This window comes from Amblyomma americanum, chromosome 5, assembly GCF_052857255.1.
Source record: "Amblyomma americanum isolate KBUSLIRL-KWMA chromosome 5, ASM5285725v1, whole genome shotgun sequence".
NCBI lineage: Eukaryota > Metazoa > Arthropoda > Arachnida > Ixodida > Ixodidae > Amblyomma > Amblyomma americanum.
Genome location: NC_135501.1, coordinates 115,736,896 through 115,808,984, shown reverse-complemented (window position 1 = coordinate 115,808,984; position 72,089 = coordinate 115,736,896). Strand labels below are relative to the sequence as shown.

Sequence of the window (72,089 nt, the reverse complement as noted above, 5' to 3'; positions counted from 1 at the left end):
CTGGAGGCGGTGGTTGGTGGTTTGGAGGGAGGCGAGCTGCGCACGGACACGCAGCAGCTCTTCATAGGGGGGGTTGGCGGAGCCCTGGGAAACTACGCCAGCCCAGCTCACCTCATTGGTGCCGCGGCCGGGTGCCTGCGCAGATGGTCTCGGTGGCACTGGAGGTGGTGGTGGCCTCGTTCCAGCCAAGGAGCGCGACCGGGCCTTGGGCTTGTGAGGGGTGGACGTCTGTTTTGGTGCGGCGGGTTGCAGCACCGGAAAGGACTTCGATGTGAGCGGCAGGGCCTGGGGCTTGCGTGTCGTGGAGCGGCTGCGGTGTTGGGATGGAGCCTGACTGATGGGAGTCTGACTGGCGTTTGCCTCGGCGGCTCGCTTGGCATCCCATTACCTCTTTTTGACGAGGTATGGGGTGCGGATGCGCGCCTTGCACGTTTTGTCCGCCGTCAGGTGTGCGTTACCGCAGACCTTGCGCTGCGGCATGGAGGAGTGGTCCTCAGGAAGTTCGACTTGGCGCAGCCGGGACAGCGGCGTTGCTTGGGAGCCGGGCACACATCCGCACGGTGGCCCAGTGCGCCGCAGTTACGGCAGTGCTCGATCTTCTTTTTGAAGAGGTAGCACCTGTAGAGTACAGAGGAGTAGTAGATGTGCTTGGGCCCCAGTCTTGTTCGAAGAGGTTGATGATAGACTCTGTCGAGCCCTTGCGTCTAAAATCGAGGATGGGACGGTTCCGCTCGTGACTAAGACGGCCCTTGATGTCTTCGTATGAGTGGTCAAGAGGGACCCCATGGACCACGCCGCGGGCGCAGTCCTCCGGTGCCGCTTGGTAGGAGTATATGTCGTAGGCGGTGCTTTTGATCGTTATGGACTTGATGTCGAGGTAGCGGAATCTGCGCTGCGGGTGAGGAGTGTTGATGAGGACGAGATGTTGGAGGATGTTAATGATTACTGTGTCGGGCTTGGCCTCTTGAGGTCCGAGGCGGGCTGCTTGCAGAATGGCATCGCGAAGCACAGCGCCGTTCACGGTCGGAAGGTTGAGGCAGCCACGGGGATGGAGAATGATCTTGTGGTCGTCGATGGGGAGCTTGGGGTGGTGTAGGGAAGACAGTTGGGGCGGCCGGGGCCGGCGCCAGGCAGGGTCTGGAGGCAGATTCGGAGTAACGGTGGGAGAGGATTTGCGATTAGAGCTTCGCTTGTCGTGCGCTGATTGCCAGCCGTTAGTAGAGGTAAGTTCCGAGGGTGATATGTCTTCTCCCTCTACTGCAATGGGTTCTATGCCGCCGTCGAGGCGCCGACGCGCCGGTTGTCCGAGCTGCGTCTCTAGCGGCGTTCGGTATCGGCGGCTGCTGCGCCGCGAGGCTTAACCTCAGCGCAGCGGGGTGATGAAAAGATATGGACTTGACTCTTAATGTGGTGTTCCAAATCGGGAAACACTGGTATCGGCAGGTTCCTGACGAGAAGCGGAGGCTGATGACACTAGTTTCAGACGGCTGGGATGAGTAAATCCGGTCGTAAAGGACAAAGGTGAAACCGGTGCTTGGCTCACAAGACGACCAACGTCTTCAACACTTTGTACGCAGCTCTTTGAATGTGCGACCTCCATCAGACCCACACGCAAGCAATGCTTCGTGCCATTTAACCTTCAAAGAATTCTTGCACGCAACTAGTTTAATAAAAGAGTGGGATAGGGCACAGGCGCTGCTCTGATGTACTGGCGCCCCTCATCACGTGACTTTCCCCCTCACCCTCAACCTTCCACAGTACCCCCCATATGCAGAAGGTCAGTATGCAGAAGGTCATTATCTATAATTGGGTATTAACCAATTACGCTCTCGTACCATACCCTCAAGACGGAGCTTGAGTGTTCCCCCGAATTTAGAGGGGTCAATAAGAATGTAGAATGTAGGGATATATGAATGTAAAGAATGGTCTTCTGATATATGGGAATTAACACATCATGGTCTCGCGCTATACCCTCAAGGCGGAGCTTCAGTGCCCTTTCCATATTGGAGGTGTCACTATGAATGTTGAATGTAGGGATATATGAATGTCGAGAATGACCTTCTGCGTATATGGGAATTAACCCATTTTGCTCTCGTGCCATAGCTTCAAGGCGGAGCGTGAGTGTCCTCTCCAATAGCAATCACTAGACGGAGTGCTATTAAAGCCGATATCCTGTAGCAACAAAGCCGGCTCATCCATATGGCGCTGCTTCTTTGAAATCGCGCACTCTCCAAACACCATGATGCATCGAAATTTACGGCGCGAATCGCTACGCAGCGCCTGCCTCATGGCAGCGGGAGACTTCCTGGCGGCTGTTGGTCGTTCCAGAAAAGCGCAAAAACATCTGTACACAAGCCAGGAATGGTAGATCATTTGTCAAGAGTGAGTCAGGAGGAAGAGGAAGACGTTCTTTGACCTACTGTCGCCTCAACTCTGTTTGTTTACCTAATTTTGCCTAATTTACCTAGTTTTATTTGCATATTTGAGGACGGCACTGTATTCAAGGTGGTACTGTCTCTATGGGAAGAGTATGGCTGCTCTGGTGCCGGCAAGCCTAAAGAGAAAGGGACACTTTATTATTGAAGCTAAATGTGTTTTTGTTTTCAAACTGCCGCCGAATTGTACATGAGGGCGCCGGGCTTCGTCAAGCCGCAATCATGCGGCTTTTACCCGCCACCCCCTCTTTTTCCTTGAGAGAGAAAATAAAGATTTGTTTTATTGATTGACAGACCACGCCAATCTAAGTAGTCTGGCTCGGAAGAGGCGGCCATGGCCTCCGAGGCTGTGGAGCGACCAGAACATGGAGATTGATTGATTGATTACAAACGTCTTTATTTCTTCAATGTTCTCCGAACATGTGGGTGGACCGCCTAGTCCGGTAGTCCACTGGCTGCTGCTGCTGCGCTTGCCCTCCCCACCAGCCAGTGCTGACGGTCAGGATCATCGCTGAGCAGAATAGCCTCCCACTGCTCCTCCGAGGGGTTGGGAATGGGGTCAACTAAGGGATTATATTGGCATACCCACACCATATGGTAGAGGTTAGCTACCGCTCCACAATGTGGACACTGTGGAGAGTATAGTGCAGGGTACCACTGGTGTAATTTAGCTGGTGTTGGGTAGGTGTTGGTTTGTAGTCTCCTAAGGGTGTTCTCTTCTAACTTGTTGAGGGATTTGTGTGGTGTTGGGTACTCCTTTCTGGCTGTTCTGTATGGCGCAAGATTGTCAGCATACACTGCTAAGCCTATTAGGTCGCGGCACCCTTCATGGTCATCAGGGGGAGACGTCCGGTATAGAAGAGCTCGGGCATGCCTGTGGGCGGCTTCGTTTCCTCCTGGTAGTTCCAGGTGACCGGGGAACCAGATTACTGAGACCTGGTTGGGTGGATGCTTAGTCAGCAATGACAACCCTGACTTGTGAATTAATCCGTTATTGAAGTTTCGACATGGAGACGACCACCCGTCCAGCGAGACCTCATCGCTTAGTGGGGATGAGTCAACGATCGTGGACGGTGACGAGTCAGTGGCCGATATGGCTGACGTGGACAACGAGGGCTTCAAGTTGGTGAGTCATAGCAAGCAACGAACGGTCGGGATCCCGATAGTGGTTGGGCCTACGGTGTAGAAAACTGATTAAGTTTTGTGTCTAATGACAGTAGACTGTTATCGTTTATGTAACTTCGTTTATTGCAAGAAACAAGCAACAATCAACCTGTTCGTTAGGAGGGAAGCAAGAGCTCAAAAAATTACATGCTCATCGTTGGGGCTCCCCGCTCGTTCTGCCCTTTTCCCTTGCCCCTCCAGACGGAGGAGCTCTGCTGGTGTCAACCTTTGGCCCTCTCCCTCGAGTTCCCAGAGTCCCGTCGCCCGAGGGGAGCCGCCGCCTGCCATAAACAAGCGAGAGGTGTCTAGGTTTCGTCTCATGAAGCGTATTTAAGAAGATCACATACAAAGGACACATGGTTTAACACGAAAAGAAAAACGAAGTTTCAACACTGCTCCGCCGAATGAGCTTGGTCATTCTACGTTTCTGCAAACTCTAATGGGTACAGCAACTAAACAGGGCGTCGCAAAGTCTTCCCCTGCGGCATCCTGACCTTACAAGAACGAACCTTGCCGTCTCGCCCAGGAGACACGGCAGCGATAACTCCTGTTTTCCAGAGCAGTCGCGGTTGTTTCTCTCAAACCAAAACAACCTCTCCGACTCGGGGAGTCACGGCTTTGGGTTGTTTAGAGGCAAAGGCCCAAAGTATTCTCGCCGCCATGTCAGGCAGAAAGATTCAGCATTCGCCCTCGCTTCTTCCAGAGCGCTCGGAGCGAAGCGGCGGACACCTCGGTGGCTCGCGTTTCAGGCGAAGGCAGAGCCGTCAAGCGCCTTCCCGTCAGGACACTGGACGGCGTGAGCGGCGCACCGTCTTTAGGGTCCTCATATGTGTAGGTGAGGGGCTCAGAATTTATTGCTGCCTCAACCTCAGCCAGGATTGTTGACAGCTTAATGGTGTCTAGGCACTGACGTCCGACCGTTTTTCTCAGTGCGCTTTTCACGCTACAGACCAGCCTCTCGTAGAATCCGCCCCACCACGGTGCGCGCTCCGCTATAAATTTCCATTCTGTGCCGGAGTTGGCAAAATGGTTCTGAGTTTGAGGGTGCCGCAGGAGCTTCAACAAATTGCCCATATATTTTGAGGCTCGTTTGAACGAAAGAGCGTTGTCAGAGTAAATGGTTCGGCACAAGCCTCTGCGCCAAACAAAACGGCGGAATGCCTGTAAGAATCGCTTTGTGTTCATGTCTGCAACAATCGTACGATGTACGATTTCACGGTCTGACTGTTTTTCCTCACCAAGAGGGGACCGGCAAAGTCGAGGCCGTCGACCTGAAACGCGTCCACTTGGGACGTCCGGTCAGGTGGAAGGAGCCCTGTTGCTGCGTCGAAGTGCGAGCCACAGTGCGCTTACATACCACACACGATCTCACAACACGTTTCACGAGCTGACGCCCCCGCACAATCCAGTACTTGTATCGTAATTGCACAAGTGTGTGTCTTGCACCTGCGTGAAGCAGCTGTCGATGTGCTTGGTGCACCAGCAGCCTTGTGTAGCGATGCTTCTAGGGGAGCACGATCGGGTGTCGTTCGTCGAGTGTCGTCTCTGTGGAGCAGCTTCGCCATTTTATCCTCAGTAGGCTGTTTTCATCTGTCCACAGGGCGAATTCCTTCAAGGCGGAGTCGTTTGGGATGCGGCTGCGTTTCTTTGTGCTTTTCAGTTCCGCAGAAAATGCCGACTTCTGAACCCTTCTCACCCAAAATCCTTTCGTATGATCAATTTCTGCAGCAGTCAAAGGACCCGAGATCCTGGCAGAAAATCGCAGATTTCGCACGAACCGGAAAATCCAAGCTGTTACTCGATTCACTCTAGATGCGGAGCTAAAATCTTCTAGATCCAGCAAATCATCTTCGTTATCGCCGTTAAAAGTTAAGACACCGACCTCCCTTTTCTGTTCCAGTTGTTCAACCGTGAAGTCACCTTGTAATTCAACCGGCCATATGTCAGCTCAACCTGCTCTCCAATGTGGCCCGTTCCACCATAGCTCGCTGGTCTTCAGTTCAGTGCTTCTCAATCCCGTGGTCATGAGGTCAGCCGGATTCGATTTTCCGGGGCAAAATCGCCACGTCGCGTTTTCGCTGTTTTTTTTTATTTCCGCGACGCGGTTCCTGACAAATTCCTTCCACCGTGCTGCGTTTCCTTGAATCCAGCTCAGTGTGATCATAGAATCGGTCCAGAGGAAAACCTTGTCAAACTTCATATCAAGATTGGACCTTACGAACTTTTAGAGTCTCGACACAAGTAAGGCTGCCAATAGTTCTAGCCTTGCCAAGGTAGCGCTTTCAAGGGGGCGACACGACATTTGGACAGCATGAAGCCGGAAGTTCTTTCTCCTGTAGAATTCTCGGTACAGAGGTAGACCACGGCGCCGTAAGCCTTCGAGCTGGCATCTGCGAACACGTTCAAAGCTCAACTCTGTGGGTGTCCTTTGGATGGTGACCTCATATAGCGAACGTAATTCTTCGCACCACTTAATCCACTGCTTTAGGAGATGGTCTGGAAGCGGCTGATCCCATGCGATGTTTTCCTTCCAAATCTCCTGAAACAGCTCTTTCGCTCTCACTGTATACGGCGACAGAATTCCCAGGGGTGGCAGAGCCGCGCAGTCGTTTGTAGGACAAATCGCTTGGTATTCTTTTGCGACTTTGAAAATTCAATGACAGAGTCGGGAGAAAATGTCAGTTGGTCTTCCCTTGGTTTCCAACTTAAACCTAGCACTTTCAGCAACTTAGCCGGTTGTCCAAGGGGCATTTCATCGGGGATGTCCTGACAAAACAGTTCGTTCATCTTTGAGCTGTTAGGACGACACTTGTGCAGGCGCATTGAAGCAGCCCGAAAGATGCGACTTGCCTCGTCGTATATCTTCGCTCCTTCCTCATCGTCCTGTGCGCCGTAAAGCAGATCATCCACGTAAATGCAGGTTTTCAAAACATCTGTCGTTGCTGAAAATTCATCCTTCATTGTTGCAAGGTGGTGCTGAAGCTTTGCTGCCAAAAGAAACGGGCTCGACGTGGTTCCGAAGGGTATTCTGATCATTCTGAAGCCTTTGACCTCTGGAAATGGCCTGCCTTCTAGAGGGCTCTCGGCGAACCATAGAAACCTTTGCGCATCGCGATCCTCTGGCGCTACACTTATTTGAAGAAATGCCTTTTAGACATCAGCGACGAGCGCGACTTCATGTCGCCGAAAGTTCAGGAGGAGCGGAACGAAGTCAGGATTTAAATTCTGCCCACACTCGAGGTTTTCGTTCATGGATTTAGCCTGAGCACTGTGTGATGAGGCATCGAAAACTATCCTCAGTTTCGTAGTCGTGCTGCTTTGCCGCAGTACGGGTTGATGGGGCATGTAGTACACTCGCTAAGAGTCGCCGCAAAGTGCGTCTGTTGCCCTCTCTGCTATGCCTTCGTCAGTTAAGCGCCGCATTTCGGAGTCATAATTTCTCATGAGACTCGGGTTCCTGCTTAACCGCTTCATTAAATACCGAAGGCGACTCTCCGCTAATCCACGGTTGTCAGACATTTCCACTTCGTCTTTGCAAGGAAGCTTTACTTCGTAGCGATCGTGGATCTTCATATTTTTAGAAAAAACCACCAGGGCTTGGGAGTCTGAATTTGCGGTCGATGTGTCTGACGCACCAGTGTTTTTCAAGCTCCCAGAACCTCTTTAGAATCGAAGCGGTTTCTCGATCAGCCACGGTCGTTCTCATGACAATAGTATGTGTTCAAAGTGTCCCTTGATATTTGGACAGGATCTGGTCGAGAACTGCCCGTCCAAATAACGTCTCGACGGCAGTCAGTTTGTTAGGCAGCTTTCTCACCTTCCTAATGATGCATTCCCAATAGTGATCGGAGCCAATGAGCACATCAATTGGCGTGTCGTTGTTAAGAGCCGAATCATCACCCAAAGGAAGCATCAGCTCTCGAAGTGTTTCTCTGATCAGTTCGTTGGGGCAGGGGATACTCTGTTCACATATGGAAGGTGTTTCTATGACTTCGATTTTGTACTGCGCTTTTGGGTCGTCTCGTCAGAGGAGGCACACTTCAACTTGCCTGAATGTGCGTCTGGTCTGCCCTCCTCCAAATACCCCCGACAGTAACTCTGTCCCGAGCAATTTGCACCCGAATTTCGTGGAGCAGTCTTTTGTTATAAATGTTCTCTGACTTCCGCTATCGAAGAGAACTCGAGAAATCTTTCTTGCTTTAGTCCCTTTGTTCAACGCTGTAATGGTAGCTATTGGGACTGTGCGGCGAGTAGGGTCCTTTTCTGCTCCTGAGGCATGCAGGCTTACTGGCTGTACCCCTCCTTTTGCCGGCCGTGCATTCTTGTCTTCGTTGACAGTAGGTTCGCACATCGCTGTCCCATGTCTGCGTTTACATCTCTTGCAACTGAGTTTAACCTTGCATTGCCTCGAGCGGTGTCCATGCTTGGTGCAACGAAAGCATCCGCCTTTCGCTGTGAGGACTGCCTTCCTTTCGTTTCCTGTCATCTTCGACTCGCATTCATGGCTTTCATGTCTCTTTGAGTCGCAGAACAAGCATTGCATGCAGACGACTGCATCGTGCAGGGCTGAGGCCGAAGAAGGGCGAGCGTGCCTTCGATGATTTCGTGCGTCATGCCCATCAAAGAGAGAAGCAGTCTCACCATTTGCGTCGTCGGGCCGGTCTCCTAGCGTCCTCTCGCGGCTTTCTAGCTCGAAGCGGAAGAATCTGAGCAGGGAATGCAGTGGCGTCAGCTGTGAGCTGTCCGACGACGATGTCGTTGAACCTGAATCGTGGACCACCGCCGGCGTCGCTTCCTCTTGGTTCTCAGCATGTGATCGATGATAGTCCAAGATCAATTCTTCCGGGAAAGCGCGGAGAAGGACAGGATACAGCATTGCCTGGTAGCCATCATCCTCAATGCCCAGAGCCTTCAGCCCCCGCATGTGAACCTGTATCTAATCGTAAAGCCATCTCAAGGCTCGCACATTTCTTGCAGAGAGCACCGGCCTCACGTCGATTAGGCCCTGCATATGATCCTGAAACAACGCTTCAGGGTTTCCGAATCGTTGTCGCAAAATATCGAACGTGTCGCTATAGCAATCACCTGATGCCTGCAGTCCGGCAATTGCAGTCTCGGCCTCTCCGGTCAGCAGCGTCTTCAAGTAATTCAGGCGGTCGATGTTAGAAAGTTCTGTATTTTTGTGCACTGCCACCTCGAATTGTTCCCAGAATGGCTGCCAGTTTGTTAGTTCCAGTTTCGGCAATTTGATTCTTTCAGCCGTGGAAGCGCTACCAACGGCAGCTTGCTTGAAATCGGATTTCCTTGTCTTTGCTTGCTTGTTCATTTTGCTCTTTTTTCAGGTTCAGTCGGCAAATGCAAGTAGCAATCTTGTCACCATACTCGATGACTTGCTCGAACTCAGCCTCCGCTTCGTCGTATTTGACATTTGGCTCGATTGTCGCGTCTACGTCGTTGAGCTGTTGTTTGACCAATCGTAGACGTTCAAGAAGCACGCTCACCTTTTCGTTGGTGGGTGTCGTCCGTTTCTTTAGTCAGCCCTGTAGCTTGACTTCTGACGGCCTTCCTCTTTTTCTTCAGAACATCCATGTTGATGTCGTTGGCACGTTGAGTCGTTGGGTCCGGTCTATGTCCCTGTTTAATCCGTTCCCGGGTTTCGGCAGCAAAGTTTGTTGTAGAAATCTAACTGATTTAGTTTCGTTTCTAATGAGAGTAGACTGTTATCGTTTATGTAACTTCGTTTATTGCAAGAAACAAGAAACAATCAAACTGTTCGTTAGGTGGGGAGCAAGAGCTCGAAAAATTACATGCTCATCGGGGGGGGGGGGGGGGGCTCCCCGCTCGTTCTGCCCTTTTCCTTTGCCCCTCAAGACGGAGGAGCTCTCTGCTGTCCTCAACCTTTGGCCCTCTCCCTCGGGTTCCCAGAGTCCCGTCGCCCGAGGGTAGCCGCCGCCGGCCATAAACAATGAGAGGTGTCTGGGTTTCGTCTCATGAAGCGTATTTAAGAAAATCACATACAAAGTACGGAGGTTGAACACGAAAAGAAAACGAAGCTTCAACACACAGAGAAAGGGGATGATTTAGGGGAGAGAAATCCCATGTTACTTTTCGCGGCCGATCAATCACTGCTGAGATGAGCTCCGATTCGTAGTCGGTTTACCACGCCCGGAGTTGTTTACGTGAATGTCTCGACGGAAGAGCAGGTTGACAAGCTCCTGCAGAGCTGTCAGATTTTCGGCATCAAAGTTAACGTTGCGGTTGCCCCATTCCTACATGAAAAACACCTGTGTTATTAAGGGTGTACCAAAGTGGTATTCAGAACGCGACCTTCTTGATTATTGAAAGCCACAAGGTGTTCTGCACGTGAAACGACTTGTGCGTCGTGTGCGGTCTCCAGGAAAAGAATGGACTGTTAAACCTACCAAATCTATCGTTTTGACATTCGCTCCCAAGTCAGAGCGCCCGGAAGGAATTGATCTGGGATTCACAAAACGCGCAGTCGCCGACTTGACTGAAGCTCCTCCACGGTGTTTTAGATGCCAACGTTTTGGGCACGTGGCCAAAGTTTGCACGAAGGGTCGAAGCTGTAAGCGGTGCGGAGGCGACCACGACTTTAAAACCTGCAAGGCCCACTTTGCTTGCGCCAATTGCGGTGGTGATCATCAAGCGAGTTTCGGAGGCTGCCCCTTCTCTGTGAGCGCTCTGCACTGTCGAATATCCTTTATTGCTGGTCCCAAAACCCAACCGACTGAGACGCCTGTCCGAGATTAGACGAGTTCCCAGTGTTGGAGTCTGATGTTGTTGCGTTACCCAACAATGTCCCGAAGAGACCTGAGTCCAGCAAGACGCCAAAGTTCATTGCGTGCGAGTCGGTTGTTCGACCTCCAGCAAAAAGTTTCCATGTTCCTGAGCGACCGGATTACAGCGAGATTCGAAGGCAAGGGGGACTCTCATATGCACAAGTGACAAAAAAAAACAGGTACTGCAGCCAAGTGTGTGTCTCTGTCGGCATCTTTTGTCGATGTTGTGAGTGCGTCGCGCAAAATAAGGAGCTCAAAAATCAAGGCATGTCTCACCTTCTTCACGTTTTGTCTGAGGCCGTTCAATTGTACTAAGGATGGCGCCTGGTAACATGCAGAACTTTCTACAACTGGTGCTTTCTGTTGAGTCCGCAATTACCACCTTCGCAGCGAACTTCCTTGCGATCTAATATGAATGGAACTGCGATGGGATTTTAAGTTGGCTAGCTGAAATAAAACTATTCTTGAAAGAGACTAGTGTTCCAGTATTGGCCTTGTCAGAAGCTGGCCTGCCAAGCGGGAGATTTTTGACTGGATATGTCGCCATAAAAACTGCACCATAAAGTCATTTCCTGCAGAATGTGCTGCGCTTTAAATAAGAAGAAATATTCTACATGATTCTCTAAACGTTACCGATCTTTGCACAGATAGCATTGAGGTAGCTTCTGTGAGAATACAGCTCGGCTTTCGAACCCTTTCTATTGCATCCGTGTACGTGTCCCCGCGGAAGATGGTAGCATTGCATTTGTTTTTATAGCAGCTCTGCGACCGCTTCCCGGCTCCTCGAAGCATCTGCGGTGATTTCAAAGCCCATTATGCCGTCTGAGGAGAAAGGAACACGGATTCCCGTGGACGCAAACTCGTAGGCGTTATTGACAACTTGGACCTGTGTGTTGCCAATGACGGAAGCTCCACTTTCTCCCGGCCTCCAGCCTCAGCGACAGCTATACACCTGAAACTGTATTCACCTGACGTCAGCGCGAAGTGGTCAACAGCACCTGACTACATTGGAAGTGATAACTATTCGATTTTTGTGTTTGCTGCCAACTTTCGTATGCGTGGGCTTAAAATTAGCAACGTGGTCAACTGGAACAAATAGAGAGAGCACCTAGAACGTGTTTCTGGTGATTTTATTGACAAAATGTTTTCTAGTAAGCTGGCAGCAACTACGGCGGTCAATTTACATGATTATTTTCTGGCTCCGGATTTAGAACTCAGGAATCTTTGCGCAGCGAGAAGAAGGGCGGAGCGCCAACTCTTGCGGAAGAAGGACGACAGAGACTTGAAGGCGACCTTGAATAGGCTGAATTCTCCCATTTGACGGCACACAAACAAGCTCTACAGGTTGCAATTGCCTCATTTAGCGCTAGTTTGACTGTGTTCTAAACGATGACGAGAATATGGCGCGTTATTGGCAGCCTTGCTGGAGAATCTCGCCCTTCGAAGCCTTTTGAAGCTGTTGCAATACGCAAAGAAAAACCTATTATGTGCTTGGCAAAATAATTTGCTGACGCTCTCGTACGTGCGAATTCTGGAATAGATATACATATATACACCAACTGCTTTCTCCAAGTCTATCATGAACGTCCCGTTCACGCTTTGTGAACTTCAGACTGCGCTCTGTGGCCTGTGGCGCCGGTGTGCACCAGGTCCCGACGGCATCACCAATCAAATGCTGAATGAACTCAAACCTCTATCTTTTTTTAGACAAGGATGACGCAGTCGCCAAAAGCTGCTCCAAGCGCCAGCTTTACGAGCGGCTGCTTCTACAGACGTGACAACCACTCGCATCACGTCAAACATATAGTATGTCAGTTTTTGCAAAAATTGCACAAAAGCACGTAGCTGATATGCTGTTCTCAGATAAGTGAATGACACAACTGGTTTTGCAGTGTAAAATTATCTACATATATAGCTATACAGCAAAGAACAATGAGCAGTGTTAAAAGATATGCAAACAAAAGCGAGAATATAGACAATGATAGAAAATTGAAACTCTCGGAAATTTCGTGCCTGTTTTGCACATTAGCAAACCGTGAACAGAAGGGTGAATTCACAAGTGAAAACATTGTAGCATCAGAAAAATTACATGAAAGAACAAAATCTTCCTTAGAAATGAGACAAACACCTACTTAATACTCATAAAACTCAATTATACTCTTTGGAAGATTGTAACTTAATGATTGCAAGGCAAAAATATTTTTTGCTGTTGGCGTGTACCACTTCTTATAACGATTGGTGTACGCAATAAGGTTAAGGCTCAATTGGGTTTGTTCTGCATAAAATGAATCATTGTTGTCAATACCTGTGCAGTAAGTCTGGAGTAATTGATATTGGAATAAATGGCTTGCTTTAAACATTTTACGTTGATCAAATAGTCCGTGCGTATGTGAAGTAATAAGGCGCATTAACATTGAAACTCACCACATCCTTTTGTAATCTTACTACTTTGTCAATGCTTGTTTTGTCGTTGTGCCCCAAATCAAACTACAACAGGTCCAATGTGGAAGAACAAGGCGTTACAGATCAACATGACTATCTAACTTAGTGTGTTTGAAAACTCGACATCAGTTACATTAAATTTACTAACTTGGTGCGCGGTTTCTGCCCCAAGTGATATCTTTAGATGATGTACTCTATTGTATTCCGGCCAGTAAATGACATAATTTGTCTTCGAGGTATTTATGTTAAGAACATCTTCATTAGTCTATCAAGAAAATTAGACAAGATCTGCAGATTCATTTTTTAAGTGTGGGTAATCATCGGCATCCTGAGTCTGCCGTGGTCATGGCGGTGTGCACCTGGTCCGCACCACCCGACTGTCACTCAGGCCGCCAGATCAGAACTGACCTCGCCGCTCACGCCAGCCACGTCCCCCGGCTCGACCAGAAGACACGACGAAATGACAGTGGCGCGGGACGAAGCACTACCGATAGGCCAGCCGCCATTAAATCATCTCGTGTCTATCGTTCATCGCAACTCACTCTCCGGCTTGCCGCCGCGTAACAATATTTACCTCCTGGAAATGCGAGGGTCTTTACGAATTTATTCGGTACTGAGATTCAGGTAGTTATTCAAATTGATCGTCAGTATATGCATCGGATAGACACACGAATAAATGACAATTTAAGTTATATGTCGTTCTCATAACTTCCGTATAGATGGAAATAATTGGGTTCTAAAAGCATCTTTGCTTGCATATTATTTAAGTCTTGCTCATTGAGTGCATTACTTTAATGTGATGGCTTGTTTTTAAAAATTCTTACAGACCTTACGTTCGTGATACGACTAGCTCCAAGCTTGCAACCTGAGATCCTTCTGGTGTAAAAGTCAATCTCCTTCATGCAACGTCATCTTCAAACTAATTTGTTTATTTAATGTGCTCCTTTTTTATCATATATGCCTCTGAGGCTCGTAGGTGCAGAAGTAAGTTAAATACACATATGCAATACCTGGAAGGAAAGTGTGGCGATATGGTAAAGTTTACAGTTTCGATGCTCATATTGAAATTTGCAGCTTCTAGGGATTAGATTTCGAGGTCAGAAATGCGCTCCAGCTCTCTGCTATCCTAAGAGAATAAAGAATAGTTCAGAAGGAAACGCTACAAGACGGTGCGGTAGACACCGCACTTAAGAGAGAGCGATTTTTTGCGCAACTATCAAAACGAAATATCATGACCGACCATCTCGACACTTTATTGAGCGACACCTAAAATGAAAAAGAAGAATGCATCCACTTAGGCAGCAAGTTCTTCTAGGAACCAACGTCAGATTCGACGGCGCCTCCTGTGACATCTCCAGAACAATGGCTGCATGAAGATCAGCTTGGAAATATATGGCATTCCGGACAGCTGCGTGGGTTGAATGTCCCGGCACACTCCGCAACCTCCGCAAACGAAGGTTGCGCGCTTCCGGGCTTTCTCGCGTTGTTTGACCATTTCAACGTGCTTTTGTCTTCATCTAAAAACCTGTGTCTGGTTTGTGTGGGGTACCTGAAGGTTTTTTTCATTTGTTTTTCATGGGAACATGGCGGGCGGAAGGCAGTCTGCTATCTCACCGCTGACCTGGCGGTAATAGTTTTTGGAGCATGCTAATCTCAACGCAATGGGATGTAGCCAAATTGACAACTTTCCTTCAATGCGAACTTCTTGTCCTTAGTTGTCCACATGAGTTACTTGTGCAGGCCTCAAACTAACAGGCAGGCCAGGCAGGCAGGAAAACAAAAACCAGCAGCGAAAAAAGTGAAATATTTGATAAGCAGAGGGGTGCGGGGCGAAGAATACATTAATATACCAGCAATTTTGGTCAGAAGCATTTCTGACCTGGAAACCGTTTATGAACGCAATTTTTTCAGGTAATGTAAGACTTCACTATAAAATCAATGTATCCGCACATCACTCGACGGCCGTCTTGTATTTGTTTCTATTCACGTTTTGATATCGTCAAAAGCGTTTCCCATTGGTTTTCTATGGCAGTCTTAACTTTTAAATGCGATCGATCGAACCTCCACTTTGCGACGTGCCAGTGCCACGGCTGGCAGTTGGCAAAGTCGGCAAAAAGAGAGTTGGTCAAGATGAGAAGGGAAAGCGGCTGTCTTGGGAACAATACGGAGGAGGTTGGGGCGTTATGGTGAAAGGTGGAGGCTGAGGAGGAAAATCACGTGATAAGGCGAGCCATATATCAGAGCGGCACCCGTGCCGGATGCCTCTCTTTTAATGAACTGGTGGCGTGCAGAATTTGCTTGATTGTTAAACGGCGCGAACCAGCACTTGTCTTTGGGCCTGATGGAAGCCGGACCTTGACGGAGATGCGTACAAAGCGTGGAAAACGTGCGGCGTCTTGTGAGCCAAGCAGCAGCTCCATCAGAGAGCGCATTCGTGACCGAGAGGAAATCCTGCTCTCCACTAGAAAACAAATAGAAGCTCGCAAGCGCAAAGAAGTACAAACTGACTAATTGTTCACAATGGTGAACGAAAAGAATTCAGTCTGATTTGATGTGTCAAGCCAAGAAAAAGGAAATATAGTGATACACTTCTCTCAAGGATCTACCCACCGATCTCCTGAAAATTGAAATTGAAAATAGATTTTGGTGAAAGCAAATCGCGCAGTATCTGTCTCACATATCAGCGGACACCTGAAGCGTGCCGTAAGGAGAGGCATAAAAGAGGGAATGAAAGAAGAAAGAAAGAGGTGCCGTAGGGGGGAGCCGCGGAATAATTTTGACCGCCTGGGGATCTTTAACGTGCACTGACATCGCAAAGCACACGGGCACCTTAGCATTTTGCCTCCATCGAAATCTTTTTCTCTGAATATTAGAAGTTCTCCAAAACGCAACCTTGATTTTCTGTATAAATTCATCACGTTAGCAGATAACTCTGTGCTCTTCCATTATGCGCGTCACCATACCGGGAACAATAAAGAGAATAACCTCACCTCTGGTCATTGTTATGAAAGCCCTCTGACGCGAAACTTGGTATAATATTACGTTCGTCCCGTTCGTTCACAGACTTCTTTTGCCCCTGAGCGGGCTCTGTGCTGTCTTGCAGTTACTAAGCTCTGCGTCTACAAATGAAACTTTCCAAGCTGTGAACTGTATGTAATATGATCATAATTTAGGCGCAGAAAACAAGCAGACGCGACGGTTACGAAAGAGTTCCCGATTAAATAATTTCCTGACTGTTCACAGCAATAATACTTTTATTGTAGTAATGCTCGACAACATTGTGACCAAGAAGATAAAGCTGGCAGTGGCGCGGGACGGAGCACTCGCCCTGGGTCAGCGGCCATTAAACCATCTCTTTTCCATCCTTCATCCTCCCTCATTCTTCGGCTGGCCGCCACGTAACATCTGGTGGATGTGCTGGGGAATGATCGGCATCCTGGTCTCGGAGCTACGACGTCCTGAGTTGGTCGTGGACATTGCGGTGGGTGCCTGGTTCGCACCGCCTGGCTTTGCCCCAGCCCGTGAAACCAGAACTCACCTCGCCACTCACACCTGCCCCGTACCCAGGTTCGTTCAGAAGGCACGTCGAAATCAAAGCGGCGCGGGACGGAGCGCTCGCGCTAGGTCAGCGGCCATTAAAGTACTTCTTTGCCATCATTCGTCGTGCTTCATACTTCGGATGTCGCCACGTAACATCTGGTGGATGTGCTGGGAATGATCGGCATCCTGGTCTCGGAGCTACGGCGTCCTGAGTTGGCCGTGGTCATGGCGGTGTGCGCCTGGTTCGCACCGCCTGGCTTTGCCCCAGCCCGCGAAACCAGAACAGACTTCGCCGATCGCAGCAGCCCCGTACCCAGGCTCGTTCAGACGGCACGACGAAATCAAAGTGACGCGGGACGGAGCGCTCGCGCTAGGCCAGCGGCCATTAAACCACCTCTTTTCCATCCTTCATCGTGCCTCATACTTTGGCTAGCCGCCACGTAACAACTGGTGGATGTGCTGGGAATGATCGGCATCCTGGTCTCGGAGCTACGGCGTCCTGAGTTGGCCGTGGTCATGGCGGTGTGCGCCTGGTTCGCACCGCCTGGCTTTGCCCCAGCCCGCGAAACCAGAACAGACTTCGCCGATCGTACCAGCCCCGTACCCTGGCTCGTTCAGAAGGCACGACGAAATCAAAGTGGCGCGGGCCAGCGGCCAGTAAATCATCTCTTCGCTATCGTTCGCCGCACCTCACTCGCCGGCTTGCCGCAACGTAATAAAAATTTACCTCCTGAAGACGCGATGGTCTTTACGAGTTCAAGCGGTATTGAGTTTCATGAAGTTGTTCAAATTGATTGTCACTATATACATTGGATAGACACACAAATAAATGACAATTTCAGTCATTTGTTGTTCCAATATTTTCCTCTAGGTGGAAATAATTGTGTTTTAAAAGCGTATTTGGTTGCATATAATTTAACGGTCTTACTCATTAAGTGCATTACAACAAGATGGTGGCTTCTTTTAAAAAATTTTACCGACATTACTCTCGTGATACGACTGGCTGCAAGCTTTCAATATGAAATTCTGGTGTAAAAGTCAATCTGCTTCATGGAATGTCTTCTTCAAACTTATTTGTTTATTTATGAAATCTCCTGTTTTTCATCATGTATGCCTTCGAGGCTCGAAGGTGCAAGCGTAAGAGAAATAAATATTTGCAGTAACTGGAATGAAAGTGTGCCGATATGGTAAACTTGATATTTTCAATGCTCATATTAAAATTTGCACCTTCTAGGGATGACATGTCCAGGCCAGAAGTGCGCTCCACCTCTCTGCGAGCCTAAGGGAATAAAGAATATTTCTGAAAGAAATACTACAAGGCGGTGCGGTATAAGCACCACTTAAGAGAGAGGGCGATTTCTTGCACAATTATCAAAACGGAATGTCATGACCGACCATCATGAACGCATCCACTTAGGCAGTACGTTCTTCTAGGAACTAAACGTTAGCTTCGACGGCGCCTCCTGTGACAATTCTAGAAGAATAGCTGCATGAAGAAAAGCTTGGAAATATATGGAATTCCGGAGAGCTGTGTGGGTTGAATGCCCCGGCCTACTTCGAGACCTCCATATACGAAGGTTGCTGGCTTCGGGGCTTTCTCGCGTTGTTCTAAAATTTCTTTGTGCTTTTTTCTCCCTTTCAAAACCTGTTTGATTTGTGTGGTATCCCTGAAGGGTTTTTTATTTGTTTGTCATGGGAACGTGGCAGCGGGAAGGCAGTTGGCCTGGAGTGTGGTCAGCCAGGGAAGTGTTCGGCTAGCTTGCCTAGGTGGTGGCCTGACGCGTGGTACAGAGCGTTGACTGCGGCCCCGAATACGCGTGGCACGACTTGAATCGTATCCGCGGCACCCCAAAGATTCGAAACGAGCAGAAGTGTTTCAAAAATGGCACCCGCGCTCTCTGCGCATGAGGAATCACAGTCCAGTTTCTGTAAAAGCAGTATAGCCTTCCTTTGTAGGTGTATGGCTGCGCTTGTGTGGATGGCAATCAGTATTTGCTCCCTTATTGCAAAGCTACTCCACCTTGGGGGTCTGAAGAAAAATTTGACCAGAACCACTCCTCTCGACTAGATAGCCTCCAGCACTGTCCCACCGCAAGCCTTTTCGTGTGGTTGTTGTACGTACGAAAAATTGTCTGATGGAAGGTCACAAACTCAGAATGAATGCATGTGCTACCAAGGTATATTGAACTGAATTTGTAGCAATTTCTGTCATAGCAGTCAGGGTGACCTCAAGTTGATTTTGCCCACAAGAGTGAACCATGTTTGGATACTTGTGGAAACTGCGACTGTGGTGATAAATAGCAAGCGGTTGCTTTCGGAAACGGCACACATAATGACCTAACAGCGGTGATCCCCTTGATTGATTTGGCGCTGTGCGGCACAAATGTTTTTCGGCAATGATGCGCAAAGGCAGCGAAAAGGCCCATTTCTTGAGTGTTTTTAGCTGTCACTCTGACATTGGGCTTCTTCCAAGACGCGAGAGTGCGAGGAAATAAAATGGCGGAAGAAAATATTTGACACCGTCCACTTATCAAAGGTTACAGTGAGCAAGTCGGAATTCATTACCCTTGTTTCGTGGCACGCATTTGCAATATTTAATGAAAGCAGTGCATCATAAGGTCTGATTTTTAAAATAATAAACAGGAGATATTGAGAAACATGCATGTGTGGTTATAGTCAAAGCTTGGTAAATGCATAAAATGGACATTTATTCTTTGAGCTTGGGTTCTTTGATACGTGACGTGGGACTATCTTTGCTTATCTATGCCGTTGACTGCTTCATGGTAGCAACAAATAAATAATAAATATAAGAGGCGCCTGTGGAGCAGTTCTCTAACGGAGCACCTTGGGCCACCTTGCACGCAAGTACCCATAAGAGTGGTCAGCTCCCATTGTCATAATTTATTTTATTTATACATACCCTAATTGTGAAGCAGGCGGAAAGGTTTTATTAAATTTGTCCGGTTTACATACGCATGTAAATGTCATTCAGACAGCCGCGTCCAACAACGGGCCTCCTGACAGACGCGAGAATATCCCCGCGTTGTGCGTAGTGATCTTCAGCTTACGAGGTGAAAGTCTAAATCGCAGCAAGCAAAGCACAGCGGCGGTAGCTGGAAACGTCGCTAAAGCATTCACGGTGGAATGCGAACAAAATGTGTGGTTATGCGGTTTAATTGAGGGCGTTCAGCTCTCTTTAGCCCCTCTTGAGCACCTTGGAATCTGGACGGGCTTTGATTTGTGGGTTTACCGACGGCTCTTTTAGGCGGAGCTGTCGTACACGTACCTTACGAGGACGCCTATAGGCAAAGGTACACTCCTCTTGAAAAGTATAGAGCCCAAAGCGTTTGCTTTTTACGCCTGCAGCGTATGCATCTTCAGCCATCGACTTTCTCGAATGAGGAATGGTTTAGCATTTTGAACCCTCCCAAGCTTAGCACTGCTAGATGTGCTAGGGAGCTGCGCTAAACAGATTAGAAGAAAACTCCGTGGGCTTTATACTTTTCGGAACTATCATACCCTAAACGTACAGAAAGACTACCGCGTTCCTTTTGAATTGAACGCACGCTACTCAATCTCCGATGGGTTGCACGCCCGGCTCACGACCCAAGGAGCACCGGTTCGAGTCGCTGCTCAACCATTGCTCTTTCCAGCGAAATTGCGTTTCATTCTTCAGAGGCCCAGGTAACCGTGGTGGAATGCCGTGACGACACTTTAGGCCTCTCAAGATTGCTGTTGTGACATTATCACTATTGTATTTTTTGATCGCTGTGGGGTGTTTTAAGCACCTGCTCCAGGCCCTCTAAGCGAATGAGGAATTTTGTTGCGGTCACAAATATTGCTGTGAGCCAGGGAGAAATTCGTCCTGAAAAAAAACTCTTTTTGACCTCGAGGTCTTCACCTAGCTAACGCCCGCTCGAGCACTATCGCGGTAAAACCGCCGATATTCATAATTGATGCATTAACTGCGCCAAATTAAGCCAAAGTTATTGAGAGAGTAAGCCACGTGTCAACATGAAACTCACATATTTCGAATTGCTCTGAATTCTCTGCAGTTATTCCGGGAAACGCGTAAAAATTCATTAGCTGGCAGCGCGTCCTGAATGCCGCTTAAGTAATATAGCCGGTCCCTTGAATTTCGCAGAACGACTGCAGAAGAAGCGACATATGTATCTGTTCCATTATTTATGAACTACACGCTGAACCAGCAAGCCCGTTCGGCAAGTGACTTTCACGAACAGAGACGCGTTCCAGGTCAGAAGTTATGCTTTGCCGTCAGGCAGTGCAAATAGTTGCACTTAAGTGGGAGCTTGTTTTGTAAAGAAACCATACTCGCGCTTCTACAGTCGAACTAGCGCTAGGACCAAATAAAACATTAAAGCCAATGTAGCCTCAAGTGTTGAAAGTGTGAGCACTTTTCGTGACCTTAATCCACATCTATGATTGTCCATCATCGCCCTTGGTATCACGTGAACTCCATCCTCATTTGTGAATGATCATCATAAACGCTCGTCCGGAGTGTTCGATCTTCAATGCAATTGTTTGCAGTGCCAGTGAAGCTTGGTCGCCTAGCTTACAATATTTGCAAATTTGCTTTGCCTGCCAGTATGAAAGGATCAGGCTACAACCTTGAGGTGAGGTGATGGATAATATTGGCCCTTGAATGCAGCACGACCAACGACTATGATCATCTCTTGCTTTCCTTCGTTTTAAAGGGATAGCTGTTCAGGTCTAATTCCTGTGTAGTAGCACGTGCTAGTATAACCTAGTCGTCGACCTGACCGGTGGATCCGTTGCCATGGGAACCACTGGGAGGGTGGGTGGCGTGCATTGAGGAACGTATGACGTGAGCGGAGGGATGCGTATCCGAATTGTGGTTAGCACAAGAACAATCGGAGGCTGGTTACCGTTGAAGGAGGTGGGCACCGGGACAGTAGAGCAATCCCCAACTGGATGATTGCCACTGCTTGAGGACGAAGGTATGGAGAGTGCGCAAGACGGCGTTAGCGGTCGGTGGTTGCCATGCAAACCGCCCGTAGGGCAGTTACCCTGGAAAGATTATATTTACCATAGAAGAAGGCGTATCTGGAGGGTGGTTACCACAAGAACCAACCGGAACGTGGTTTCTGTGGGAGTAAGAGGGGAAGAGAGTGCGTATGCAGGCATAACCAGTTGTGGTTACCGACGGGTTTGTGGAACGCGGTTACCACTGAAGGAGGACGGTGTGGCGAGAGCGAAGAGATCTCCAACCGGAATCTGCTACGGTGACGGTACAGCGAGAGCATAAGGAGACGCAACCGGTCGGTGGTTGCCACGCAGATCACTTGGAATGTAGTTAAGCTGGAGAGACGAGTACGGTTACCGTGGAAATGGGAAGGTATAGTGAGAGCTGAGAAATCCCCAACCTAAAAATTATTGTCGTCAAAGGAGTAGGGTGTGGCGGGAGCGTGAGAAGGTGCAACCGTACGCTACTGCCATGAGAACCAACCGGAGTGCGGTTACCATAGAAGGAGAAGGAGTGCACGGCAAGAGGAAGAGATTACGGCGAGAGTTTAACAATGCGTACGACGGTAACCATCGGGAACGTGGTTACCTTGAACGAAGGAGGGAGAGGGAGGCGGGAGCAGGGGACTGTAGCCTGTGCATCTGCGGCAGCTCCAGCGAAACGCGCCGCCCAAGGACAGGGTCATCGGTGGCGCTGTACCTCTAGAGTGCAGACTGGAGAGACGTAGACGAAAAGTGGCGTGTGGAAACTAAAAAGAGCGCCCTAGAACAACGCAGATGTGAGGCCACTCTCACATGCTCTACCAGAACATGTCGCAAAGTATAAACACAATAAGAGCTGTCACCGAATCGGGCGTTAAGTGGCGGTAACACACTGTAATTGTTTTAGCCACGCTATTATGCTATTTCAGAAATGTTGATATAAGCGCACTTCTACATAGGCTTTCAAATTAAAGATAAAGCGATTTATTCGGTAACTGTTAAAGTTCTAATACAATCATAAGTTTCCTTCCACGAATAAAAGGGTTTAAAATGTCAGAAGCTGTGATTGCAGGCAAGCATTTAGGTGTTTATCTTCGGATGCATAGAACTAAGCTAGACATACCGGCATTTCTTTTTATTCGTCCCTATCTCTTTGGGGTGAAGCAGTTTGAAACATTTCACAGCACACGCTGCGCTCTATGGCTTAAAGTAAAAATAGTTACAAGGCAATATTCTCGTCTGATTCATTCTCACAGGGAACATAGCCACGGCTGTAATTTACCTCTCTTCCTGCAGAACCAGTAACCCACTACCTAATAGCATGGGACGTGAAATCAAGATGCGGGGCTGAAGATGTCTGAAACACACAAATACAAACAGCCCATCACCACGTGCAGGCGCAATAACGAAGTGCATTTGGTCCGGCTGGATAAATTGTGCTCCCGGTGTCAAGTTATATCAGAACGGACCATCGCTACTCATTGATGGACGAGCTTCCACCATTGCGAGCTTCAGCTCATCAAGGTAAGAGGCTGATTTTCTGCTAAGTACATAATACACTGTACTTTCGTTGGCCTTTGAAGATTGGCAATATGACTGCTGTGCACTAGAGAAAGCAGGCGCTTGAGGCCAAGAATTGGAGGTAGATATGGAATCTGCTGCTCATTACACTTTCTCTGAGTTCTGTGATTGTTTCTTTAGTAACAGGGCTTGTAGTTCTTAGTTGTTTCAGTTTCCTTTTCTGTTCTTAGTGAATTGGTTGCTTGGGTGAAAAGGGGACGTGACCTTCCTTGACGTCATAATAATAAAACATCTGCAGGCGCATTTAGAAAAATTTCGGTGAGGTATGTTCCAAGGAGCCTAAAGCACTAAATAAAACCAATTTCATCATTTGCAATCAAGTACTCTGCCTTAAACACAACTAAAATGATAAACCGAAACATGTGCGAGCACGCGCTGTGAGACGAAGTCTCGAAATCGAAAGAGAAATCAGGTGATTCCACTTGTCGGCAACTCACTGCTACTGCTCTAAACAAGAAGACAGCATAAGAACTGAAAGATTGCTTAGTGTAGCCTTCTCCCTTTAGTGCGCATGTTGCGAAACGCACGCCATGATCGGCGACCGGCGGACTACGTACAGTCAAAGTTGTTTTCGTAGCGACAGCTACGTTACGGTAGCATTTCGAGCCTTCAGCGTGGTGGCGCGGTGCGCCGGCGAAACCGAGCTGCCACAGCTGTGCGCGTGCGCCGTGTCAAGTAGGACGAAGATAAAGATGGAACGCCCAGAGAAACGGAGGGGCGGAAGACTGACTTTGCAACTCAACTGAGCAAGTTCCACTCGGCCAGCAGTAGCTATCGCGTCGTTCCAGGTTTACCCATAGCTAAACCACCGCCAATGTTTTTAAGTCGCCTCCTCTCGTTTGAAATAAAAAAAAATAAATGAAACCAGAGAAACGGTAATATAGATGCAAACTACATGACGCAGCTTGGTCAGGAGAGCCGTCTTGAATCTTTGGTCACAAGCTCAAAATGACGTTGATATACGACCGATGGCATATGGTGCGGTGAGGAAAGAATAACGAACCACAATTGCTTCGTGCCTCTTAATAGGGTACACAAGCTGGGCCAGAGGGTGCTGCGGACACCAGTGAGCAGCGCCCTCTCCGTGCGACTCCACGTAATTGATCAGGCAGAGCGACAAGCTTCGCCACTGATTTGTGTGCATCTGCAGCGCCCGCGCTCGTTCTTTCTGGCTCGCGCTTCGGCGCCGTTGTGAAAGAAGAGCGCACCCGCTCGAGGGTTGTCGTCGCGCCTCGACACTGCTGCGAAAATTCTGGGTGCGCTCTAGTGCTTTAGAGAGAGAGCAGCTCATGTGCGCGGCGTCAAACAAATATTCTAAAAGGGTGGTGTTTTCGTCACGCCTAGTTTTAAGCCCAGAGTGCATAACAAAGTGGTGTTTGAAGTGAAAACTGAAATTAAAGCCTACCTTCGCACGAAACTTCATCACAAACGCGTTCCGCGTTTTTTTTTTCATTGTCAGCTCATACTGCTCGCTTCCTCCGTGCGTGCTGGTGACACGTTTCTGCTTCTTTTTCTTTTTCATTTCCACGGTGTTTCAATTGCTTTGGCGCTAGGCTGCTCGCCCCAGAGTCGCAGGTCGAATCGCGCCGCGTTTAAATTTGTGCGAAATACGAAAGCGCATTTCGCAATGTCGGTGCGCATTACTGAATCCCGTTCTGCAGATGTTTGAGAGTTTGAGCATGAGCGTGCGCCTGATGCGACCAATATGGTAAAGCATTGCCGTTTCTACCGGTGTCGCGCTTGCCTAGCCTCTTCTGCCGTGTGGTCGTATTTACAGCAGATGGCGTATCTATCTAAAAATATTATCTCTTAATCCAGAGCCCTTCAAAAACGCATTGCGCACATTCCACATACGGACTTTGGACGTTAAACTCACAAATTACTGGCACGACTCAGTTCTGATGCGCATTGACGATACACGTAACACCATTGCGCGGCCGCCCGAAGTCTTCAGTGCACCGTCTGTAATCTGGAGAGCCACACTGCTACCGCGTGTGTACGGCCGAGATACAAGGTTAGTTCACATGTGGAATCGTGTCTGCCATCTTCGCCTTCGCAGTTCAATGGGCGGCCAGTTTTCATGGTGTCGGCCGAGTAAGTTCACGTATATTAAGGGCCCGCCAGCGCTCTTTCCTGTTGCCGCAGGTGATAGATCATTAGAAATATTTTTTAATCACTAGTGCAGCTCCCGATACAGCACCGGTACTTTGAACTGAACGATTCCTGCCACCTGGGTGATTTCGGTTGAGAGCACACACGGTAGTAAGCAAATGCGTCATTTCAGGGAAGCCCACGAGTTAAGCAAGGCGCTTATCCACATTTAGGCAACCACCGTGCAGCGTTTCACTTCGATCACCGCGTAAAAACTGCCCACCATTTGACATAATCGGCGTACTGTGCAGTCGACAGGCTGTGCTCGAATCCGTCGCGCCCACGAGGAGACGGGCGCGAGCACCATGTGGAGGGAGAAAGGGCGCGCAGCACGCGAATACGGCCAGCCAGAGTGCCGCGGCACCGTCGTACACGATCGACGCTTCTGAATTACGCCGCTACGGGAGGAGCACTGCGCTGTCGCCGCGCGGCAAATTTTGGGTTGGGGACCCTATTAGTGGTGTAACGTGAAAAAAGTCAGGACGACGCCGTCCAATAATACATCGCAGCTTGTTTAGATGCGGAACATTGTTTGACGTACGGCAGAGAAACATGGCGATGCGAGGTAAAACGGGGCACGTCGTCAACGACAAAAATCAATTCGAGACAATCTGTTATGTGAGTTTGTCCATGTATACTATGGCTACAGCACGACTGACGAGAAACAATAGGGAGGACACGACACAGTGCTTAGTGAAAACCTGTAAAGTTGATTGGCTGGCCACCCTTGAGAAATACTCTAGTGGCGGCCAGTAATGGACAAGCAATGAGTATACGTAACGCGTAGCAAAGAAAAATGCTAACGTACAACAGACTTGTGCCTTCTACAAAACTAGAGGTCACATTTTTTCTTTTACGACCGCGCTAGAGAGGGTCCACTGATGCATTTGTCTTGATGCCTTGCTCTCATGACTGATTATATTATTACTCTCGCAAACAAGTCATGATTTCTTCCTTTCAGGGTGCATCTGTTACGCTGGCTGATCCACCAATAAAGATTTCTTCTGCTATCAGTATGACGCAGCATCCTCCCTTCTGTGTCTCCTAATCTTGCCCAATGTTTTAAGGGATTCCTCCAATATATGGTAAATTTGTAGTAATGGAGTAATTGCTCATAGGCATCAGCCCATTCGCAACAATACTGCTACAAAGGAAAGCTGCATAGGTTCTACATGAAACTCCGTAATTTAAGAAAAAAATTTCCCTTCTCCGGGATTCAAATAGGAAACCACCGCCTCCCCGCGGCAAACACTCTACCAGGTGATCTAACCGGGCCGACACGAATATTGTTCGGCGAGAGCGAATTGATCAATATCTAGAAGTGGGAGCGGCGTGGAAGCGGCTTTCCTAGTGACCCTCGAGGGTCACTAGGAATGCGGAATGCGGGGAAGCCACGGTTGTGTGTAGTCATAACGGGCACGTACGTCCACTTCCTTCGATAAAAGATCGCGTATATCAGTAGCAAAATTTAGAAGCAGCGTAAACGAGTTGGTGTACGTCGAATTGCATAACGGGATCATCGTGTATGGAGTGGCCACTAAAGAGCGGTCTAAAACATTTTCTCGCAAAATACTGTGGTCTGTGGCTGCATTATCTTATTTCCTGGTAGGTCGTACAACAACGCGAAAGAGCTGAGCCCTAATAACCAAACGTCACAGCAATACCATCCAATTTTTGAATGACGCCACAGTTTATGTTTTCACCAGCAAACTGAATGATCATCAATGCAATATTTCAGGACCATTTCATGCTCTTTGAAGCGCTAGGTAAGAGTATAACAAACTTGCTTTCATTCTTTGAGAAGTGAGGTCCAGAAAGCTCGACGTGTAATATATACAGGAGCCGATAGGAAAGGTCCGGCATTATTATCTCCGGCAGACGTATCATATTCAACACTGATGCTGCAGGCTATTTCTTAAAACTGGTAGCTGTGAAAACGTTAACCTAGTACCGGGACCCTTTGTGCCTAAAGTGTCAAAGGCGAATTTTAATGCGGCATCCTCCGTCGTATGCATAAAAATACATTAAACTCATTTACAACGAAGTCAAAGGGTCCCCTCGCTTTATTTGTTATAGCCATAGCTGAACGTGGGTACATATGTCATGTACTCACGCGCTTACCAACGGCCGTGTAGAGCTGAAGTCAATAGGGGTTGCCACCAATCTGTGCGGGCACAGCTCTGGTGCTCGTGCGTCATGTTGGAAATCCAGACAGACCGTGAGAAGGTCGTGGCGGTCATCCGGCAGCTTTGGTCGCGGCTTATTACCAGCGTGAACTATAAAGTGGGTCTTAGTATACATAAGAGCTTTCTTCCTGTACTCTGCGACAGTATTGAAAATATAAAATTGGCTTTTTGGGAAGGAATTGACGCAGTATCTCTCCCATATATCGGAGGACACCTGAACCGCGTCCTAAGGAAAGGGACAAAGGAGGGAGTGAGAGAAGAAAGGAAGACAGGGGTGCCGTAGTCGAGGGCTCCGTATAATTTCGGCCACCTGGAAATCTTCAACGTGCCCTGGCATCGCACAGTACACCGGCGCCTTAGAGTTTAGCCTCCATCGCTGCAGGAGCCATTTTTAGGTGCTGATTGATTCTTGAGCCGCTGAAGAAATTCGTTCTCGTTGTCGAGACTGACATATTTCAGTGATGAATTCGTGTGGGGCACTCCGCTAAGATGTTTAAACTAAGACTGTTAGCAAACGTTATATATAAGCTTTGTTAGAAGAGCGCCCTCTCGCCTATAGCATCATAAGTGTTAATTTACATCCCAACAGATCCATCATCATCAGCAGAAGCCTGACTACGCCCACTGCAGGGCAAACACAATTAACCTTATCTTTTGCAAGCTGCACCCAATGTATGCCTGCAAACTTCCTGATTTCAGCCCGCCCCTACTCTCTGCCTCCTTCTGCTCCGCTTGCCTTCTCTTTGAATCCACTCCGTCACCCTTAAGTACCAGAACGTAGCCAGTACGTGTTAAGTAGCAGGCTCGTCAACTATTATTGCAGTATATTAACTAAGTATTGAAATGTAAAACGCATTTACGAAGCCTACCTGTCGTTACAATCTCGCAGGATTATATAAGCATTTTCACGAAAGACTGCAATACCGTTACATCACGTCTATTTTTTTGATAACTCGCTTAGAGGCAAGCTTCATAGAGTTGAATACATGACCCCTAAGTAGAATAGGCAATGAATAAAGTAAAGCCACAGTACACTGTACTGATGGGCGATTTCAATGCGAAGGTGGGCAGGAGCAGACTGACGACCGCGCGGTAGGTGACTATGGGATAGGTTCAAGAAATAGCAGGGGAGAGTTATTAGCCGAATTTGCAGATAGAAATAATTTACCGATCACGAGTACCTTCTTCAGCAAACGAGAAAACAGGAAGTGGACATGGAAGGGACACCATTGGCGAGACTAAAAATGAAATAGACTTCATACTATGCGCTAAACCTGGCATCGTTCAGGATGTGGCCGTCCTCGGAAAGGTGTGTTGTAGCGACCACAGAGTGGTAAGGTCGCGAATTAGCTTAGACATGAACAGGGAACGAAAGAAGCAAGTAAAGAGGAAGTCCATTAACGAGTTAGCCGTAAGGGGGAAATTACAGGAGTTTACGATAGCGCTGCAAAACAGATATTCGGCTTTAACTGAGGAAGACGATCTTGATACTCATAGATAAGACAGTTAACGTATCCGAAGAGTTCTACACAGACCTGTACAGTAGCCAGTGTGATCAAAGCGTTAATGAGAAAGACGGTAGTGCACAGCAATGCGTCATCCCGGCAGTAACAAAAAAATGAAGTAAAGAAAGCCTTAGGAGCAATGGAAAATGGAAAAACAGCTGGGGAGGATCAGGTAAAAGCAGATCTGTTGAAGGATGGAGGGGACATCGTGCTAGAAAAACTAGCCACCATGTATGCGCAATGCCTTTTGACCTCGAATGTACCAGAAGCTTGGAAGAATGCAAGCATTATCTTAATTCTTAAAAAGGGAGACAACAAAGAATTGAAAAATTAAAGACCGATCAACTTACAATCCGTTGCCTACAAAGTATTTACTTAGGTGATCGCTAATAGAGTCAGGGCAACAATGGATTTGAATCAACCAAATGATCTGGCAGGCTCTCATAAAGGATATTCTACAACAGATCATATTCACACTATCAATCAGGTGATATAGAAATGCGCAGAATATAACCAACCTCTATATATAGCCGTCATTGATGACGAGAAAGCATTTTACTCAGTAGAAATGTCAGCAGTCATAGAGGCATTGCGTAACCAGGGGGTAGAAAAGCCCTATGTAAAACTACAGGAAGATATATATATATATATATATATATATATATATATATATATATATATATATATATATATATATATATATATATATATATATATATATATATATATATATATATATATATATATATATATATATATATATATATATAATTACTGCACAGATGCTATAGTCCTCCATAAAGTCAGCAATACAATTCCAATAAAGAAGGGCGTCAGGCAATGAGACACGATCTCGCCAATGCTATTCACCGCCTGTTTACAGGACGTATTCCGAGCCATGAATTGGGAATAGTTGGAAATATGAGTACGTGGAGAATACCTAAATAACCTGCGATTCGCGGATGACATTGCCTTGCTGAAACACTCATGAGGTGAACTGCAAATCATGATCAATGAGTTAGACCGGCAGAGCAGAACGCTGGGTCTTAAAATTAACATGTAGAAAACCAAGGTAACGTTCAACAGTCTAGCAAGGAAACAGTACTTCAGAATTGGCAGTGACAGCCTGGAAGTTGTAAAGCAGTACGTCTACTTAGGGCAGGTATTGACAGCTGATCCGGATCATGTAGAGATAACTAGAAGGATAAGAATGGGCTGGAGCGCATATGGCAGGTTCTCTCAGATCATGAGTGGCAGTTTACCACTTTCCCTCAAGAGAAAAGGATACAACAGCTGTATCTTACTGGTACTCACCTACGAAACAGAAACGTGGAGGCTAACGAAAAGAGTTCAGCTTAAGGTAAGGACAACGCAGTGAGCCATGGAACGATGAATGATAGGTGTAACGTTAAGAGACCGGAAGCGGGCAGAGTTGGTGAGGGACCAAACGCGGGTTAAGGACATCCTAGTCGAAATCAAGAGGAAGAAATGGGCTTGGGCAAGGCATGTAATGCGAAGGCAAGATAACCGCTGGTTCTTAAGGGTAACGGAGTGGTTTCCAAGAGAAGGCAAGCGTAGCGGGGGTTGGCAGAAGGTTAGGTGGGCGGATGACATTAAGAAGTTTGAGACAAAGGGTGGATGCAGCTGGCAAAGGACAGGGTTAATTGTAGAGACATGGGAGAGGCCTTTGCCCCTCAGTGGGTGCAGTAAGGCTGATGATGATGATGATGAAGTTGGCATGGCGCTGAACTACACGCGAAAAACTTTCACCATGACATATAAGACATTCTTGTCTTCTAGTGCAAGCCATGGCTGAAACCCTTTAGCATCCGCTTTCTTGAGTCGGTTATGAGATATGAAGCATCCTTGCCGGGGTTGAAGCAGTCACTTTTTATTGCGGCAGACATGCGTATGCAGGTGCCATTCGATGTATAGTGTGTTGGCTCAACAGGCTGCACTACTGAAGGGGGCATGATATACATCGACTTTTGGTGCGTCTGCCGACAATGTATTAGGTTCTTTCTCACAGAACAATGAATGTTTTCCTTTTGAGTAGAGGGTATAAGGAATTGATGAGGAATGTGCAGGGGTATAGGGTACGAGGACATAAGGAATAAGCGTGGTTATAAAGAATATATAAGGTCACGAACCTTGCAGTCAATCTTAACTGAAATGCCAATGAAGCTACTTTTTTCCATCGTATGTCCTGGTTTGATGTTGACTCGACGATGTCGTCTATATAAAAGTGATTGCGATTATAAAAATTCCGTTTCAAAGGCCGCACCCGAGTAGATACATACTTGGTGTTGCTCCCGTCAACATATATATGTTTTCCTATAGGCGACGCTCGGAGAGGTATGCATTAGTTGTGTTGACTCGCCCCGACGTACCCTTATCGTTTGCTTTCGCGCGATGCACCGTGCAGCAGCAGCCTCACCTCAAGGAGGGGTGTATTCCTTGGTTAGTTGCCTTATCTAACAAGAGAGGGCGCCAGCTTCGCAGTGCGAAAGATGGCTTTTGCGCGCGCGGTATAAGAGCCTCTTGGGCTGGACCTCGATTTCTTAGCCTGTTTTGTAGCGAAAGCTACAATGGCCACGGACTTGCCATTTCGCTGAGGCGGTGATCCGAGGAGGCAGAGAGACCGACCTTGAGCCGTTACCTAGTAACCGACGCAGCTGGGCGGACGCCGCGCCTTCGCCACGCCACCTGGCATGACTTCACACCGCGCGCCTCGCTGCGGAGCCGCCCTTACCTGCCGTTACGCTCTTAACCGCTAACCAACACATTAGGTGGAGCCATCTATGGGAGCCACTGAAACTTCCGCACACTCACTGAATAAAAAAGGAAACCTCTGTCGAGGCAAAGAGTTTAACTAGGGTGTTTGGCCTTTGAGGCGGAGATGCTGCCACTCCGACATTTTTTTTCTTTACTGCTGCCACTCCGCCACGACGGCTTTTTCTCTTTGTTACATAGAAATAGAGCCGAAAACAAAAGTCTAAGCATGCTTAGGCCACAAAAACAAACCGGCCACTTTACCTCTGCATGACCCCTCCTTCAAAAACATCAAAAGTCTGGGAGGCACACACGTGCATCCAGCTAGGGGAGCCAGATAGGCGGCTCTTGAAGGGCAGCATACACTCCCCGCACCGAAGCCCATTGTTCGAGAAAAAAAAATTTCGACGATCGTGGTGATTCGGCTTGGCGGTCCATCATGCGGCTCTTCCAGACACTAAATAGCTCCAGCAACATAAATAGATCACATGGCACAACACCGATCAATAGATGAAAATAGATCAAGAGATCACATGGAGCAACAGATCACATGGCCCCTTTATTCATGACTAAACCTTAAGCCGTCGTGGCGGACAGTATCATTTTTTTTCGGCACGGCGGCTTAAGGTTTAATCATGAATAAAGGCGCATCTAGTGAATGCATGGGTTTCACATATCAACTCTTCCGATCCAAAAGTCTCATCGTTTTCGCTACGTATATCCTGGAATAACAGAGCTAGGCCATCAGCAATTTTTGTTGCTAGCTGGTGTTATTGTTGTTATAGCAATAAATGCCTATCAGGGTAAGTAAGTGTGTCGTTCATTTGTTCCCTCAGAGCAAAGCCGGTCGTGGTCGATGCGCATTAGATAGCATACGTGATCATGGGGTGGGGTCAGGCGGTTTTGAACTGTGACAGCCGTGATTAAGCGGCGAGAAACTATTTATCCTATTTAAAACCCCGCAGAGTTTGCACTTGCTTTCGTCCCCCAAACACTAATTCTGAGGCGCCGCTAGCCATACTGATTTGAAGCAGTGAACAAAGAGTTTCAAAACGTCGTACGAAAACACTCGTCAGGCTTCGTTAGTGCGGACTATGTACAGCTGACCTCTTTCATTCACTGCAGTTTATTTGGAAGGAAGAGAGAATATCCAGGCACAATAACCAGAACCTTACAAAGCAGATAGGTGGGTTTCTCGGCTTTTTTGACGTTTTCATTGCACCAAGAGGTTGTGGTAGAGGTTCAGGTGTCAGCTGTTCTTTTGCTGTAAGCAAGTCGGAGAATTTTAGCAAGAATAACGGCGAACACAGCTTTCTTTTCTCGAGGTCAGCACCACGTGAGCCGGTCCTCAATGCACTGCTGAGGTCATTCGCTCATTATAAGGATGGCGACATGCGAAACAATACAGTACACTTGAAAATAAAAAGACAATGTTTGTGACGTGACATTAACTGCAAAGCATTACTCAAATTTACACATATCTGCACCCTAGCCTTGTTTGTGGTGGTTTATTTTATTTAAATTCGATTCCTTTCTTCCATCGCTGTGACGACCCGTTTAACCAAGCATGAAATTATCGATGTTTCTGTTGGTCACCGTGCTTTTTGAACACAACCTATTTGCGGAATGGTGAGTTCGAGAAACTCATTGCACCTCATTGACACATGCTGCAGAAGATAAGCAATAAGCTCGTTTATAAGATATCCCGAAGGCAAAATAAAGGATGGTAGTATACGATGTGCAGCAAAGTTCTAAACTTCGAAATAAGGAAATAATTTGAAAGCAGCGATACACTTAGTACTAACACCGATTTCGAAGCTTCGGGCTCGCGAAAAACATTTTTGCCTCCAAATTAGCTACCGCAAAAGAAGCGTGTTATAAAATGTAATTGATTAACGATGTTACAATTACATCTTCGGTGCAGCTTAACGTCGAACTCTTGGTCGGATCTGTTTAATCAAGGTAAAGTTAAAAGAAGGAACACTTTGTATGCTCACTGCATGAGAAACAGCTCTCGGGAAGTGCGTAAAATGATTTAACGCAAGTTAGAAACAGAGAGCATGTTGGTTCTTAATTATTTGAGGATATCTGCTGATGTGTTGAAAAATCCTTCCTAGAAATAGAGCCTACTTGACATCTGGATTGCAGATTGGAAGCATCATCGTTGCTCACCGTGCTGTGAAACAACTGTACTAAGCGCTATTTCTGAGTATTGTTTCTGGTGGCACGATTTTTGATCGCATCAGTTGCATCAGAATGGTCATTTCATGAAGGCCCTAAGGCCACAAGTTAATTCCACCACAAACCTCTCAAAGGAACCGTAGGATAGTACGCCGGATTGGTACAAGCGGGAAGAACTTCATGGTGCCGGGCAGGCTACCAAGAAGGGATATAGCGTCTTTAACTACTTGCGCAGTGATGTATTTATTCCATGTGATTCTCTTCAATATGTTTCATGTTGTGTCTTCAAAATTTTTACGAAGACTAGAAGCACACAGAGGATGACCCGCACATTGCATAGGGGGGAGTGATGAAAACTTAGTTTCTACCGCATATGCATGGTTTAAGAAATCAAGCATGAGGAAACTGGCTGCTTGTAGCAGGAGTTTTTCGCCATTTTCAATTTGTAGTCTTTCGCTTCTCTTTGACAGTTACCTCATGTTTGCAACGTCACACTCCATTCTTCCGCCGCCAACGCCATTTCTTCCATGGAAATTTGTACAGCTCAGCGACAACAAGCTAACAGAAGACGTCAAACACGTAGCAGCAGACGCTTAAGGACAGCCATGACAGCTCCATCTGATGTGAAGACTCTCGCTTCAAAGGGAACTCGTCGGTGTTACTGCGTTTTTGTTCATGTGAACTGGATATACTGTTTACGGGGCTTTCGCTTCCTCTTATATTGAATACTAAAATTTGAATGGACGATAACTCTGGCCTGTTTTTATTTCGTTGGACGATTTGTTAGGCCCTAGCCCTAATGAGCACCGGCTTGTAGTAGAAATTTTTATCTTCATTCAAACCGGATGGCACTACAATCACTGTAGTTATCTCGTCTCCGTACTTCTGCTTTGGACGATTAATATAAAGCATGATGTACCCCAAATGCTTGAGTTTACTGCGCGCAAATGTGCGCTTCCTATTCTAGAACTCTCAATTAGCTGTTGAAACGTCCTGCACCATGATTATGTGTATTGCATGGCAGCATGAAGCCGCTCATGTGAACTGATGGTCAGACGCCAGGGACGCGCTTCTACACCCACGCGTTTGACATGCCAGATGTGGTTTTTGGGCGTCCTTTATGGTTATTGTAGTCCGCCGTGGTGTGGCTCTGCATCGCGCTAGTTGGCTTGCAAGTTAGTTTTCACGTGTCAGTGTGGACTTGCGTGCACCTGGTACCATGGCGAAGCTATGACAACTTCATCTGCGAAGTCTCCCAACACATATATGAAGAGAAACACAGCAAGAAATATTTTTAGCTCATCCGTTTCATTTGCTGGACAGAAATTAAAAACCTAACAGCGCCACCTCGCGGTTCTCGTCATGCATGCATAAAATTAATTACAAACGTAAATTACCGCCTGCACAGCCGTCCGATCACGGCACCAACTTGACGTTCAGCGATGATGCAGACGGGAAGTCGTCACGGTGTCTTGATGGTTCAGCACTGAAGGGAGTGCGCATTGTGCAGCTAGTGAGTGCATCCCGCAAAATGTTTCTCCTCCCTGTTTAGTTTTACCCTCAAGATAAATGTAAAACAAAGTGTTGGGCGAGCAGGCTAGCTGCCGTTTATTTTCCATCGGCGATCGACGGGTGCAGCGGCCGCCTTCTGTCACTGAGCAGCCATGCGTAGTTACGTACAATATTTTCTTCTCTAAGTACCGGTCTGGCCTTTACAGTGCAGAAAAGTGTAACTGAACTATTGTTTCTATTTGTTGAAGTCCACTCGGTAAATAAAGGAGCCTTTATATTGTCCCTTTACTTTGGAATTCGATGCGCAACAGGAATTGTGGCTGAATTTTTTTCATGTTGCATTTGTCGCGTTCCATTTCTCGGCAAGGAGCAACAGCTCCGCTGGACATTTTGCTGCGGCAAGCGCAACGAAGCGACATCCTGCCGACACTCTGAGTCGCAACCGAACCGACATCCGCCTCCAGCGCTTCGACCAATCATGTGTGGCCGCTGCGGCAGACTTATGACACTTTTTATTATGACACAAACTCGAAATACGGCCCTCGCTCTACTGACTTGTATTCCGCGTTGCGTCTTCGCAGGATCTAGCGTCTGACGTTAGTTCACTGTTGGTATTTGATCCGTAAATGGCCAAGTCTTCGGGCTTTTTCTTAGCGTTGATGGTGGCGGCGACGTCGATGTTAACTTTGTCAGACGTGTTGAGCAGTATGGTGTCTAGCGTGGTCGTGGCCTCTTGCCATGGACGAGCCTAAATGGCATCATCTGTGTAGTCTACTGTACTGTGGTTTTGTAGGCGAAGACAATGTAAGGCAAAGTGACGTCCCACGTATTGTGTTCGACACCGACATGCATGTCGGCGACGGTTTAGTTCAGAAGATCAGTCAGTTCGTTGGTTCGTTCGTTGGTTCGTTGTAACGCAGGATGGCTTGCGACAGTTCCACCGTGAATGCTGTACCTCTGTCCGTGATGAGCACACAGGGGGCGCCGTGTCACAGAAGAATGCACTCCGCGAAGAATTTTGCGACTTCTGCTGCTGTTCTATTTGGCAGGGCTTTTGCCGCGGCGTAGTGGGTCAGGTAGTCGGTCGCTATGACGACTTATTACGAGGCGTTAACATCAGAAGACGACATGAGAAAGTCCATGCCGATGGGCTGAAAGTGACTTAAGTGGTGTTCAGTGGGGTTCAGAAATCATCCTGGTCGGGTGGGAGGGGTCTTCCCTCACTGATAATCTTGGTAGGTATTCACATGATGTGCGACATCGGCAGACAGTCGGGGCTAATAATACTTGTCTTGAGTGCGGCGGAGGGTGCAAGAAAACTCGAGATGACCAGCTTTCAGCTCGTCGTGTGAGGCCTTTAGAACTTCTTGGCGGAGACTTGCACGTACAACAAAGAGTTAGGCTGTTCTTTTCGCTGCGAAGTTTTTCTTCAAGATGACACCATTCTGTTCACTTCACTTCACTTCACTTTATTACCTTAAAGACCCCACTTTGGGGGTGTTACATAAGGGGTGGGAGTACAAATATGGGTTGAATATGGTTGCTTACATGATATTTATGAAATGCATATTTAAATTGTTCACAAAACTTGATTGGCAGGTGATGGCATCAACGTCGTGGGGAAGGCCATTCCAGTCTTTAGCAGTGCGAAGAAAAAAGGATGCGGAAAAAGTGACGGTGCGGGAGCGTTGGCATGACACTTGCAGTGGATGGCCGGTGCGATGAGATATGCGAGCGGGCGGTGTGATGTAGGGTGGTTGTCCGAGGGAACTGTAAAAAAACTTATGAAACAGACTAAGAGAAGCAATGCGACGACGATGGGCAAGAGTTGATAAACCTGATTGTCGTTTAAGTGACGATACACTGATGTCGTATGAATAGGCAGAATGAATGAACCTCGTGGCGCGATTTTGGACAGATTCTAGTGAACTGATGAGATATGCTTGTTGCGGGCTCCAGATAGCAGATGCGTATTCTAGTTTTGGTCGAATGAGTGATTGGTAGGCGAGAAGTTTAATACTTTGAGGGGCGTGCCGTAGGTGACGTTTCAAAAAACCCAATGACCGGTTAGCTGATGCGACGATGTTCGTTACATGAGAGCGCCAGGAGAGATCCTGGCACAAGGTGACACCTAGGTACTTGTATGAGTGTACAGATTCTAGTGGAACGTTAGCAACGGAGTAAGAGAAAATATGGGGGTTACGCCGGCGGTGAAAAGATACGAGTTTACATTTATTAGGATTAAGCGACATTAGCCAGTCATCGCACCAGGCATGCACTGTGTCAATGTCGTTTTGCAGCTGTGATTGGTCAAAGGTGTTGGAAATCGTGTGGTAAATAACGCAGTCGTCTGCAAACAGACGAACATTGCAAACCAGGTTTGAGGGTAAGTCGTTTATGTAGATTAAGAATAGGAGGGGAGCAAGTACAGAACCTTGGGGTACGCCTGATGTTACTGGAAGAGGGTTGGAACTCTGGCTATTAACGAGAACAAACTGGGAGCGCTTAGAAAGGAATTCTTCGATACACAATAAGACGTTAGGATGCAGTTTTAGCATGGTTAGTTTTAGCAGTAAACGCCTGTGGGGAACTTTATCAAATGCTTTAGCAAAGTCTAGAAAAATAGCGTCAGTTTGTAAATTTAGGTCGAGGTTAGAGTGAACGTCATGAAGAAAGACGGCCAGTTGAGTTTCACATGACAAACCCTTGCGAAACCCGTGTTGTGAGGGATGAAAGAAGTTGATAGCGTCAAGAAAGTCCATGATTTGAGAATAGATGACGTGTTCCATGATTTTGCAAGGTATGCTGGTTAATGATATCGGACGGTAATTTAAAGGAGAATCTTTGTTACCGGACTTAAAGACGGGAATGACCTTTCCCACTTTCCAGTCATCCGGAATGGAACCTGTAGAAAGCGACTGTGAAAACAATAACAATAAGTACATTGCAGAAATATTATTAGTGTTGCGCAGTATTTTGGAGTTAATTTCGTCGACGCCGGCCGATGATGAAGTTTTAAGGTGTTCAATGAGCGAGGTAATGCCGGCTTCAGAAAACGCGATAGCAGGCATGCTGGACTCTATATTGACGGCGAAAGTTGCAGTTGGTGGGTGAATTTCATTAGTGAACACAGATGAAAAGGCGTTATTAAAAATGTCAGCGCACTCAATGTCATCAGCTTCCTCTCCAGACTCTTTAGTTAGAGTGATGGTATGTGCCGGGTGCTCACTTATGACCTGCCAAAACTTTCTGGGATTGGAAGTCAACAATTTGGGGAGGTCGTTGTGAAGGAAAGAGTATTTTGCGTAGCGAATTTCTGATAGGTAGGTGCGTTCGGCTGTATAGTATTTTTCCCATGCGCACTCGTCGTATTGCTTTAATTTTGCCGCACGGAAAAGGCGCTTCTTTTTATTGTCGAGTCTTTTTATCGTTTTGGTATACCATGGTTTCTGGCGGTCCGAGTGGAAGCTTATTTTGGGGATGTATCTATCGGTTAGTTCGCTAACCTTTTTCTTAAAACGGGACCAATTGTCATTTACTGAATTATCGTGAAAAGATGCTTCAAATGTTGTGAGATATTGGTTTAATTCAAGACTAAAGGCTTCATAGTTTCCTTTGTCGTAGAGGCGAATAGTTTTGTTTTGATTCTGGCGTCGTGATGGGTGGAACTCAAATGTGGCGTGGATTACTTTATGGTCGCTGATTTCGCGTAGATAAGTGATAGATGAGAGGGCTTCCGGGTGGGTAGTCAGGATTAGATCTAGGATGTTTGCACCGCGGGTCGGTTCAGATACCACAAGTTTAGGCAGACCTCGATAAAATCAATCGCTTCCCTGTTGCCGACAGCTGTCTGTGTCTGCCAGTTGATTTCTGGAAAATTGAAGTCTCCAAAAAGAATGATATGCGCTTTTGGGTATTTCCTCGTTAATTGGCTGATCACGTCGTTAAGAATTCGAGAGAAATCGGAGTTGGTATTCGGCGCTCTATAACAAACGCCCAGCAGTACGGTTTGGGGCGCAGCGCGACAAAGTAGCCATACTATCTCAAGGTCTGATGGAATATTAATAACTGTACACGAGAACTGATTGCTAACTGCGATGAAAACGCCTCCACCTCGAGCGGATGTGCGATCTTTGCGAAGAAGATTAAAATTCGGTAAGTCAGCAAGAACTTCAGTATCGGTGATGCCATTAGTGAGCCATGTTTCGGTAAGTATCAGCAAGTTACTAGCAGATGAACACACAAGATTGGAGATGATTTCACGTTTCGGAAGAAAACTACGTATGTTTGTGAAAATCGCCGAAAAGGAAAGATTAGGCTGGGGGGTGGTAGGTACATGAGCGGCTGGGGGCTGGCGGCGCAGCAACCGCTATGGTATCTCTTTTACAGATTGCGATGGTTCGTCGAAGATATATCGTCGGGAACCGATGAACAGGGTTTTGTATCGCAAAGAAAAACGGTTAGTCTTGCTTTTGGCAAATGTAACTAGATGTTTGCGCACATTGCGAACGCGGCGTAAAAAATCTTCACCGACGGAGTAGTTAGTGTTCTTGAATTTGCGGCCATTAGCTAGAATTTCGTCCTTCGTTTTGAAAAGTGCGAATTTGGCAATTAACGGACGGCAGCGATCAGGTTCGTGGCGCCCAAGACGGTGAGTGCGGTCTATTGTTTTGGGGTCGAGGGTGATGTCCAAAAATTCGGAGCAATGGCGAATTAGTAGCTTTTCAGAGTCGGCCCACGTTTCAGATGGGTCAGGGTCCGGAATGTTGTAGAATATGAGGTTGTTTCTTCGTGATTGGTTTTCTGCTTCGTCTATGCGATCCTCGAGATCACAGAGCTGGCGAGTTGCCTGGGTGGTGTGAGTGCTTAGGCCTTCTATCTCTGTGCGTAGTGACTGTATGGTTTGGTAATGACCTTCAAGAGCGCTGATGCGCCTGCTTAGATCAGAAATAAGGTTGTCTGTTGTTAGTAACTGGTTTTTGAGGTCTGTAACTTCCGCGATTAATGTCGACTGACCGGCGGACAATTTTTTAAGTTCCGTAACTACAGTTTCGAGTGAGGCAGGGCCGGGGTTAGTCTCTATGTCGCCGGACAACAAAAGCAAGGAAATAATGACATCAGAACACTCAGTGACAATGGCAAGGCAGCATTGCGGGCTCGGCAGCTGTATCAAAAAGTAATCACTAGATTTCTTAGCGTAAAGACATGGCTTACTAACCTGCATGGCGAAGCAGAACGGGTTAAGCGACCGCATCGTGGCACAGCCACCGAGCCCGCAAAGCGACGCCGGTGGCCGAAGCTGCTTAAAAGCTGGAGCGGGAGAGGATGTTGATGGCGATGGTGTTTCCAACTGTCTGTCGAGGGTGCAGTGCACTGGTGAGGTCAGCGCACGATCGGGCGAAGCGGTGATGGCGCAAGGCTGGCCCATATCGGTTCGGTTGAGAGCGGGCGTCCATTTCGGCGAGATGTCCGGTGGACAGGCAGCAAGAGGGGCGGGGAAAAGCGTGGTAATCCATAGGGGAGCGATCACCTGCATGGCGAGGCAGAACGGGGTAAGCGACCGCATCGTGGCACAGCCACCGAGCCCACAAAGCGACGCCGGTGGCCGAAGCTGCTTAAAAGCTGGAGCGGGAGAGGATGTTGATGGCGATGGTGTTTCCAACTGTCTGTCGAGGGTGCAGTGCACTGGTGAGGTCAGCGCACGATCGGGCGAAGCGGTGATGGCGCAAGGCTGGCACATATCGGTTCGGTTGAGAGCGGGCGTCCATTTCGGCGAGATGTCCGGTGGACAGGCAGCAAGAGGGGCGGGGAAAAGCGTGGTAATCCATAGGGGAGCGATCACCTGCATGGCGAGGCAGAACGGGGTAAGCGACCGCATCGTGGCACAGCCACCGAGCCCACAAAGCGACGCCGGTGGCCGAAGCTGCTTAAAAGCTGGAGCGGGAGAGGATGTTGATGGCGATGGTGTTTCCAACTGTCTGTCGAGGGTGCAGTGCACTGGTGAGGTCAGCGCACGATCGGGCGAAGCGGTGATGGCGCAAGGCTGGCACATATCGGTTCGGTTGAGAGCGGGCGTCCATTTCGGCGAGATGTCCGGTGGACAGGCAGCAAGACGGGCGGGGAAAAGCGTGGTAATCCAGAGGGGAGCGATCACCTGCATGGCGAGGCAGAACGGGTTAAGCGACCGCATCGTGGCACAGCCACCGAGCCCACAAAGCGACGCCGGTGGCCGAAGCTGCTTAAAAGCTGGAGCGGGAGAGGATGTTGATGGCGATGGTGTTTCCAACTGTCTGTCGAGGGTGCAGTGCACTGGTGAGGTCAGCGCACGATCGGGCGAAGCGGTGATGGCGCAAGGCTGGCACATATCGGTTCGGTTGAGAGCGGGCGTCCATTTCGGCGAGATGTCCGGTGGACAGGCAGCAAGACGGGCGGGGAAAAGCGTGGTAATCCATAGGGGAGCGATCACCTGCATGGCGAGGCAGAACGGGTTAAGCGACCGCATCGTGGCACAGCCACCGAGCCCACAAAGCGACGCCGGTGGCCGAAGCTGCTTAAAAGCTGGAGCGGGAGAGGATGTTGATGGCGATGGTGTTTCCAACTGTCTGTCGAGGGTGCAGTGCACTGGTGAGGTCAGCGCACGATCGGGCGAAGCGGTGATGGCGCAAGGCTGGCACATATCGGTTCGGTTGAGAGCGGGCGTCCATTTCGGCGAGATGTCCGGTGGACAGGCAGCAAGACGGGCGGGGAAAAGCGTGGTAATCCATAGGGGAGCGATCACCTGCATGGCGAGGCAGAACGGGTTAAGCGACCGCATCGTGGCACAGCCACCGAGCCCACAAAGCGACGCCGGTGGCCGAAGCTGCTTAAAAGCTGGAGCGGGAGAGGATGTTGATGGCGATGGTGTTTCCAACTGTCTGTCGAGGGTGCAGTGCACTGGTGAGGTCAGCGCACGATCGGGCGAAGCGGTGATGGCGCAAGGCTGGCACATATCGGTTCGGTTGAGAGCGGGCGTCCATTTCGGCGAGATGTCCGGTGGACAGGCAGCAAGACGGGCGGGGAAAAGCGTGGTAATCCAGAGGGGAGCGATCACCTGCATGGCGAGGCAGAACGGGGTAAGCGACCGCATCGAGGCACAGCCACCGAGCCCACAAAGCGACGCCGGTGGCCGAAGCTGCTTAAAAGCTGGAGCGGGAGAGGATGTTGATGGCGATGGTGTTTCCAACTGTCTGTCGAGGGTGCAGTGCACTGGTGAGGTCAGCGCACGATCGGGCGAAGCGGTGATGGCGCAAGGCTGGCACATATCGGTTCGGTTGAGAGCGGGCGTCCATTCCGGCGAGATGTCCGGTGGACAGGCAGCAAGAGGGGCGGGGAAAAGCGTGGTAATCCAGAGGGGAGCGATCACCTGCATGGCGAGGCAGAACGGGGTAAGCGACCGCATCGAGGCACAGCCACCGAGCCCACAAAGCGACGCCGGTGGCCGAAGCTGCTTAAAAGCTGGAGCGGGAGAGGATGTTGATGGCGATGGTGTTTCCAACTGTCTGTCGAGGGTGCAGTGCACTGGTGAGGTCAGCGCACGATCGGGCGAAGCGGTGATGGCGCAAGGCTGGCACATATCGGTTCGGTTGAGAGCGGGCGTCCATTTCGGCGAGATGTCCGGTGGACAGGCAGCAAGACGGGCGGGGAAAAGCGTGGTAATCCATAGGGGAGCGATCACCTGCATGGCGAGGCAGAACGGGGTAAGCGACCGCATCGAGGCACAGCCACCGAGCCCACAAAGCGACGCCGGTGGCCGAAGCTGCTTAAAAGCTGGAGCGGGAGAGGATGTTGATGGCGATGGTGTTTCCAACTGTCTGTCGAGGGTGCAGTGCACTGGTGAGGTCAGCGCACGATCGGGCGAAGCGGTGATGGCGCAAGGCTGGCACATATCGGTTCGGTTGAGAGCGGGCGTCCATTTCGGCGAGATGTCCGGTGGACAGGCAGCAAGACGGGCGGGGAAAAGCGTGGTAATCCAGAGGGGAGCGATCACCTGCATGGCGAGGCAGAACGGGGTAAGCGACCGCATCGAGGCACAGCCACCGAGCCCACAAAGCGACGCCGGTGGCCGAAGCTGCTTAAAAGCTGGAGCGGGAGAGGATGTTGATGGCGATGGTGTTTCCAACTGTCTGTCGAGGGTGCAGTGCACTGGTGAGGTCAGCGCACGATCGGGCGAAGCGGTGATGGCGCAAGGCTGGCACATATCGGTTCGGTTGAGAGCGGGCGTCCATTTCGGCGAGATGTCCGGTGGACAGGCAGCAAGACGGGCGGGGAAAAGCGTGGTAATCCATAGGGGAGCGATCACCTGCATGGCGAGGCAGAACGGGGTAAGCGACCGCATCGAGGCACAGCCACCGAGCCCACAAAGCGACGCCGGTGGCCGAAGCTGCTTAAAAGCTGGAGCGGGAGAGGATGTTGATGGCGATGGTGTTTCCAACTGTCTGTCGAGGGTGCAGTGCACTGGTGAGGTCAGCGCACGATCGGGCGAAGCGGTGATGGCGCAAGGCTGGCACATATCGGTTCGGTTGAGAGCGGGCGTCCATTTCGGCGAGATGTCCGGTGGACAGGCAGCAAGACGGGCGGGGAAAAGCGTGGTAATCCAGAGGGGAGCGATCACCTGCATGGCGAGGCAGAACGGGGTAAGCGACCGCATCGAGGCACAGCCACCGAGCCCACAAAGCGACGCCGGTGGCCGAAGCTGCTTAAAAGCTGGAGCGGGAGAGGATGTTGATGGCGATGGTGTTTCCAACTGTCTGTCGAGGGTGCAGTGCTCTGGTGAGGTCAGCGCACGATCGGTCGAAGCGGTGATGGCGCAAGGCTGGCACATATCGGTTCGGTTGAGAGCGGGCGTCCATTTCGGCGAGATGTCCGGTGGACAGGCAGCAAGACGGGCGGGGAAAAGCGTGGTAATCCAGAGGGGAGCGATCACCTGCATGGCGAGGCAGAACGGGGTAAGCGACCGCATCGAGGCACAGCCACCGAGCCCACAAAGCGACGCCGGTGGCCGAAGCTGCTTAAAAGCTGGAGCGGGAGAGGATGTTGATGGCGATGGTGTTTCCAACTGTCTGTCGAGGGTGCAGTGCACTGGTGAGGTCAGCGCACGATCGGGCGAAGCGGTGATGGCGCAAGGCTGGCACATATCGGTTCGGTTGAGAGCGGGCGTCCATTTCGGCGAGATGTCCGGTGGACAGGCAGCAAGACGGGCGGGGAAAAGCGTGGTAATCCAGAGGGGAGCGATCACCTGCATGGCGAGGCAGAACGGGGTAAGCGACCGCATCGAGGCACAGCCACCGAGCCCACAAAGCGACGCCGGTGGCCGAAGCTGCTTAAAAGCTGGAGCGGGAGAGGATGTTGATGACGATGGTGTTTCCAACTGTCTGTCGAGGGTGCAGTGCACTGGTGAGGTCAGCGCACGATCGGGCGAAGCGGTGATGGCGCAAGGCTGGCACATATCGGTTCGGTTGAGAGCGGGCGTCCATTTCGGCGAGATGTCCGGTGGACAGGCAGCAAGACGGGCGGGGAAAAGCGTGGTAATCCAGAGGGGAGCGATCACCTGCATGGCGAGGCAGAACGGGGTAAGCGACCGCATCGAGGCACAGCCACCGAGCCCACAAAGCGACGCCGGTGGCCGAAGCTGCTTAAAAGCTGGAGCGGGAGAGGATGTTGATGGCGATGGTGTTTCCAACTGTCTGTCGAGGGTGCAGTGCACTGGTGAGGTCAGCGCACGATCGGGCGAAGCGGTGATGGCGCAAGGCTGGCACATATCGGTTCGGTTGAGAGCGGGCGTCCATTTCGGCGAGATGTCCGGTGGACAGGCAGCAAGACGGGCGGGGAAAAGCGTGGTAATCCAGAGGGGAGCGATCACCTGCATGGCGAGGCAGAACGGGGTAAGCGACCGCATCGAGGCACAGCCACCGAGCCCACAAAGCGACGCCGGTGGCCGAAGCTGCTTAAAAGCTGGAGCGGGAGAGGATGTTGATGGCGATGGTGTTTCCAACTGTCTGTCGAGGGTGCAGTGCTCTGGTGAGGTCAGCGCACGATCGGTCGAAGCGGTGATGGCGCAAGGCTGGCACATATCGGTTCGGTTGAGAGCGGGCGTCCATTTCGGCGAGATGTCCGGTGGACAGGCAGCAAGACGGGCGGGGAAAAGCGTGGTAATCCAGAGGGGAGCGATCACCTGCATGGCGAGGCAGAACGGGGTAAGCGACCGCATCGAGGCACAGCCACCGAGCCCACCACGACCGAACGAAGCCAAACCTCGCTTGAAAAGGGCGTGGATTCAAGAACCCTTGCCTTCAATGTACTCGATAGGAAGTTTTTGGTCGGAGTCCGAGCATTGCTGCTGTGTAAAAGAGCTTCAGTGGATGGGTCCCAGGAAAACGTCCTCATCGTCCTCCAGCCGGCAGTGCATCGACAGACTCGTGACAGGCAGTTGGCGTGAGAATGTTTGCGTCCACACACATTCATGCAAGCTGAACAACTGGCAACATAATCAGTAGTCCCCGTCTTCAAGCCACCTAACATCTGGCAGTATAATCATCCATCGTCTCTATGATCAAGCTAACATCGCAACAGACAATAAGGCCACTTACAATCACGAACAGCAGCGTCCTCATTAAAACATTCGCCCCGTCATTAGGGCCAGCTTCATAAAAGATTCAGTTTGATCATCAAAGGAGAAAAAAAGCGCGATCAAAGCAGCTTATAAGGCATTGGTTTTGGTATAAATCAAGGTAACACAATAATTCAAAACCGACCTTCCAAGAAAAAGGAAGGAGGTGTTTCCAAGGCTCGAAAATAGGGACCTACTAAACTCTCTCTATCCAGCGGAATGCTCCAATTCGTGAAGTGCAAGAACGAGTTCATGAACAAGAAGCCATCGAATCCTCTGCGGAAAATCAGGTTTTCATTCTAAATAAGCGATATTTCACGTCTGGAACGTACATCGAAATACCAGTAGAACTAGCACACATCAGAGCTCTCGTGGGCTTCGGCTCTGCAGTATCAGTCACTAAACAATGTTCCCGAAGACAACGCTCCTTAAAGTACGCCATTAAGCTGCTGATTTGTTCGGAGCGCCCTACCAAGGTCATCTGCTTTTCCACAGCAACAGTAGAAGCAGCTACAATAAAAAGGACAACACCGGTCCTGTTCTGTGTGGTAGAGGAGAAGACCACTCTGAGAGGGCTGGGTGCAACCAGACCTTTTAACATCTTGATCATCCCAGCTACATTTCAATATCTTCATTCCGCGGTTCAGCCATGAGTCACAAAACTTCCAGAAGCTCTCTAAAATTGCAGATATTTTTTTTCACCAGAAGTAGGCTTCAGGACGGGGTAAAGGCACACGGTTAAAACTTCAGAAAATGCCGCCTACTCCCCTCCCCTCGCCCTCACGTCTGCAAAGCTTCGTCATCGTCCTCTCACTGTTCGTCAAAAAGCAGCCGAGGGGTTTCGTTGTCTGAAAAGGCAGTCATAACTCAGCGCATTGAAGTGCCCGAATAGGTCTCCCCGATAGTTGTCTTAAAAAAAACTGAACAGCACAATTGTGTAGCACACCTACCTTCGTGAAGGAAGCAAGATTACCCTTCCGGGCATTTTACTCTTCCTCCAAAAGAAATGCCCTGCCGACAGGGTCTTCACAGAATCCACTACGATGATTAGCCAGAACAATCATATTCGCTGCATGATGGAAAGCTATCGAGTTCATCCAAGTTGATGAGGCCTTACTTGCGAAGCCGTTCATGAAGAAGTCACCTAAACCGAACCTTTTATAAGTCCCTTTGTCAAAGTTCTGTTATCCGCACACCCAGGCTCAAAATTGATCGGGTTGACAACAACCATGCAGTGAGCCTGCGGTAAACTTGTAAGAAGAATTCTGAAGAGGTGCAAGAACTCTGTTCTCTCTTTCTACTTCGCGACCGCAGCGTCGTCTGTCGCTTTTGTCTTTAAGATTGTTCGAAAGAGCCGTCACATTGTCTGAGCCACCCTATGAAGTTGTAAGCACCGATCCGGTAAAGAGCCTTCCTTGAGCACTTGTGTAGTGAAAGTGGCGTTAAGTGCTCAACGCCGTTTGCTGATTTCGCAGAGCTACCCTCTAAATTATTTATTACTTCTTTAGAGGCTGCAAATGGCGACCCACCACCAAGGTGACCACTGTCAGAGCCACGACACGCACCACCGCAAGTCCAACCTTCTCTGGAAGGCCGCCCAAAATGAGCCCGACATCGACAATCCTGATTCGAAGACTATGTTCCATGAACCTCCCAGGTGTTATCTGAATGTGACAACTCATATGGAATGAAGAGATGATCTAGTACTGACGCCAACGACGACGAAGAGCTTGCGCCGCCCCTTGGATGCTCGTGCTGCAGACCTGCCGCTTTTGTCCCGGTCCATCGCCTCTCTTGTTCTTAGATGACTTCCGCTACGGTCTTTAACGCCGGCGCTTTCAACGTGCCAATAAACTAAGAAAACTTATAAGATGTCCACATCTTGTATGTTATGTCAACTTTTTTATGGAGCCGCCGCGGTGGCTGAGTGGTTACGGCGCTCGGCTGCCGGCCCGAAAGACGCGGGTTCGATCCCGGCCGCGGCGGTCGAATTTCGATGGAGGTGAAATTCTAGAGACCCGTGTACTGTGCGATGTCAGTGCACGTTAAAGAACCCCAGGTGGTCGAAATTTCCGGAACCCTTCACTACGGCGTCCCTCATAGCCTGAGTCGCTTTGGGACGTTAAACCCCCATAAACCAAACCAATCAACTTTTTTATGTACGTTTTATCAATGCACGTAGCACGGTCAATGCATATCTATGTTTGTGTTCATATAAAGTTAGGGTGGTAGAGAAATAGCCAACTGAAATTCGACGAAGCAAATAATAACTCTTCGTCTACGATGTTCTTCCCCTTTCTTGAAAGCTTATTTCATTTTGCACTTAAGGTGGCCACGCTATCTAAACACCGAAGCACTGTTCTGCACAAAGTGAAATATATGTGCAAACAGTTTGATTTATTCGCGTACGCTTGTTTGTATAATGTATTTTTCTCTACAGAAATATTCACAGTAATATGTGGTATAGGCAAGGGTCTTTACAAACTATTTTGATATAATCCAAGATATCTAAAATTGAAGACCAAAAAATTATGGTAGCACGTTGCCGACCAGCTGCATTTTAGTGTTTCTCGGAGCAATAACACTGTGGACGGGACGAAGGGTCTTAAAATATTTCTAACATAAACGAATAGCACATGATTACCTGTAGCATCCTAACATGGATAAGAAAAACTTTTTGTATAACATCAAGGTTTGAATGAAGCGAGCTGTTTTGCCAAACTTCTAGGCTACTCGAGAGTCTAAAAGCGTTTTCAGAGCTGCACGCGTTCCCCCCAAGAAGCTGGGTGGCTGCTCCTGTTTGGTTGACGCTCTTCTGCCTCTTTACACAGCACAATAATCGCGAAGTACTACTTGTGTCTTGGACTCGTTCCAACCAGCAAGCTAAACATGCTTGTCAAAGCCAAGGACCGCCTTTCCTGGTATCAACGTCCCTGGTGTAGTGGTGGTGCCAAAGCGTCGGCGGAAACCACTAGAGACTTTGAATGTGGACGCCACCCACAATCTGCTCCTTTCTCCTTTTTACAAATCAAAGTTTATTCTCTCTCTCTTCATCTCTCTCTCTACCGGATTCCTTGTGGCGGCTGCAGCCAGGTTTATTTCGGCGAGACATGCACGTCCACACGGCGACTTAAGAACCGCCAGTGGGACGTCATAAGTGAAGATATCGCATCAAGTGCGCTTGCTGAGCACGCGCACAAGTAGGGACATCACACTGACGGGGACAACGCAGCAATTTTAGACGATGAGCGAAATATCACAAGACGGTCTTTTTCAATCACACTTCATCCAATCGAGGAACCGTACGATGTACCCCACTGCAGCAAGCAAGGCTCTAATCTGTTTTCTGTAATTACGTCACAAACTTCGCCCTTAACATTCCATTTACTCATCTTCGTCGGCTCATTGTTGTCAAGGAGACAGTACGGGTTCCGCAACGTTTTTCGCCATTTTTCGAGCTTGGTCAGTTACTGTAAATCGTTCTCAAACGCATTTTAGAAAATTCATTGTACAATGAACTGAAACTCCAGGAATCAGGATAGAACAACATAAGTTACAATTAAATACGGTTTGTACAGCCAGTGGTACCTTCTTCTGATGCAATAATATCAGTAATGTGGATAGCTGTCGGGAAAGAAAATTGTTAATATTCATATCGTCGGCACCCTTTTTTATGCCGCGCATTCTTGCATGAACGTACAGGCCATCATTTTCTCTTCAGCCTAGAATCCACAACTGTAATATTCATGCAGCGGTGTGAGCATCGGCTGTTGATTCGCTCGGTTGATTCGGGTTGAGGTCCGCTGTACGGATGTCTTTTGTGGCGCCTCGGAATCATATCCTATGCCACACCCTAGACTAAAGAAAATTATATTTCTGTACAACCAGATTCTGCAAAACAGACCTCAACTCTTGAATTTTGTTTCCACTGCTCGAACTTTGCATTGGTTCAGTTTCGCATTCACAGCAAGAACTGCAGCGTTCTGAATTCAAGGATTGCTGTTTACTGCAGTTGGGACGCCGCTGTTGGAAAAGCAGGAGTGTGTGGGTTCACTTGAGTGTGTGGACAGCGCTCAATGAACTGTCTGCTGAAACATCTGATGATCAACCGCCTCTTTGACAGTCTCAGTATTTTCAAAATGTTCCTTGCGCAATACACTTTTTTTCTTCACTTGGTGTTCTGATTATGGATCACTCTGATCGACTGAGAGAATAGTTAAACTGTATTATATCATCTATAAACTGCTTGTGCAGTGGTACGGAAATGGTTGCGCTTTTGGAGGCTTTAGTGGGCTTTGGAGGGGTTGGGTGTGCTCAGCCCTTTAGGCTCAAGGGCGAGCAGGTGGTTGGTGGGTGGTGCTTTAAGAGGGCAGTCGGCTTTCTCAGTGCATTGTTGAACTTGATCTAGCCCTCGAATTTAACGCGACAGCGTTCAAGCCCCTGTTCTCCTGGCAATCCCGCGTCAGCACTGTCTGCGTTGTGAGCGAAAAATCACGAGAATAACTCTGGCAGATGGTCCACAGAAAGCAACCTCGCATGCAGATGGGCCACCTTGGTTGCGTGACGTGACCTTTCGGCGCCATCACGACCTGCCCACCGGACAGTTAGTAAACTGCCTGTCATGGCAGCTAGCAGTTTAATTAAAGACTGGTCGCTCGGGAAGATCAACCTGGGCCGCAAAAGGCCCACTTCTGGGAGTGCCTGCCATCACAGGGCAGTGGCGCATCGCTTAACCGCTGCACAACTGCGCCAGGAATGGCAGGATGACTATCAGGGATCAATGGATGTAAAGGATAGAATGACCTTCTGGATATATATTTTATTTATTTATTTAAATACCCTAAAGGCCCAGGTGAGCATCACATAGGGGGGGGGGGGGCATGAAAACAACACAATACAGATTATTGGCACACAGTAGTTAACAAATACAAAGAATAACTATATATACAAATTGCAAGTACACATCACTGCAGTCGCTGAAAGATACATAGGTTGAGCGTATAAGACTTAATGCTTCAACAATACTGAAAATATCACGGTGAGTTTTGTAGGCCAAGGTGCGATGAAAGTTTTGTTTCAGAAACTATGTCAGCCGGTAACGAGTTCCACTCTGCTATAGATAATAGTAAGGGTGATGTTTGATATTTCAGTGTTCGTGCGAAGATGGGCTGCACTTTGTGGGAATGATCAGACCGGGATGAAACATGATGGGCAGGGGCGATGCGATCAGCTGTGAACAGGGAGCCATCGTAGTACAAAGAATGAAAAAACGATAAACGAGAGAACTTGCGTCGAGTGATAAGGTCGGGAATACTGATAGTTTGCTTCAATAATGACACACTTTCATACGGTGAGTATGAAGAAAGGATGAACCTCACAGCTTTATTTTGCACAGACTCACGACGGTTAATTAATGAAACGCTACTTGGACTCCATATTAAAGATGCATATTCTAAAGCTGACCTTATGAGTGTAGTATACGCGCGAAGCTTTGTCTCGGGGTTGGCAAGATATAGACGACGTTTGATGAGTCCCAGTTTCTTAAATGCTTTGTTTGTGATGTGATTTATGTGGGTGTTCCAGCTTAAATGAGCACTGAGATAAACACCTAGGTACTTAAAACAATCCGTTCTTTCAACTGTATTCTCATTAATTGTGTAGACATTAGAAGGTATATTAGTGCTCGTGGAAAAGGTCATCAACATTGTTTTTTATATTAATTTCCATCTGCCATAGCTGGCACCATTCATTTAAGGCGCACTTAGTCGGTCTGTAGAATAACTGCATCAAGGGGGGTGACTATCCTTCTATAGATTACGCAGTGGTCAGCGAACAGTCGCACGTTAGATGATATGTTAGATGCGCTGTCATTAATGTAAATTAAAAATAGTAATGGCCCTAAAACGAATCCCTGTGGGACTCCCGATATGACTCGTGAACTGCTCGATGAATACTCTTTAATTTTGACTCTTTGGGAGCGATTACTTAGGAATTCTCCGATCCAACGGGTGATATCGCGGTGCAGTTGTAGGTTGTTAATTTTCTTCATTAGTCTTATGTGAGGAACGCGATCGAAAGCTTTTGAAAAAACTATAAATATGGCATCAATATACATTAATTCGTGTACCGATTCATGAAGATCTGTTAAGAGCTCAAATAGCTGTGTTTGACAGGACTTTTTCTGCCGAAAGCCATGCTGGTTAGCAATAAGCAAGTTATTGGCGTTTAGGTGGGCCATTATGTTTTGAATAGAGGATATGTGCAAGCAACTTGCAACAAATCGATGTTAATGATATGGGGCGATAATTTTCCGGTGACGTGCTATCATCAGATTTAAAAACTGGGCTGACGTTTGCGGTTTTCCAGTCATCGGGAATGCAACCTGTATCTAAAGACTGCTGAAATATTAATGTTAGTAAGGCAGCCGACACGTGCTCGGTAAGTTTAAGAAGTTTGGTATTGATACCGTCTGGACCAGGGCTACAGTTAAGTGGAAGTCGCTCAATAGCTCGGGCAACACCAGCTGCGCTAATGATGATTGGTTCTGATGGATGAAGCACTAACGGTTGTTGAGGTTCACGGTAATTAAAAGGCACTGATTCGGTTGTAAAGGTGTCTGTAAAATGATTGTTGAATAGGTCAGGCATTGCCTCTGGAGGTGCCACACGTCCGTCCGCATCTTTCAAAACTGGTATCTCATGGCTGCCGTTAGGGTTTATCACTTGCCAGAAGTTTGCAGGGTTGGTTCTTAACAAGTCGGGTAAAGTGTGGTTAAAAAATTTGTTTTTAGCCTTCTTTATGGCGATTTTGGTCGTAGCAGATACGTCTTTGTACTGTTGCCAGGCGCTGTCAGAGTTAACTTCCTTAGCTCTGCGGTACACTTTTTTCTTTTTGTTTAGACACTTCTTAACATCTTTTGTGAACCAGGGGGAGTCAGTTCTTGTTTTTACGTGTAATTTTGGGATGCAGGCATGCTCGATTTCCTTCAACTTATCGCGAAATAACAACCAATTTTCGTTTGCCGTGCGAGTTACAAAGGTGGTTTGAAAAATATGCGCAAAGTCTCTTAGCATGCGGTTTATTTTTTCATGATCGCATTTCGGGTAGCTTAGGATGCATTTGGTCGTAATATGCTTGGCAGGAACGTACATGGGTACTAAACTGTGGACGAATCTGTGATCGCTTATCCCTTCGAGTACGTAGGTGCGGGAATGAGTAGGAAGGTTTGTAAATAACAGATCTAGAACGTGATCAACTCGGGTGGGCTCCTGTACCAGCTGAGTTAAATGAAACGCTGTCATTGTATCAAGCAGGCGGGAACATTCATGGCGATTCGATCCGGAAGTGACAGATGACGTTTTGCAGTTAATAGCGGAATAATTGAAGTCGCCTCCTAACAGTACAATGCTTTGGGGGTATGTAGCGAAAATGTATTCTAGTGCATCCTGCAGGTGATCGACAAAATCGGGAAGACTGTTTGGAGGCCGGTAGCATGCACCTATGACATATGTGACACCTTTGAGCCGAACCATGACCCACAGCAGCTCTAGACACGTTTCAAAGGCGACGGGACATGGCTGATAATCGCTCCGTATGGCGATCATTACGCCTCCTCCCCTACCCTCTTTCCTGTCTTTTAGAAAAACAGTTAGGTCCACAGGAAGTGATAGTTTGCTGTTGGAAACGTCGGGCGTTAGCCATGTCTCGGTGCCAAGGATGATGTCTGGAGAGCACGTAAAAATTATGCCTTTCATGGTGTCAAGTTTGGGAACAATACTGCGGAAGTTTGCAAAAAGCACAGAAATTTCTCGAAGCTTGCCGGATGACCACTTGCTTTGAGTTTCCGGTCATTTAGGACTGCGCGCTTCTTGTTCGAGTACCTTCACAACTTGTTCCAAAGCGGGGTCATATTTGTAGGTTGCACCACGCAACTGCAGCTTATTAAACCGAATAGTAAATCGCTCATTTTCCTCCCGAATACTTTTTGCATAATCCCTCAGTTTTTTTCGTTGTAGTTGGATTTTGGGTGAAAAGTCTTCTTCCAACCACATTTTGGGCACGACATCTTTTAGGTTGAATGCATTCGGTAGTACTTCTTCCTTTACCTTGAAATTTAGGAACTTGATGATGATTGGACGCTTGTAATCATCGCGACGCCGGCCGATGCGGTGGGCTCGAACGGTCCCCGCTGCTGTGAACTTGCGGCCACCTGAGGCCACCGTCATCCAACTGCGTCATCGGACACTTGGCGCTGTATTGGAAAAATCTGCGCAGACGTACACTGGACCATCTACTAGATAAAAGAGCGAACATCGGGGCAGCGGTCACTTGGCAGCAGCGGCAGCGACACGACTACATCGCTAAAAAGCTACTGCTGTCTTCGCAGATCTCTGGATGCACCTGTGACTGGGTCCAAGGAACACCACCCCTGCTGATGTGAATCTGCGTACTACTGCGAACGGTCCCCGCTACTGTGAACTTGCGGCCACCTGACGCCACCGTAATCCAACTGCGTCATCGGGCACTTGGCGCTATATTGGCAAAATCTGCGCAGACGTACACTGGACCATCTACTGGATAAAAGAGCGAACATCGGGGCAGCGGTCACTAGGCAGCAGCGGCAGCGACACGACTACATCGCTAAAAAGCTACTGCTGTCTTCGCAGGTTAGTTCAATATTACGCAAAACTTGTATGCAGTTTATTCCTGCCGCTGCTGCCACCTTATTTGAAACTTACTCATCGTAACGTTATGCTTTGTGTTGCGTTGAACTGTCAGACCTTGTGAAAAAAAAAAGAAAACTATGTCCAGCACATGTTCTTCTTGTGCATCAACTATTCAAGAAAGTGCCCCGCGTGTGATCTGTACGGAATGTAACTGTGCATACCATTTTGGCCAGTGTGCTGGGGTAAAAGAGAAATCGTTTCAAGCTAAGCCCTCTGATTCGAAAAAGACGTGGCGCTGTTGTAAATGCCGAGCAGGAAAGGCTCCTATAACAGGCAAAGAGGACAATGGCTCTGATTGTGAACCTGATATTCGGAAGACTCTTGCCGCTATCCTAGAAAAACTGGAAAGTTTGCCAGAACTAACAAAAAAAGTGGATCAAATTGAACAATCTGTTCAACACATGTCCATGAAATTTGATGACTTCGAAAGACAGGTTTCTCGTCAAGAGAATGAAATCAAGGCTCTGAAAAAAAGAGTAGCTGAATTAGAAGAAAAAGACGATATGACCCAGGCGGCGCAAGCACAACTGCAGTAAGATGTTAATGACCTCGAACACCACAGTAGAAAACATAACCTAGAAATACACGGTATCCCGTTTCAACCAGATGAAAATCTGCTTTCTGTATTAAACAGACTTGCCCCCAAGCTTGAAGTACCGCTTCTAACAGCAACAGATATTCAGACAATACACAGATTGCCTGCCCGGAAAGATAAGAAGCCAGGTATTATCGCTCGTTTTACCCGACAAGCGACAAGAGACGCTTGGCTTTCAGCCAAGAACAAAGTAAAAAAGAATGATCCGCCTATCGTCATCCAGGAAAACCTTACTTGGTACAACAGAGAACTGCTTCGTCGGGTGAAGGACTGGGCAAAAGGAAATCGTTATCTTTATGTATGGCATGTAAATGGAAAAGTTGTCCGCAAATGTGCAGGGATGGATGCCATCCATATCAAAAGAGAAGATGACCTAGAACAGTTGAAATGAGTGCTGTGCTTGCCGAATCGGTAAAGGAAAATAAAGTAAAGAGATATAAAGATGCAAAACCAATACCATCTTCCTGCTGACTTAAACCTTATTATTTTCTGTTTTTCGCCCGCATCGCTAAAAGCTGTACACATCAACGCACGATCAGTGAAGAATAAAACACAATCCTTACAAGAATTTTTCAGTGAATTCAAGTTCACTGCGATAATGTTAAGTGAAACGTGGAGCCCCAATGAAGATAATGTTTTCAGAATGACTAACTATAAAACGTATTACCTGAATAGATGTGTTGGCCGTGGTGGGGGAGTGGCAGTTCTACTGGATATGAACGAAAATGATGAAATGCTTGACTCATACAGTATGATCACACCGCACTACGACGTCATATCACTGTCTGTGGGGAAAATTATCTATTCCGTTTGTTATCGCCCACCCATTGGGGATATAGCCGTTTTCATGAAGTTTTATGATCACTTTTTATCGTTTGTAGCAGACGGAGGATACCTGCTTAATGCTGGAGGGGACTTTAACATCGACATGTGCAGTGATAATTATCATACTAGAAAATTTAGCACTATGTTGGCTTGAAACGGTTTCACCGATGTTATTGAAATCCCAACGAGAATAACTATTGAAAGTCAATCCACCTTAGACTTGTTCATCACCAATTTATGTCACCCGAAACTTAAGGCAGGTGTATTATCGTGCCCCATCAGCGACCATCAGCGACCATCTGCCTGTGTATTTCTGTATGGAGGTGTCAGCGCGAACTTTAAAACAACTGGAAGCTTTCACTTACCAGTGTATAACAGACGTTGCACTAGAGGATTACAGAAATGCCCTTAACAAAGTTGACTGGACGCAGATTTCTGAGCTGGATAATGCAAATGATGCTTATAACCAATTTCTTGATATATTCAAACAAATCTACCAGTTTCACTTTCCCAATAAGACATATCAGCGGTCCCGTAAGAGTCGTAAACCTTGGATCACTCCTGCCTTGCGCCAAGAAATAAAAATGAAAGATAAGTTATATAGAACGTTTCTGATGACACGCACGGCTGATATTCTGAAGGCGTTCAAGCAGTTCCGTAATAAATTAACAAAGAAATTACGATCCCCTCGAAAGGACTATTGCTCTGCATTTTTGGACATTAAAAGGGGTCGTCATGACCTACTTTGGTCCCGTCTAAACTATTTGTTGCAACGCAACCAATCCCATGCCAGCGTACAAAGGATGAAGATTAATGACAATGATTTAACTGGAACTGAGTTGGCTAATGCTTTTAATGATTTTTTACGCAAATGCCAACCTATGGATCGCGTCCAGATGCATATGAGTACATAAACTGTTGTAACGATAAAACAATGTTTCTAGAACCTGTTACAAGAGAGGAAGTTGTGTCAGTATTATTAGGCCAAAAGAATAGCAGATGCCGAGACATTGATGACCTTCAGACCTTCAGATAGGACCAGTAAAATATGTTGCTGATGTTGTAACCCCCGCAGTTACGCACATATTCAACCTCTGCTTAACTACATCTTCCTTTCCAGAAAAAATGCAGACCGCCAAAGTAACCGTTCTATTTAAAAAGGGCGACCAAAATGACTTAGGTAATTATAGACCTGTATCCATACTTCCCGTTTTTTCTAAAGCATTAGAAAAAGTTATGCACTCCAGGTTTACTAAATTTATTGACCAATGTAATTTGCTCACTCCGTGTCGGTTCGGTTTTCGCAAAAATAAATCAACTGAACTAGCACTTCTACATCAAAAGGAATATGTTCTCTCCCAGTTTGATAACAGAGCTTTAGTAATAGGTATATTTGTAGATTTTTCAAAGGCATTTGACTTGGTGAATCATGAATTACTCCTAAAGAAGTTATGGTACTATGGTATCCGAGGCCAGGCTGCAGAAAACAAGCAGTTAGCTTACATAATGTAGTATCAGAGGTAAAACCTATATTTTCTGGCGTCCCTCAAGGCAGCGTGTTAGGCCCACTTCTTTTCAATATATTTCTTAATGACATTGTCAACATTAACAAAAATGCCAAATTCATCATATACGCTGACGACACGAGTAATTTTTTTGCTGGGAAAAACATTCAGGATCTAATAGTGTCTTGCAATACAACAATGGTCACGCTGGAAAAATGGTCGAAATCTAATGATATGCGCGTGAATGAAAAGAAGACAAAAGCCGCAATATTTCGCCCGAAAAATAGGTCGGTTTCTATTCACAGTTATATTCTATATAATTCTCGACCTATAGAAATAGTCAATTATTTTAAATGCCTTGGAGTTATATTTTCTTCTTCCATGTCATGGGAACACCATGTAGCTCACGCTGTCAAACAACTGGCTAGAGTAGTGGGCATGATTGGTTGCACACGGCACATTCTTCCGACGTCACTCAAACTAACTCTTTATAACGCACTTTTTTATTCTCACGTAAATTATTGTCATCTTGTATGGGGAACTGCAACACATTCTTGTCTTCGCAAAATACACATGTTGCAGAAAAGGGCCCTTCGCTACGCCTTCAATGTTAGCTATGGGTCACCCAGCAAAGGTCTCTTTCTTGCAGCCGGTGTGGTCCAAATCTATGAATTATATCGATACCGGTTGAGCATTTGTTACAAAACAGAAATAAAAAATGGTACCAACCATATTCGACGATTGGCAAACTTGCAAGAGAAAACCACAAATTACCCTTTCAGACAACCCGAACAATAGATGGTGCCAACAGCACGCCTAAACTCCGGGCAAGAACGTTTGCAATTCACACTCTCTTCCCTTCTGAACGCTTATACATCTGCACATTTTGACTTATTCACCTGTACTCATAAGGTATTGCGTAGGATGTATATAGAAGGTAGCTACGAACAATTTTCATCCTCAGCTGTGCCAAAATAAGTCTTTGCTTCTGTATCTCATATTTCATGTATGAGAGTGTGATATGTAATAACAATCTTTTTATCCCTGTGTTTACTCAGTACGCTTGAAGTGCTCCTGCGATGTATAGCATTACATTTTTGTTCTTTTGTTTCGTTTTATACGACACCTGAAGTTGAGTCGTTGTTTGTTTGTCTTCTGCTGTTGCCTGTAAAAATGGGGGCTGCGGCTTTGTCAAGCTGTATTTTTTACAGCTTTTTCTGCAGCTCCTCTGTCCATATACCTTTGAGGCAGAAATAAATTTATTATTTATTTGTTTATTTATTTAAAGCGCGCTTTTAATATTGCCCCCAAAGTTTCCAATCATTTCACGTAATTTCGCAGTGGCAGTCTATGCGAAACTCCTCCCTAGTAGAACTAGCTGTTTGGTTCGGAATTTCTTCCAGTTTTATAGCCAAAAGTCAAATAAGAATCAGTCATCAGGTTCACCGGTCGCTCTACACCGCTAGCAGATGAAAGGCCTCGTCACGCCGAGAGGAGATTCCAGGCGAACGTCATCTCCAGCCATGCGCAGTCGTGCAATGAGCTGAAAATTTGGGCGCAAGTATCTCAGAACACAGGCGTAAAAGAAGAAACCTACCAAATAGAATTGTGAAGGAATACGACTGCCTCTTAGTTTCCAGCATAAGCATGCCGGCTTGTGGCACTCATTAAAGAGCTCGTTCATTGGTTTTGGTTATTAAGCGACTGACGGTGACGATTATAATCTCGCTTTGTATCCCCCTGACAGCATGACTTATGTGCACAGGTGGATTGTCGTACCTCGCATTCCGTAATTTTAAAAAATTCGTAATGCCTAATTTTAATCATCCAGTATTTCTGTGAAATCCCTGCTCTCAAAATGCAATCATGTCGTTGGCGATCGTTATCTTGCTACAGTGCACGGACCTCAATAGGGGCGTAGTAGGCACTGCGAAATGTCAAGAGTGAATGTTGCTTTGCTACGGATGTTCTGTCATGCTTCATGAGCTCAGTTTAGGTTTTGTGCGAACAAAAGCCTGTTAGAAGCAAATTCCTGGCGCTTCAGGTCTTCACGGCGTGACTTCGTTTCAAAAACTAAATGGCATCGCCTTACCTTGGCGAGGAACTCAATGTAGGCAATAATCATCAGACGTTGCTATTTCTAACGTTACGTACAATTTTTTGTTAATTAGCAATGATAATTGTGTTCTCGATCATGGTGGAGGCTGCTCCTGTATAAGTGGACTGCAGGTTATTCTACTGGCTGTGTTCTGTAGTTGGTGTTTAGGTCATGTGAACCATGAAAAAATTAACATAAAATCGATGATACTTCGTTAACCCAAAACAACATTTGAACCAGGCTGCTTCAATAGTTAGAATGACAATAAACGACATATCAGCAGTTATATTTCCATCTTTTTCATGCCTCCCGTGACCTAAACACCAAGTACACGCCACAACCATCGTACGGATGGTGAAAATGAATTCAAAAGGGCATCAAGAATAAATTAAATTATTGATTATTTAGCGGTCATGGGCGAATACCCTGTCGTGAACCAAGTATACGGACGTCTAAAGAAATATTTGAAAAAAAAAATATGCAAGCATGTTCATACTCTCTTAAAACAGGCCTTCGTTAGCAACCCTTGCAGCACATCTTAAAACTAAATCGCATCTTTGAAGCTAACAAAACACTGTTCGATGGTTCCAGGTACATTGCACTGAGGAAAGTTAATAGAGGGTGCAACATTGTTTCTCCTACGGAACCACATGTTAACAGGTGTGTAATTTACTTTTTGGTGCAATGAGGAATCTGCAGTTTGCACACTCGCCCTAAAGAGCCTCAGAAAGAATATCTCAATAGGTTGCGGTTTGTGTGGGATGTTAAAGGAGGCCGCTTCATAATTATCCTCCAGCAAGAATTTCTTCAATGCGTTTTGTGGAATATTAGTTATATACACTCAAAATACGAACTTCCGCGCCTTCACGCGTTTCCATCTCCTAACCAACTTTTTATTTATTTTATTATATTTTTTAATATCTCAACGGCCCCATTAAAGATGTATTACATTGGCCCTTTTCCTCTCCTCCCTATCATTACTTGGCCCCTCTCATACCTCAGCCGGCTGCCCGCACGGCAGAGTGGACGGGGCAACGGTAGCTGCGTGGCGTCTGAAAGAATTTCGCGCGGTGAACCAATGATATTCCCGGCGTGGTGACACCACTTGCAAGGAGTGACGTCGTATGCCAGGTTTCGGGCGAAAGCAGGGCACCGCCCACCGCTGCGAGGTGCGAAAGCGCTTATTTTTTAAAATGTGCCTCCCCCTCGTTTTCGAGGTTTCGTACGTGGCATGAATGCTGGAAGGCCTGTCCTTTACATAAGGCAAACATTTTAAAGCCAAGCTCGAACACCGTTTTCTGTTGGCCTTTAACACATTATGACACTTGAAGTCAACATGCACAGAACAATACAATGACGGCGGATAGGGAACTGCTGTCAAATCCCTCGATAGACTATAAAAATAAAAGCACGAGAGTAAAAGCGCTCGTTAGAAAATCCAACTGTCAAAAACGACAGAAAAAACAAACTTTCTGTATAAAACCTAGTAAAGAGGGGCGTTCAGTAATCTTTGAAGAAGCAACTAAGTTTGAAAACAGTGTCCTGAAATTAAACGACAAAAATGCTCTAATAATTGGACGGGAACACGCAAGAAGGAGACACGGGAAACATTGTTTCTCGCACAGGCAAACTAATTCCAATCCTCCTGCACAAAAAGACCTGAAAAGATTATCGAGTCTCATCGGCTCGAAATTGAATGCCCGAATAAAAGTAGCAAATTTCGATGAATACGCTGGATGTAGTGTCTAGCGGAGTGCAATGTCTGCAGTACATAATTTTTTGTTGCCACAAAGGTTTTCCAGGCCTCAATACGACCAAAAATCGAAAGCCAATATGTGTCCACCCTTAATGGCCGGAACCCACTCTTTCCAGTAATGTGCACTTGTCATAAATTTACGAAGTGGAACGCCAAGACATTCAGACGGGACTCATGACTGTTTTATTCTGGCATAACGAAGCGGTGTTGAGCCCCATGAACCGGACCACAGGCCAGAACTTTCGGAACGATACATCTGAGCGCCAGAGACGACGCCAATTTGATTTACTGTCGATACAGCTTCGTCAATGCTGTGCTAGTTAATGCAGAAAAAAAGCAAGATGGTCAGAATATGCAAGCACTTTGAGTTCATTACCCAAAACACAGAAGCTATGGATATTACAGTTGTACAGAACAACCAAACAAAGCGGGTTCAAATAAAGAGTAAACGTTGTTAGCTGGTAAAACGTGATGAAGGACTTGGTCTATTTGTGAAAGAGAAATGTTACATAATACCGGCGTGACATACGATCCTATACAAATGCCTGCATTCGGCAGAAAATACTGCAGATCAAATGTTATAGAAGTGGACGGCAAGTAAAACTTGAAAACAGCTAAAAAATCAATATAAATACCGGCAGAGTTCTTTAAGGAAATTGGATCATTTCTTTCAGTAAATTCTCTCACTGCTGTATTATTTTTCTTCCACAGATGGACAAAGTCATTCATAAGGTTTTATCAACCAACGACGTTTTTAAATACGTGGATAATTTTTTGTTTACTTTAAACAAGGACGGAAACTTAAACTTCGCTGAAGCGGCACACAATGTTCTATTCCTATTTAGGCAACCGGGAAAAGGCTGCATTTTAACGTGTGATCTGCTTGTGGGCAATTTTTTCGTTTTTAGATCTTAAGATTGAGTTCTGTATACATTAGATTAGTTGAGCTTACGCTCCGCGAGCAAAAATAAGAGATTCTGCCACTTGACCCCTCGCATTCTAAATGAAAGAAAACAGGCATTGCGTCACTGTGTCTTGGGTCTGCGCTAAGGAAGTCATGCGTTCACAAGATGCCACCCAGATTTGAAAACCAATTGGACATGCTGGCTTCAGCGGGGCTCCCCGGTTCACCCGTGACAGGGCTCGACGAAATCGACTTGCAGAAGCTGAAGACTAGAGCAGTGAGAGCTGGGGCAGAAGTCCCTCGAGAAGAGAAGACCTGTGGCGGTGTCGTATGTGCGCAAGTTGACCCACAATCTGAAGAAGGCTGCGAGCAGGTATGCTGTTCCGCTCGTCTTCTCAGCCACCCTGCAGCTCGGAGGCCTCCGAATCGCAAAAATAAAGGCAAACAAAAAGAAACAGGCTGTGGAACCAAGCATGGGCGACCACTCATGAGATGTACCGAAGGAGTAGTGTACGAAATTCTCCTCTCATGCGGTCGTTAATATATAGTACAAACCGGGCGCTCTGTCAATGAGCGAATCAGAGAAGGTGAATGAAACATAGAGAAAAATAAAAAGGGCCCAAAATTGCCAGTGCATGTTAGATCCTGCCTTTCACGCTCTTGTGAGCCCTATTTTTCAAAGATGCGGATTCTTGCCAGGAGCAGCAATGGGAGAGTCAGAGGACAGATTGAAGTGTTCTATACAAACAAGAAAGGCAAGTGCTTCAGCGAAACATCGAAATCTTTGTATAAGGCAGAAAAATGTTTTTTGAGCGATGCTTATGTACGTCTTGATGCGTGAATATGTTCGTTGAGCAGGCGCTGGATGACTGTGTATATATGTACATAAGTGGTTTCTTCAAAACAAACCTGCTGTGAGTGGCGCTTTGTCCCGTTATCTTCTCTCCTGTGTGTGTGTGTGTGTGTGTGTGTGTGTGTGTGTGTGTGTGTGTGTGTGTGTGTGTGTGTGTGTGTGTGTGTGTGTGTGTGTGTGTGTGTGTGTGTGTGTGTGTGTGTGTGTGTGTGTGTGTGTGTGTGTGTGTGTGTGTGTGTGTGTGTGTGTGTGTGTGTGTGTGTGTGTGTGTGTGTGTGTGTGTGTGTGTGTGTGTGTGTGTGTGTGTGTGTGTGTGTGTGTGTGTGTGTGTGTGTGTGTGTGTGTGTGTGTGTGTGTGTGTGTGTGTGTGTGTGTGTGTGTGTGTGTGTGTGTGTGTGTGTGTGTGTGTGTGTGTGTGTGTGTGTGTGTGTGTGTGTGTGTGTGTGTGTGTGTGTGTGTGTGTGTGTGTGTGTGTGTGTGTGTGTGTGTGTGTGTGTGTGTGTGTGTGTGTGTGTGTGTGTGTGTGTGTGTGTGTGTGTGTGTGTGTGTGTGTGTGTGTGTGTGTGTGTGTGTGTGTGTGTGTGTGTGTGTGTGTGTGTGTGTGTGTGTGTGTGTGTGTGTGTGTGTGTGTGTGTGTGTGTGTGTGTGTGTGTGTGTGTGTGTGTGTGTGTGTGTGTGTGTGTGTGTGTGTGTGTGTGTGTGTGTGTGTGTGTGTGTGTGTGTGTGTGTGTGTGTGTGTGTGTGTGTGTGTGTGTGTGTGTGTGTGTGTGTGTGTGTGTGTGTGTGTGTGTGTGTGTGTGTGTGTGTGTGTGTGTGTGTGTGTGTGTGTGTGTGTGTGTGTGTGTGTGTGTGTGTGTGTGTGTGTGTGTGTGTGTGTGTGTGTGTGTGTGTGTGTGTGTGTGTGTGTGTGTGTGTGTGTGTGTGTGTGTGTGTGTGTGTGTGTGTGTGTGTGTGTGTGTGTGTGTGTGTGTGTGTGTGTGTGTGTGTGTGTGTGTGTGTGTCGGTAAAATGAATGATTGCCCGCGCGAGGTTAGTCGGCAAGACCTACCGGTGGCAACACCTGCCAACGTAGGAAATCATCATCATCAGCCTGCTATGACTAGTGCAATGCCAAAGCCTCTTGCATGTCTCTCAAAATAACCATTTATTTGCCAGCTGCTGCCACCCTGTCCTAGCAAACATCTGTATCTTTTTTTCTTTATCCACCCACCAACCTATCTTCCTCTTGGAATCCACTCCGTTACCCTCAAGTGACAGCAGTTATCTTTCGTTCGCATTACGTGCCCTTCGCAAGCCCATTTTGTTCTCTTCGTTTTGTCTAGCAATACATTAACTCGTGTTTGATCTCTGAGACTCTGCCCTTTTCCTATCCCTTAATGTTAAAAGTGCATGGTATTGGGCTTACTGGAATATCGTCATTTCAAAGGCTGCGCTCGCAGTCTACAAGCTTAGGGTTTATTCCAGAAGATTGGAACGAGGAAAACAATTACATGTGACTAACGTCTGAGGATAAACGGAAAACATAATAAACCACAGAAACATGCCGAGATGATAGCAAGCCCCTTCGCCACCAATAGATGCACATGTATAAGCGACACTCCGCCCTTAAACTCAGCAGCGTTGAGAAAGAACTGCGACATCAGTTTAGCATATTATGGTACAAGGTAGGCCGAGAAAATATTCTTTATCCCTATCTCAAACAGACGTACCTGGTCCACAACTCCAATGTGTTTCTGAGTTCATCAACTACATCGCCGAAGCACGGTTGCGGACCCACGCCCTGACGCATGCCCTCAGCCATACCGCATCTTCAGCTGTGCTTACGACTGTGTTTGGAAAGCTCGCGCCCAGAGGAGCTGCTTCGATGCGAGTGCTTCGAAGATCCTGCCGTCTGCGTTACCTCCTGCGGTAGGAGGCGACATACATGGAAAGCATGTTGGTTAGTGCCCGGTTGGTTCACTCAGTTAAGCAATTAGTTTGCGGATGACAGAGGGTACAACGTCTGAACTGTGTTGTGCACTAACGAAATTCTTTCGCGACATCGGCGGCGAAATGGCGCCCACGGTCTAGGGTCACAGCTCGTGGAGGCTAATAAAAAGGATTCAGGTTAAGTTAAGGACAACGCGGCGTGCCGTGGAAAGAAAAGGATTGGCTGTAACGTTAAGAGATCGTAAGCGGAGAGCAGGTAAGGGAGCAAACGTGTGTTAATGGCATCCTTGTCGAAATCAAGATGAAGAAATGGTTTGGGGCAGAACATGGAATGCGAAGGCAAGACAACCAGTGGTCGTTAAAGGTAACGGAATGAATTGCAAGAGAAGGCAAGCGTAGCAAGAAGCGGAAGAACGTTAGGTGGGCGGATCAGATTAAGACGTTTGCGAGGATACGGAGGGCGCAACTGGCAAAGTAGAGGGTTAATTGGAGAGACATGGGAGGGGCCTTTTCTTGTAGTGGGCGTAGTGAGGCTGCTGATGATGTACAGGAGATAACCTCGTACACATAGTGTATAGCAAGTTACGCGGCCCTACCTACATGTAAAGCCAGAGGTGCTGGTCTTTCGTTGCATCTCGTGGTATGCACGGGCATCGGGGAATTCAGGTTTTACAGCAATGATATAGGGGTCAGTGTAGTCGGCGTCACACTCCGTCATGGCAAACGGCAACCGAGAGAGACAACCCGCGTGAGCGGGTCGGCGTCCGCTCTTATAGGAAACGATGCAATGAAACTCTTGCAAACGGATTGCCCACAGTGCTAGGCCACCAGAAGGGTCGGGGAGGTTGATCAATCAACAGAAGCAACGTTGCTCGGTAGCCACTGTTCTTCGTCAGCACGGCGACGTTCCTCATCGCCTTCACCGGGAAACAAGTAATCGCGGCCGCTGGAGGTGAGGCTGCTGAAGACTGCACTGCGTATAGAAATTCTTGCATTGATTGTCATGTTGAAGAACACTGTTCATGGGCTTTTTTATGGTGTGTCCACAATAGCCTAAATACCTGCTAGGCCACAAAGTTATGTTTCTTCGGGACCGCAACATTAGCTTATTTGGCGCGATCGGTGAGTTGTGCCCTCTTGAGATATGCAGTGCTGCAGTGTACCTCGGAGCAACGATTTCTACAGCGGAGTTTGCTGTATATCTGAAATATACGCATGAAGTTATCCTACGTATTGAATTTTAACAATGTGGGCCGCAACTGTTCCCTGTCGCTCTGGGGAACTCTGAGTTGACGGTTCCGTTTCGTATGAACCTTTAGAGGAGACACCGGCTCGAGAAGATGTGTTTTGTGTATCCAGGCATACCCCCCTTATGTAATGCCCTAAACCAAGGGCTTTTAAGGGTAAATAAATGATGATGATGATGATGATGACCCCGCTTTCTATAATGTGCGTCCCAGTTTCATGCCCCAGCTGTGCTTCCGATACCTTCGATGCCACAGTGGCGCCTCTCTATTCTGACTGCGCCAAGAAACTCATTCTCTTGCCGCATTGCTTGGTGTCGGTGTTCCAGGGCAGGGCACAATTCTAGGCCGTCATAACTTGTGGTTTTGGCAGTTCAGTTGAAGGTCGCTACGCGTAACTAAGATAGCCCAGCAACGGTTACTGGTTGCTGACGCACCAGAAAAAGGTGCTGCTGCTCCAGCCGCTGACTCGCAACTGCGTCGGATGATTAGCATATATCTGAACAGTGCCAACCATGAGGGCCTGGAAACCTCGCTAGCCACACATTTTTACATCTTAGACTTTTCGGAGCCCAGCAGTTCAGACAGCGTTCCCATTTTACCCACCCAGCACCTCCACCACATTGTTACCGCTGTAATCTCACAGCCAAGGCGTTCTAGCCGTTTCAACAGGCCACGTACAATGGGCGTGCGGGAAGCACGGTCGAACTCTTCTTCAAGCCCGTAACAATATTTACCTTGTTAACCTCTCATTAGCGAACACCAGAAATTAAAAAAACAACTCCTCTGCTTCCTTGTTTTGGTGGCGGTTGGCTTCCTTGTTTTGGTGGCGGTTGGCTTCCGTAATGTATACTAACCTTAATGTAAGTTAGAATGGAGCAAGTGAGGAGGCGCGCTTTATTGTGACAGCCACAATGCGCGCAACGGTTTGCAAAGGCTGCAAGTAAGTTCAATTATTTTCTCTCCGCGAAGCGAATTAGTGCCATTCATAAACACTGAGAAGTGCTAATGAGAATAAATTGTAGCTTATTAGCTTCCAGTGTATGATAGTAGCCAGCTGAAAAAATTATTGTAAATTTTGAAATTATATGAATCACTTGTACTCTTAACAAAGGTCTTTTTGGGGGCTGAAACAATAAAAACGCAGCCAATACCTTTTTATTTCATTAATATACGACAAAAAAGGGTGACATGGATGAATGAAATCCCGAACCGTCGTTACAGTACTGCGAAGATCGAACGAACGTGAAGTTGTACGCTACGGCCAAGTGTGACAAATTTCTCTTACTTTCGGTAATACAAGCGTTCCAACTCGCCTACGATATTGCGTTTCTCGTGAGTTCGTTCACGCGTGCATCGGCGTCGGCCGCACCGATAGAGATCCAAAGCCATCCTCGCAGCAAATCATGGTTTTACCTTGAAAGAAAAACCTACCAGCTAATAACGTTGATGTAACCGATGTCTCGCAAAATCTAACATAAACCACAAGAAACCTGCGTGCCTGTGCCGCTGAGCACAGCGCTATCAGCAGAAACGCTGGAGAAGTCCGGCACGTTCGCAAGTAGCAAAACTGACTGTAATATGTACTATACACCATCCTTCCCATGCCCGCATGCGGACTTAAAATTTGCGGTCCGGAAAACTTGTGTATCCGTATAAAACGATCGTTCAACTGCCTTCTGAGCAATGTTGTTCTTACGGTTCGCTCTATTATGTACGCGCTGTGTCGCGTTCATATATTGTCATTTTGGCGTATAGAAGCTGTTCGTGTGGTGGTGGCTGTAAACAAAAGTTATTGGCAATGCACCAAGTGCAGGGATAATTTTTCATGTATTGTGGCAACGTCTCCGTTAGCTGACCACGGAGGTGGCGCACATGACTACGTTGCCGGTCGCTGTCGATAGGCTTGTCAATACGCTATCGATACACTCGGCATTCAGTCATGCGACACTCCATCGGCGAGAAGGAGAGAATAATTTGCGCCTCTGCTGTCAAGATGAAATATAAAATGGACGCCAGGCGAAAACTATACGCGCGGCGCCAATGAGAAATGACGGCGCTCACTCCTGTGTCGTGGTGGCTAGGGCTTGCACCGTCTGCAAGCAGAGGACAGTGGCCTGGTACGGCCGCGTTTTGGAACACACGTTTGTACCCCTTCTGTGTCGCTGTTTGTTAGCGCCTGGATTTTTCACAATGAACCGAAGGGGAGCCCGGCTCCGGCGACGAGTCCGCAAGCAGCCTCTGGCAAGTAGGTCATGCGAACATGATGGTGTTTCCCTTCAGAGCGGAAGCTGAGACCTCTCAGCAAGTAGTCCGCGACGGGAAAATCGAATATGCCCATTACCGCATGTGCGAAGGTAGGGTAGGAGAAGTGAGGTTGATCTGCGGCGGCACGCGCACGTTAACGCTGCCTTCTCGCAGTTGCGCCATGCACTGCTCCGTGGTCGGGCGGTGCTGTGAAGTGTGCAGCACACGATAGATGTCCGCGTCAGCCGCGTCATTCACAGCATTGTCTTCCTAGTATAAACGATCTGCTTATGAACGTGTCATTGTTGCAGCAGGTTTAACGTGTCTCTATTCATTTCTCTGACCAGAAAGTCACCTTCGTACCTGTACATACACACACACGCGCATCTCCTCAAGTTATTCACTTCAATATACCGCGAAATCAATACAAATACCGAGCAGCGCTCAAATTTCGCATTACGGAGCACCATATTCGTCCTTCAGTTTCTGCATGTTCTTTTCAGTTGATCGTGAAAGAGGCAATTTACCGCTTCGATTGTGTCAATAGGTTAACGCTCAAACGGTGCAATTTTCATTGTTATAGACGAAGAATTGTGCTGGAGTTGATGTTCAGAGTGGCGAACGCTTTAATGCCGAAAATGTCGAAGTAGCGTTTTATGGTGCCTACGCGCCGTTTTTTAGGCAAGTGTTGTGCGATATGAGCTTATTGCTTTCAGTTCTTGAAAACCATCCGTGAAGAAAAAAGGTGGATGCCTCCAACGCTGAAGCGTTCTTCATGAAAATAGCCGATGGAGAAGCACCTCCAAACAAGCGTGGCCGACCGAACATTAAAGACCCGCAGATGTCCGCAAAGAACCACCACAATGCTGAGCTTCTGCAGACAAACAGTGCACTATGATCCGCGCTTAAGTCATAGGAATCTCGGGGGTTCAATATTGAGTGATCTGAGACCCCTCGTTCTATAAAATGTAGTGACCGCATGAATCCCAAGCAAGCGGCCACTTTTTTGTTCTTCTTGTCAGTGGGTTCAGAACATTAGTCCGTTATCGTTCTGAAAATTTCGCTGTGGTTTAAGCAAGAATCATTAGCGTGTTTTATAAAACCCGCGACGAAGAAAAATACAAAGTCGGCAGCAATGCACACGGCGCGCATTAAAAGGAAAAGCCCTGACCCTCGCATCACGAGTGAGTCCAGAGCTGGCCGCTTCGCTCCAAGGCTACACGGAAAGGATGAGCACACCTGTAGAGCGTGGGCGTCGTCTCGTTCTATTCTTTGACATAAATTGAGCGAACAATGACCTGTAAGAATGGTTTTCCGCTTTTTATAAAACTACCTGTGTAAACAGGCTGCAAGCCGCTTTCTCTCTCTCTATCTCTCTTCATTTGTTCAAATCACTAGAGACGCCCTTGGATGGAGCCAGACTTTAAGCGGGGGCTGTGATGGAAGCAACATTTGGCCCCAACTTCTGAACACGCCAAATGTAAAACGGTGTAGACGTGAAGGCTACATATTCAAGTGCCGGTATGGGCGCCAAAAATTCGGAATTTTCTTACGCCTGTCGTCACGGAACGAGTATTTTTGTCTGTTTTATAAGTTCTAAAATAAAGATCAACGCTCTAAAGCGAAATTTTCACATCTAAACATTTATTCATATTTGACAATCAGTTTGAAAATGAAACAATATTTTGCAGTGTTGACGTTCACACAGCACCTTGGAAGCGCTGTGCTCACCTATATGGACAAAAATAAAATGTGTTAGAATGAAAAAAAATTTTCGCACAATTTCAAGACTTCACTGCTTCTTGGCCTAGTGATAGTGATTTATGGAAAATTATTTTCATTTCAGCTGGCCGGGTTGGCGCCTGAAGGGGACATAAATAACTGAATTTCAATTTCAGTGGCATGCTCAGCAAGTAATCAGTTATCAATATGTTACCTATTCCTTTTTTCTCCCATCCCCTTAAAGCGTCTCTGACACACCTACCGAGGAGAGCTCAAATCCCTCCTTCACTACATTGTGTTGTCATGAACACCTTAGCCAATGAATACACTTCAACACGCATCAGATAACCCACAATCAAGCCCGAAAGTTAGCAAGCCCTTTCTGGCGACATTTTCGTGTTCGCACCCTTCTCCATCGCTCGCACTTGCGTATACAAGTTAACACGTGGCTTTTGGATAGATTCTTCCAGACGTGAGGCAGCTACCGCGGGCGCGCCCAGTAAGCCGCGTAGCTCCAGTGGGTCAAGCAGCTTCGCCCCCTGAGGTGGGGCCGGCAGAGGAGCGGCGACCTTTCAGCGTACAAAAAGTGACAAGAGGGAAATAGAGAGAGAGGGAAAGGACGAACACGCTGAAATTCAAATTCTAACTACAGATCACTCAGCTTCTTAGAGCGTATTAGTGTCACGGATCTCTCCGGAGAACACTCGGACCGAAAGAATGGACTAGGTGACGGGTGTACCCACACAAATGCACTTTTAATAAACCCTACGTGGCATACACACTAGAACACAAAATTAACAAAACTAACACAAAACACAAAGACTTTAAATACAGACGACAGGGGCACACTGCTATTAGCGTCTACTACTAGTGTTCTACTATTAGCGGTCGGCGTTCGTGCTCACGGTTGGTTCGGTGTGGCTGCGGCGTTGTATGGATCCAGTAGGCGGCGTCGAGGCGGCGTTCGCCGTGCTTGGGCTGGCGTCGCTGGCGGCGTTCGACGCGCTTGGGCTGGCGTCGCTGGCTGTGTTGTACAAGCTCCCGGTCCAAGCGCCCGTGGAGGTGATGCCGGTGTTGTTGGCGTTGGGGGCACCACCCGGATGGGTGGCAACAGCGCTGGAGACACCCCTGGCCGTAGCAGGTGGTAGCGTCCTCTGTTGACTCCCCGGAACGGGCTCAGGCCAACACCACCTAGAAGACTGAAGACCCCCGCGCCGCCTCCTCGCTCAAGCACGTACGTCACCAAGCTCGGATCATCGTTCGGACTGACGACGACAACCTCGCCGAGACTAGGCGCGCGAGGGTATTCGCGAGGGGGCAGCATGGACAAGCCAGACAAGAACAGCTATGGATAGCTCGCATTGGCTTCAGCGTTGACTTTAGCTAAAACCCAAACAACTCATTTTTTTGGTATAATTAGGGCCCAACTATTACCACAAGCCGCAGCATTGAGCTATTCGGTGTTCAATATACAGCTATATTCTAAAAGAATGGCACACAACATCGTTAGGCGTGGTCAGGCAGCCACATTTTCATGCGCCTCTGTCGGATTTTGTTCCCTTGTGCTGGCCACAGTGATCGGAGCTCCTTGCAGTTGTTTGCATCGGATGCTGCCGTATATCAGGCATGTGAGCGTGCGTCGTTTTTACGTCGGCAAGATGCATATTTTCTATTTTGTACTCTTTTTGTGCTCGTGAACAAACTGCAAGAATGCCGGGATGCTGTTCCGCTCCCAACTGCAAGTCCAACTATGCTGGAAAGCCGCGTGTGCGTGTGCACGTGTTT

General features: G+C 47.6%; 1 protein-coding gene across 1 annotated transcript; it reads right to left on the bottom strand.

Moving 5' to 3' along the window:
• Positions 1-39,408: 39,408 nt before the first annotated feature.
• LOC144134133 (uncharacterized) lies at positions 39,409-64,963 on the bottom strand. The gene is made up of 2 exons (XM_077667106.1): positions 64,872-64,963; positions 39,409-40,609 (listed from the first exon to the last, which is right to left on the bottom strand). The coding sequence occupies exons 1-2, from the start codon at positions 64,961-64,963 to the stop codon at positions 39,625-39,627; spliced, it is 1,077 nt and encodes a 358-aa protein (XP_077523232.1). The 3' UTR covers positions 39,409-39,624.
• Between the last annotated feature and the right edge of the window lie 7,126 nt (positions 64,964-72,089).

Bases quoted from the DNA above. Each gene is read 5' to 3' on its own strand.
- LOC144134133 (XM_077667106.1), bottom strand. From the start codon at position 64,963: ATGGCTGAGGGCATGCGTCAGGGCGTGGGTCCGCAACCGTGCTTCGGC. The intron at 40,610-64,871 runs GTACGTCTGTTT...CACCCTCGACAG, and splicing joins ACATTGGAGTTGTGGACCAG to ACAGTTGGAAACACCATCGC.